The sequence below is a fragment of the Protopterus annectens genome, chromosome 7.part0 (assembly GCF_019279795.1).
Source record: "Protopterus annectens isolate FY-2018-M chromosome 7.part0, PAN1.0, whole genome shotgun sequence".
NCBI lineage: Eukaryota > Metazoa > Chordata > Ceratodontiformes > Protopteridae > Protopterus > Protopterus annectens.
In genome coordinates this window covers 471,892,790-471,964,878 of record NC_056739.1, presented here as the reverse complement: position 1 = coordinate 471,964,878, position 72,089 = coordinate 471,892,790, and positions in this window count along the sequence as shown.

Genomic DNA, 72,089 nt, shown 5'->3' with positions numbered 1-72,089 from the left:
GTTACATTGTCTAACGTAATACTAATAATGTGACTTAATTCAAAGTGAGAAAATCTTAGCAGTAATGTCTAGATAAAGTAAAACCATGGTAGCTAACATGGACCTTGTAGGTCAATTGTCAGTATTCTGCTTTAGTATTTGTTTGTTTCTTTCTTTCTTTTGGCTTTTCCCGGTTAGGGGTCGCCACAGTGGAACTCCGGTCCGCTAATGATTGGCAGTAGATTTTTACGTACTGGCTTGCCAGGCCTAATGCACAACCTTCAACGAAGGAACGCCCATTCACGCATGTTGCCACACAGAAGACACTCTAACTGAGAATCGAACGGGCAACGTCTAACTGTGAGGCGACAACACTACTGCAGCACCACCGTTTTAGTATTTGTTAAGTTTTATAAAAGATGATTCTCATTTCAGGTTAGTGTATAATATAGCACTGAATGTATACTCTAACTTAAATCTGGTAGACTCGCTACATTGGTAGTAGATTTGATGAGGACAGTTGATGTCTCTTTACTTTGCTATATAACTACCTTTCCCACTTTTAATTTTAGATTTGAAAATATAACTAACATTTGACCTTTGCATAAATATTGTACCATATTAAATTTCTTTTTCTCTCCCATGTCCATATTTCTTATTCAGATGTCTCCTGCTCCTCCTGTTTCTTCTAACTTGAAGGATTCATTGTTCCATCATGCTGTGATATCACCTGTTTTAGACTTTCTACACTAAATCCTTCATTTTAAAGGTATTCCATAACTTCATTTTCTATTTGTAACTTCTACTTTACTAATCTTCTGTTCTATGCTCCCTCTTTGTGATCTTATTTTTGTATTGTGAAATTTTCCATATGTGGATGCCTGTACTTCTCTTCAAATATCTTTTTTTTTTGTATTGATTAATTTGCTTTCTCCTTTGCATAATCATTGCACCATATCTGAGCTCTGTTTCTTTCCCATGCCCATTATTTTATACCTTTCAAAAATCTCTAGATTTTCTTCTTTATATTTTTACACTTCCTGAGTCACTTCTTTTTCCAAACATCTCAAGGTTTCTTGAGCTACATAATGTTTTTCATAAAGCTGTTGTCTTAATGAACACAAATTTGTATTTGAAGCTTTTGACAGTTTTTCTTCTCCAAGTATTTTTCTTTCCTCTAATTTTCCTCTTAATCTTTCTGTATATCTTCTATCTGGAAATTCTGTGCTTCTTGTATAACAGTGACAATACATAATTTATTTCTTATCCTCAATAGTCTACTCTGTCATTATTATGGCTCAGTTTTTTTATTTTGGTGAACTACTACTTCCTTCTACAATATTGGGGCTATCCCCCCCTGAGCCTGGCATAGGTCCATTGTAGGAATATTTCCATTTATTCAGGATTCTACACTGTCATTTTTTCCCATCCTTGCACCAGTACACCTAACAGGATTGGGCACTTTTTTATACTGGGTGTTGTGCACCCAGCTATCTTTTTTTTATTTTTACCCTACTTTTGTCTTTGATATATGCTATGTAAAATACAGTCAACATATCAATGCCATCTAGGTGAGATTTTGTGAAAAAAGGTGCACTTCATAAAGGTACTCACCAAGACTTGAGGATGAATTCAATTCCAGAAATACTAAACTTACTGATTTATCATGTCTCCATTCAGACCCCTATCATCTCTTCATTGGGACCCCTATCATTTCTCCATTCAGGCCCCATATCATCTCTCTATTCAGACCCCAATCATCTCTCCATTCAGACCCGTATCATCTCTTTCAATCTCTGTGAAGAATGGTTATGGAGACGTCTTCTGTTAGTAGCCAGGGGATATTGTAGAAATGTCATTATAAAAAGACCATGGTGGAAAAATGGAAACCGCTGTATATCACGTGTTAGCATGAGTAGGGTGATTTAATGATGTAGTAGATAGTAATCAAAATAGCTGATAGTGTCAAGTTGCCAGTGTCTCAATCATCCACCTTTTACTCTCAATGAAGATGGACGCTGTAAGGGTTACTAAGTTTCTATAGTTTAGTGAGGACAGAGACCAAAAACTTGCTGTTTATTTGCTTACCCATTGTGTTCATTGATGCTTAACTTATAATCCTTTTAAGCACTTAGTCACCTTGAATTCCAGTCAGTTACATTGTCTAAAGCAATACTAATAATGTGACTAATTCAAAGTGAGAAAATCTTAGCAGTAATGTCTAGATAAAGTAAAACCATGGTAGCTAACATGGACCTTGTAGGTCAATTGTCAATATTCTGCTTTAGTATTTGTTAAGTTTTATAAAAGATGATTCTCATTTCAGCTTAGTGTTTAATATAGCACTGAATTTATACTCTAACAAATCTGGTAGACTCGTTACATTGGTAGTAGATTTGATGAGGACAGTTGATGTCTCTTTACTTGCTATATAACTACCTTTCACACTTTTAATTTTAGATTTGAAAATATAACTAACATTTGACCTTTGCATAAATATTGTACCATATTAAATTTCTTTTTCTCTCCCATGTCCATATTTCTTATTCAGATGTCTCCTGCTCCTCCTGTTTCTCCTAACTTGAAGGATTCATTGTTCCATCATGCTGTGATATCACCTGTTTTAGACTTTCTACACTAAATCCTTCATTTTAAAGGTATTCCATAACTTCATTTTCTATTTTTACCTTCTACTTTACTAATCTTCTGTTCTATGCTCCCTCTTTGTGATCTTATTTTTGTATTGTGAAATTTTCCATATGTGGATGCCTGTGTTTCTCTTCAAATATCTTTTTTTTGTATTGATTAATTTGCTTTCTCCTTTGCATAAACATTGCACCATATCTGAGCTCTGTTTCTTTCCCATGCCCATTTTTTATACCTTTCAAAAATCTCTAGATTTTCTTCTTTATATTTTTACACTTCCCGAGTCACTTCTTTTTCCAAACAATTCAAGGTTTCTTGAGCTGCATAATGTTTTTCATAAAGTTGTTGTATTAATGAACACACATTTGTATTTGAAGCTTTTGACAGTTTTTCTTCTCCAAGTATTTTTCTTTCCTCTAATTTTCCTCTTAATCGTTCTGTATATCTTCTATCTGGAAATTCTGTGCTTCTTGTATAACAGTGACAATATATAATTTCTTTCTTATCCTCAATAGTCTACTCTGTCATCATTATGGCTCAGTTTTTTTGATTTTGGTAAACTACTACTTCCTTCTACAACATGGGGGCTATCCCCCCTGAGTCTGGCATAGGTCCATTGTATGAATGTTTCCATTTATTCAGGATTCTACACTGTCATTTTTTTCCATTCCTTGCACCAGTACACCTAACAGGATTGGGCACTTTTTTATACTGCGTGTTGTGCACCCAGCTATCTTTTTTTATTTTTAGCCTACTTTTATCTTTGATATATGCTATATAAAATACAGTCTACATATCAATGTCATCTAGGTGAGATTTTGGGAAAAAAGGGTGCACTTCATGAAGGTACTCACCAAGACTTAAGGATGACTTTAATTCCAGAAATACCATTCTTGCTGATTTATCATGTCTCCATTCAGATCCCAATCATGTCTTCTTTGGGACCCCTATCATTTCTCCATTCAGACCCCATATCATCTCTCTCTATTCAGACCCCTATCATCTCTCTATTTGGACCCCTGTCATCTCTCTCTCAATCTCTATGAAGAATGGTTATGGAGATGTCTTCTGTTAGTAGCCAGGAGACATTGTAATAATGTCATTATAAAAAGACCATGATGGAAAAATGAAAACCACTGTATATCATGTTTTAGCATGAGGAGGGTGATTTAATGATGTAGTAGATAGCAATCAAAATAGCAGATAGTGTCAAGTCGCCAGTACCTCAACCATCCAGCTTTTACTCTCAATGAAGGAGGACACTGTAAGGGTTACTAAGTTTCTATAGTTTAGTGAGGACAGAAACCAAAAAACTTGCTGTTTATTTGCTTACCCATTGTGTTCATTGATGCCTAATTTATAATCCTTTTAGGTACTTAGTCACATTGAATTCCAGTCAATTACATTGTCTAAAACAAGTCTAATAATGTGACTAATTCAAAGTGAGAAAATCTTAGCAGTAATGTCCAGATAAATAAAGTAAAACCATGGTAGCTAACATGGTCCTTGTAGGTGAAAAGTCAATATTCTGCTTTATTTCTAGTTTAGTTTATTGGAAGATGATTCTTATTTCAGGTTAGTGTTTAATATGGCACTGACTTTACAGTCTAACTTAAATCTGTTAGACTTGCAACATTGGTAGCATATTTGATGAGGACAGTTGATGTCTGTTTACTTGCTATATAACTACCTTTCACACTTTTAATTTTAGACTTGAAAATATAGCTAACATTTGACATAATTATTGTAGAGTGTGATTATTAGTGAACCATGCTATATTATAACTTAGATATGATATATGACAACTGAAACTGGTAAGAGCTCTGATTATACTAAAGTTTATTTATAGCATTCAACATATTAGATGAGAAAATGGGAGCTTGGGGAGTTGTGGCTCCCATCTAAATTGTTACAGGTGATAACAAGCTGATTGCTATAAGTCTTTGTGGGCTTATCCTTCAGTTGTGACTATAGCTTTTTTAATGAGGTTTAGGTGCTGTTATGATTAAGTTAAAAGGATTGATAACTGAGCTTATCTTTTTGAACTTGTTAAATGCTTTAATATAATAATGTAAAATCTAATCAAACATAGATCAAAGGTCAAGAATGCACAATACCTCTCCTCTCCATATGCATGATCCTTTGAACCTTTATTAAATTTATGACATACACAGGTTTCATCCAGTTAAATTATTCTAAGTTTAAATTTTTATTTTAGATCTATGTTAAAGGAAATGTGTTTTATAGTAGATTCTTTAAAATTTTTTTCTAGCTAGTCATTGCATAAAGCTGGCTGTAATCTGGTTACTTTTTAAGATACTGTTTGTGTACATAACCAATACTTAATCTTGATATTTAAATATGTTAATATAGAATTATTATGAAGTGCAATCATAAGAAGTTAATCTTCTATTTTATTGTAAACAAACTCATTATACATCAATTAATAATCAGTTTTTGTAACACTTTTAGTATACCGCCATTTATTTATAATACTAAGCATTCTAGTTAATGATCCAAGTAATCAGAAGGTTAAAATATTTATTTATAAATTCAGGATGGATATATCTACTATGAACCAAAAAACAAAACAAAACAAAAAAAAAAAAACACTGCAAGCGATCCTCAAAAACAGACTTGAACCGTTCTAGTAAGCGCTTTCATTCTTATACACCTTGGTCTAAGCATTCAGATTGACTGACTCCAATCTGTTTCTTAATAAGCAAGTACAGTCTAAGCAAATACTATTAACATTGACATGCCAATTATCTAGCTGTGAATGTATGTAAGCTACAAATGTTAGTATGACATGTTTATGTATGTAAACTCTAAATGTCCACTATGTTACGTTTTAGTATTATATAAGTAACAGTAAGTGCTTGTTTCACTAATTTCCATATTGTGCTGTTTCATATATACAAATTTGTACCCAAGTCATAAATGAGGAGCTTTTCGACCTGGGCCTCTGCTGAGAGCAGGTTATGTAACCCAGATGGTACATCCCGGTAAATAAATGTGTCAAATAACTAACTAACTAAATAAATAAATATACAGTATCTATAGTTAATTTTCTATATTGAGTTAATCTAGTTACACATTTAATTTGATTATATCTTTTATATAACTTTTAATATTATTTCAGAAAACATGAGTTAACCAAAAGATACACTAAATAAAGGTAAGTAAAGTCAACATAAAGAAAAGGCTAGAATGGATAATAAGACAATGGTGTTATTAGAGTTAAATATGAAAATGTAAATATATAATTCAATAAAGGGAGAAAGGGAGGAGACAGTTATGGTTAAAAGATGGAAGAGTTGTGAGAAAATGACTTTTGAAATATAAGGTTGAGAGAATTAAAATATGTCTGATAAAGCACATTAAAATGGAATCTAGGTTATGATATGATCAAATAAACAGTGAAACAAGAAATAAGACTCATTTAAAGTATTTATAATTCTTTCTATAAGTTCTTGGGTTTTAATAAGGAGTAGCAGACAAGATTACATCAATCTGTTAAAACTGAACTGGGGGGAGAGTTTGAATGTTTTTTCCATCAAGCTAGGAGTATTATATTCCAGGTTAGGTTTCAATGTTTTAATTTCATTAATTAGTTTAAGATTTAATTGTTTATGTCCATAAGTATACTATGTTATATAGTTTCTAATATTACAGGTGGTGTACATATAAAAGAAGCCAATATTCAATATTCTAACTCACAATCCATACTTACAAACACTAATTTAAATATAGATGTCATTTATACAATGTCTATCACTTCATATAAATGGTTTGAACAGTAATCTAAAAAGGGGTGGCCTTATTAATTTTTTAAAATTACATAACACTCAGGTAGTTTTTTACAGGAAACTCATTGTGTTGAAGAAGAAGATATTGAAAGAATAAATACAAAATAGTGTACAATTTCTAGTTGCTTAAATTTCAATAAAAATAAGAGGTGCTGCTATTTTGTGGAAAAATGCTATTGGACTATGTAAGATAATTGACTCTTTTACAGATGCTAATGGTATGCCATGTATTATTATAGTTGAACTGAATAATGGATTTTATACTTTAATGAACTCTTACTGGAGTCCAGGAATTGGTGTTAAAATGGCAAATAAACATTTAGAAACTATAGTGATATACATGAAAGGACACCTCATTCTAGCTGGCAACTTTAATTGCATATTCTCCCACCAAAACAGATACTACTTCCAATAGCAAGATTAGAATAACATCCTATGCTAAATCTCCAACTAAATTTATTGACTGTATGCACATTAAATAAGTAAATGATTTAAGACTACCCCTTAAACTTCACTCATTATTCATACAGATTTTGTACCCAGTCTAGTATAGATGAAATCTAATAGTCTTCTATCTAGTATTGACAAAATCATCATCACATCTTGCCCTTCAGATCATAATGCAATTACTTTTACACATTCAGTTAGACCTAGAATCTCAATTCAGTGTAACAGATATCCAGCATACTTAACAAAAAATGAAAGGCTTTAAAGAATGTTTTTAAATGAGTTTAAAAAAATTGTATTGAAACAAATAATAATGGAAACATCACCACTACTATAATATGGGACTCTCTAAAATCTTATTTAAATTGCAGAATTAAAAGCTGGTATATTAACAAAAGGAAATAATGGGATAGAGACCTATTATATCTGTAAACCAAAATTAATAGCTTAAAAAGGAAGAGCAGAAAAGTAAAAAGAATATGAAAGATGAAATAAAATTTCTCAATTCAAAATATAGTGAAATACTATTAGTTTGGAGAACCTGAAACTTCAGTCTTACACTCTAAATCCTACTAATCTACACAAATTAGCAAAAAGGACAAAGAGAATGAGTAAAGCTTACCATATATGAGAAATTATTGTACAAGAAGGTAATAGCCATAGGAAGGTTTCTGACATACATAATATAATGATTACTGTATATATCTCATCTACTATGTATAATATGTTTCCTAATCTGCTACTATAATCTCTCACTTTGAACCATCTCAACTAATCTACTTGTAACTAAATGTGCATGTTTATATTCTATTATACTTTTGTAACTAATTGTTGCCATTTCTTTATTTTCTGTAATGTCTGGAGCTTTTCTCCCCAGGCTCCACTGAAAACAGACACCAGTTGTCCAGTCAGATTATTCTGGTAAACAAATGTTAAATACATAAATAAATAATTAACAGCTTCAAAAACAATTATAATAGTAATTCTACAACAAATGATGGAATAAATGTTAATATTGTATCTACATTCTTAAAAAGAGAACATAAATAACAAAATAACTAGAGATTAAACTTCTAGATGTGATAGATCAATATATACTGCTGAAATAAAAGACCAAGTTAAAAAATTAAAATCTAATAAAACTTCAGGCAATGATGGAATTATTCTTGAATTTGATAAATTAATGCCCAATTATATTATTAATAATAATGTCAGATTCATTTAAACTTTATAAGGGAACTAAACAAGGAAATCCTTTATTGCCATTACTATTTGCCCCTGTTATGGGACATTTGTAAATTACATTACATCAAATAGAAAAATAATTGGTTTTGATGTATCAAACAAGCTTACTTTTAAGATTCAACTATTTTTTGCTGATGACATTTTATTGACTATAGAAAATATTGATAAATCACTACCTTGTGTAATTGATTGTTTAAAAAGATTTGAAGAAATGTCTGGATTGAGTATGAATCAGAGTAAGTCTAATGTGCTTTTAGCAAATAAATATATAAATAAAAAAAAATAACATATAATAATGAATTCAGTTGGAATAATGCACAAATTAAATATGTAGGTATCCTTTTAACATCAGAATTTAAGAAAACAATTCAGATTAATTATAATATAATGCTAAAAATATTTCTAATTTAATAAATAAATGGAAAAGATACTTCTTCATAATGGAAGAGAAACTTACACTGATTAAAATAATAATTCTTCAAAAAATGCTATACATCAACCAATCTCTTGCTACAATGCCTTCTAGAAATATATAAAAATAAATAAATAAATTCCTTGCTTCAGAGTTTTTTTTGGCACATAAACAAACCTAGAATTTCCCTGGATAATCATAAAAGAAGCTGGAATGAAAGAAGTATAGGATTCACAGATATTCAATCTTATTCATCTTATTCATCATATTCAGCTAAATGGAAATTGATACATGAAAGTAAATTTTAGCTCATTCTAAACATATTTCTTCATGTAATTATAATTTAAATAAGAATTTAATTTGGTTTCTAAAAATGTTCTTGAACTTTTTTAACAAGACTATTAATTTTAAATTTATTAATAGCATTTTACACACTTAAAAAAACATATTTATGCTAATACTAATCTCAAGGATAGGTAATTTATTATCTTTCCAATAGCCATTACCAATAATTGTACTGAAGCTTATAATGTTGGTGAAAAGATGGTTTTAAAGGAAAATAATTTAATTTATTGGAACTAATATCTCAGTAGAAGTAAAAAAAACCCTCTACATAATCCCTTGGATTCAGCAAGCTCTGCATGGAGTGTAGGAATAGTGCAAGAGCTGCTGCACGCAATATGGCCAATGAGTGATCCAGGAACGAGCTCCCAGGATGTGCACAAGTGGTCCTACACTATTCCTGCATGGACACCATTGCTATATGCTAATTACCTCTTTTGCTGGTAAAAAACATGCAAATGAGGTGAATTAACAATCCAGGAAGCAGGCAGGAATAGTGTAACCTGCAGAAATGTATTTGGTTACTAACCGAATACATTTCTGCAAATTACAAAATGGAGGTATGATAGCTCTAAAGAAAACATGTATTCAATGCAGTAGGCATGCCAATGGCCAAATATATAGCTATTGGCATGAGAAATAGTTGCAAAATTATAAAAAATAACTTTTATTTTATTTTGGCCGATTTCGGTCATTTAAGCGTAGGGCAGTGGTGCGCACACAGGGTCAGCCCGAAAATAAGAAAAAAGTTGAAAATAAGCTTTTAAACCCAAATCAGCATTTTGCCATAATAGTCCCTGGCATGCATAAGACAACAATACCAGAGAATAGTGGTTGCTAAGGGGAAAGGCTGAGTGTGAGTGTGGTAACTATTAATTAGCATTCTGTTTTATGCAAATGAGGGGACTGATACTGAATCACAGATTTCCTCTCAGTGCTAGCTTGCACCCAACCATGTAGGTGCAGCAACACCATTGTATAAGTATAAGAGGTGGATGACCTCATAAGGGGGAGTGTCATGCATGCTGTAAGCTTATTGGAGCTCTGTGGCCCTTGTTTGCCCTTAGCCAAGCACAGATAAGGAAGGGTGTGTGTCTGAGGCTGCCTAGCAGTGTTTACATTGTTTAAACAGGTGTGCATGCTGCGCACCAGGTTTAAAAAAAAAAAAAAAAACACAGGAAATGTCAGCTCTGTTCACATCTGAGCACTGGGTATGCATGCCACACCTCGGGGCTTAAATGGGAAGGCAATGGGAAGGGAAAACAGCAGTAGGAAGACAATCAAGGTGAACTAGCATATCTGGTAGGTGAAATGCATCAGAATCAGCCCATTACACATGGAACAGCCTAGCACACTACTCTAAGCTATGCAAACACCTTCCAGTCTGTTTTTTCCCACAAATTCTACACCACCAGTATACACAGATGGAGGAAATTTTACCTGGCAAAACTAAAAATGTTAGGGGCTGCTTTTGCTCTCATACATCAATATGTGCAAGAGGCTGAGGGTGGTGAGGATGTGAATGCTGATGTTCAACCCACAGTGAGGAGAAGGAGGAGAGTGTACAGACCCAGGATAACCTACCAGGGGCTACATGAGCTGAAGATAGTAGAGCACTATAGGGTGAACAGGGACATTCTACAGCAAATTGTTGAGCTGTGACGGCCACGTCTCACACACAGAACCAGCAGAGGGGAACCCATCCCAGTGGATACCAAGGTATGTGTAGGCTTAAGAATACTAACCACAGGTACCTTCCAAAGGGCAACTGGGGATATCATGGGGATCTCACAGGCATCATCATCCAGGGTACTCCACCAGTTCCTGAATGCCATGTCAGCACATGCCAGTGAGCACAAATATTTCCTCAACACCCATGAGGTGTTGACCAGCAATATGCATCTCTTCCACCAAATAACAGAATATCCTGAGGTAGTGAATGCTATAGACTGCACGCACATACACATCAAAGCACCACCTGGTGTGTGGGGTAGGGTCTACATAAACTGCAAGGGCTTCCCCTCCATCAACTGCCAGGTTGTGTGTGATGCCCAGGGCATTATCCTGAATCGGTGTGCTGGTAGTCCTGGAAGCTATCACAACTACCACATCTGGCATATGACACAGCTGCACCAGGCATTTGCCAGTGGGGACATCTCATATGGCCACCTAGTGGGGGATGCTGGCTTTACACTGTTCCACTGCCTGGACATATCTGGTGGAGTCTTGCAGTACTCTCCAGCTACATGTACACAAATGTTCAATGTATGTGCCATGTTACATAATATGATCCTGCGGAAACAGATGCAGCAGGAACAGCATGGGGCAAGGCCACACAGCCACCCACCATTGCCAAGGCCATCACAGGCACAGAGGGACTTAGAGGAGGAACTACCTGAGCCTGCCCAAGTAGGCAGAAGGAAGTGTGCCCTGTATGCCTAGGCCTTGGCAAAGAGACAATGCATAGCACATACACTGACATGGTAGGGACCCAAGGAATGACACCTCTCTCTGACTTCCACATACAGTAAAAGGGATGACAAACATGCCACTACCTGTGCTTTACCATGTAGAGGGAGTGTATGATGTGCATCTGACATAATCAGCCTCCAGCACCGTCCTCAATACTGGCACAGCCACAAGGTAAGTCATTATTCCTATCAATTGCTGAATGGAGTATTATGTTCTGATAGTTGTATCTATGGCATGGACGTGAGCATGCAAGGGAACTGGGTGTCTGAATGGGATGGCAGCAGATAGTGGACACCTATATGGGCAGCATGAAATCCATAACAAATACTGCTGTAAAAATACTAGGCAGTACTAGACAATGTGACAAATCTCACTGCAGTACATGTGGTGGCCCAAATGTGTGTTCATAGGACACACACATGCATGTCAGTGAGGCTCACATATGCACTAATAGCCTCATCCAGCAGGACAGGTGTAGATGACCATAAAGAAAGGCTGGGCTAAGGCCTCCAATTGATAGCAATGGTTAACAGCCCCCCCCCCTCCAGACCTACACAGACATACTACAACAACTCTGACAGCTGTATGTCAGTTTTGAAGGGTAAGAAGCCTGAAACTGAAATGTAGGTCAATGAAACCTGAGATCTGTACTCTACTGATATGCATCTAGTCTGCATGATAGGTCAGACAACAAAAAGAAATGGAAGCCAACAGAGTACCTGAAATACCCGTACAGTCATAGCAAATGTTTAAAGTCGTCAGGTGTTCCCCCCACAATCCTATGTAGAAATGCAGTAACATGTAAGTGTGAGGTGTAATAACAGTGGAGCACAGATTACCCAAGCTGGCCCTATCTACAGGATAGATTGTTGCATGTGTACAATATGCAGGGGTCAATGGGTTAGGTTATCATGTGTTAAATATTGTGTGGAAGTGGTCAGCAGGTAGTTATAAAGGGTTGTGTCTTGGTGGCCTATGGGAAGTACTGTGGATGACAGGGCCATGTCCACAACTGCAGTGCCAACCACAATGCTTCTCAGCAATACCCATGTCAGCAGTCATCCATGCTCACTGTCCAGATGTCAATATCTGTCACCGTCTGAAAGATGGACATGCCATGAATGTGGGTCCATACATACACACAGCACACAGGTGGAAGTACCCTAGACAGAGTGCATAAAATGTAACTGTCAGCTGCATGCAACTTTGGAATTGTGCATACAGGTTAGCAACACATTAGTTGTCTGTGTAGTATGGAATACTGATGTAGTCTGGACAATCACTGGCAGACCACAAATGGCACAATTATGAAGTAATGAGAGACTGCCAATGTCCCTGCACAAGGCAGCATAAGGGGACTGTCCCAGGTATATCTGTGAGTCAGCTGCAAGTAGCTTCCCTATCACACATGCACTCAGCTCACCCCACCATCAGCCACAGATTTATCACAGGTCATATCCTTGCTGTTGGGAATGAGTACAGTATAACCCCACTTCTGTATGGGAATGCCCACAGAATGCAGCATGCTGAAGAGCTGTCCTATGCAGGTGTGTCCCTAGCTGTGAGCAGCACCCTGCCTGCATCCAGACCAATGGGTCAATATGTACAGAAACTATTGAATTAGCACCTTGCACACTTACCCTGTCACCCCAGGGGAATCCACTGGCTCACAGCCTGGGAATGTAGGAGTGACAGAATGCACTGACCTGCTACAGATGGCCTGCATCACTACCAAATGGCCTACAGTCCTCTGTCAAAGACCTGTGCCTCACCCTTAGTGCCAATGTATGGTATCTCATGGGGTACCAAATAAAAACTAACACAGTCAACAGAACACAAATGCAAGGCCATGTTGACAAATCCCAGTAGCATGCCCCCATGTCGTACTGCATGAATTGTGGACCAATCCATAAATACTGCTGGGATGAAGGGTCATCTATAGGAATACTTCCAAAATATTGCTCACAAAATGTTAGGATAAGGATAGAATAACAGAGTGGGGGATGTAGATGCATGGATGCCATGGAGTGTGTGAAGTCTGAAACTATGATGTGTGCCCATACTACCCCTGCCTGAAAACCCAGTAATGTGAGGATGCATACCTGCTCATAAACCACAATCTGAAGGGAAACTGACCAGATATATAAGCCCTGCCTCTGGGTAACCTGGGCGAATCTGTACAGTTGAGAGGTATGGTAACAGCAGGATATGGCCATTCTGTTAAGTCAATGTATGTACAAGAAGGGGATCCTCAACCATCATACTACCAAGGTGCCGGACCATTTACACAGACCCATCAGGAAGTGTCTGTAGCTACCCCTCCAGAATGGCAGGAGTGTGCAAGAATGTGTAGGCTGCGGACCACAATACTCCACTCAGCTTCATTCATCTTGTATTTCCCAGTAAATAACTTTGAGCAAATAATTATATCTGTCAGTAGTTGATAACATAATACATCACAGTGTAAAACAGTACATATGTCTGAATACCTCTGCTAACACCAACCATGTAACACAAGCAGCACAGACAGCAATAGTTACAGTATCCCCCTATATGTCGCCCATTGTGACTCCATATTGTCAACCTATCTACAGATATCCTGCAGAAACAGGTTGTTATCTGTAGGTTGAGAACACCAAACCCTGGACTGGAGCACAGCCCTAACTTGAATGGATTCACACACTCAATACAGAAGGTCATACTGGGCATAGTCCCACACTTAGAGAAATGAAGCCTATGTCTGACAACACAGTGGATTATACATATCTATCATTTGCAGATGTCTGTGCACACACACTAAATTGTACACCATTTATGATTCACACACACATTGGATAGGAATACTCACACATATCCAAGGCCACCACACTATAATATATCAAACAGATACACACAGAGATGTGAGGAAGAAAGAAACACTGACAGATACAATTCCATTATGAGGCCTGTCCCACCCACTACACATCCAATTGGCCGATATCACATGATGTGCTGATGTCAATCACTGTAGACATTCCTTTTGGTAGCCCTCAGCCCTATAGTGTTTGTGGTGCTTGTGATAACTGTGTAACACAATAGTAAAAATCAATATTCATGTAGCATTTGTATACTCAGTCCTGTCAAATGTAAAGTTGTGCATGACTGAGTGTGTGTGTGTGTGTGTGTGTGTGTGTGTGTGTGTGTGTGTGTGTGTGTGTGTTTCCAGAGGAATGATTTATGGCCCATATACACACACTGCCCTTCCCATTGCCCATGTTAGTACTCCTGCTGATGTCAGTCACCTTGAAATAACCCTTTGGCCAAGTCTCAACCCTATAAGCTCAGTGGCACTTACAATAACTGCATAATACTTTAGTGTAGCAAACAAGTTAGGTAGGAGTACTAATACCAGATATGGCAACTGTGATATTTTGTGTGTGTGTGTGTGTGTGTGTGTGTGTGTGTGTGTGTGTGTGTGTGTGTGTGTGTGTGTGTGTGCGTGTGTGCGTGTGTGTGTGTGAGTGTGTGTGTGTGGAGGTGAATGATTTTGAGGTCACTCACTACACCTGCCATTCCCCTACTTTAGCACATCTGCTGATGTCAGTCACCTTAAAATAACCTTTTGGCCAAGTCTCAGCCCTATAAGCTCCAGGGTGCTCATGATAACTGCGTAATACTGTAGTCTAGCAAACTAGTTAGGTAGGAGTTCTAATCCTGGTCCTGGCAACTGTGATAATGTGTGTGAGAGTGTGTGTGTCTTTGTTGGCACTTGATCTTGTGGTCATTCACACTTACTACACTTCCCTTACCCCTCATTTAGCTCTACAGCTGATGTCACTCACCTTCAAAGATACCTTTGGACAGCTCTCCAGCATGTAAGCTCTGTGGCGCTTGTGATAACTGTGTAATACCATAGTGTAGCAAACTAATTAGATAGGAGTTCTAGTCCTGGTCCTTGCAACTATGATAATGTGTGAGAGTATGCCTGTCTGTGTTGACACTTAATTTTGTGGTCATTCATACTTACTACACTTCCCTTACCTATCCTTTAGCTCTGCAGCTGATGTCACTCACCTTTAAAGATACCTTTGGACAGTTTTCCGAAATATAAGCTCCGAGGTGCTTTTGATGACTTCATAATACAATAGTGTAGCAAACTAGTTAGGTAGGAGTTCTAATCCTGGTCCTGGCAACTGTGATAATGTGTGTATGAGTCTTTGTTGACACCTGATTTTGTGGTCATTCACACTTACTTCATTTCCCTTACCCCTCCTTTAGCTCTGCAGCTGATGTCACTCACCTTCAAAGATACCTTTGGACAGTTCTCCAGCATATAAGCTCCATGGTGCTCATGATAACTGTGTGACTCTACCGTACCAATACATAGCTAGGTAGGGGTTTAAAACTCAGTACTGGCAAGTGTGTGTGTGTGTGTGTGTGTGTGTGTGTGTAGTGTGCATGTGTGTAACATGTGTGTGTGTAATGTGTGTGTGTGTGTGTGTGTGTGTGTGTGTGTGTGTGTGTGTGTGTGTGTGTGTGTGTGTGTGTGTGTGTGTCATCAGTATCCTGGGGAATGTTGGTGGGATTGTGTAAATAAAAGGATCCATTGTAGGGTGGGTTTTTCTACTTTTTCATATTGAGGACCCATATATCCCAATGTCACATTACAAGGCTAACTGTTGTCAAACATCATAGAAGTTGTTGTAGACAATCCACAGCCATATATTTAAATATAGGCAACCATTATAATACCCAGAGACCTCTCTCCACCCATGGATCATACAGAAACATGCTTGACTCTTTCTCTCTTCCTTTCTCTCTCTCTCTCTCTATCTCTCTCTCTATCTCTCACCCTCTCTATCTCTCTCTCTCTCTCTATCTCTCTCTCTCTCTCTCCCCCTCTGTCTCTGATAGATGTGGAAAAATGCATCTGTTTTGCATAGGCAGCAGCTTGACTTTGGTAGGTAATGCTCATGATCAACCGATGGCCTGTGCACGAATTGGAGTCCTCCACTTGCAAGTTGCATGTGGAACACCTGTGGTATCATTCCTATAGGCAATTGCATGTAAACACACTCCTATAAGTAAGTACTGCAAATGGGTGTTAGCCCTTCTCCTTCACTGTGAGCAGGACTTCATGTGGGTGTGTGACAAACAGCATCACAGAGGGTAGTTGGAAATACCTGTTACAACAAACACTGTGGAGACAGGCCAACAAACTGGAAGGGGATGTTCCAGACATGGGTACAGAATGTCAGTATTGCTGTTCTACATTTGAAGTAATGTTGGTTTAACAGGTTTTGTGTGGATATGGCTGTTCTGCATGATTTAAAGCCTGGCATGACAGTGGTATGTGGTTGAGAAAACTTTCACCTGTAGGGCTATCTGCAGACTGGCCAGAGTTTGGAGTCTTAGATTTGGTGTGTTACTCACACGTTTTCTGTCTTTATAAATGCAGTAGCATATTCTGATTACTGTACTCAGTAAATGGTAACATTCATGTGTGTTACTGACTTCATATCCCTCAAAAGAGATATGTCACAACAAACCCTGTTACACCAGCAATGTTCTCAGTTTATAACTGCAATATGTCAATATTGGCCCTGTGTTTGTGCCTCTGTCCCCCAAGTCTGTCACCCTTTGCTCATATGTCATGCAGTAAGAGGTAGATATGTATAGTATACCATTATTTACTGACATAATTCCTGATATCAAGCCAGTGGTATATCAGACTGCCAGACATGTAACATATAGGAGGTCTAATAGTTGAGGACAAAACTTGGACATTCTGTTGTAGTCTGTACAGTAATGAGGTCTGTGTACTTATGGTGATTGTTGACATAGTGTCTGTATTATGTAGCAGTGTATTGTGATCATGTTATTTGGAATGTGTAAAGACTGGGGTAGATGTCAGTGTTCTTGGTCCTGTTCTATCTGACGCATGCTAAGACATGTCCCATACCATAGTCAGCCATCAGACTACACTGTGAATTGGGTCAGTATATGTAGGGTTAGTGTGTGAGTGGCAAACATGATGATGACTTTTGTTCACACAGGCCATAGACTGTACTATTACTTAGGCTTACCATTATGTGACTGTGACTGTGTTGAGAGTGGTTGCGGGTATGCACTTTCACACTGGTGTCTGTTACTTCATGCTGTTACACGCCTGTAGTGCGTGCTATATTTGCAATTACATGTGTATTCCCCCATAGGTAAATTGGGTTAGTGTTGTGGCAGTCTGCCTGCAGTACAGACAGTGCTTGGTGACATGCCTAGCAGCTCAGTGTTTTTACCCTAGTGTGATGTTATGTCCAGATATTTGTCAGATGTACTGTTGCCTGGCCACCATACGTGTTGTGTATTTCTGACAAAGCAGTCGGCTGGTGTGAAGATGTATGTCACTGACTAGTGTGAAGTATGTGGCTTGGGATCTCTGCTCCTCCAGTTAATATGTGTTAGGACAGACAGGGGGGTGTGAATGCATCAACTGTGTGAGCTTATCTAGTCCAGTATTTCTGATCTATCCCGATCTTCTTGGCTTTAAACATCCCCTTTGTCAGGCTTGTTCGACATTTCTTGCACTAAGGTGCTCTGTGTATACCTCCTGACTGACCAGAGTATTTCAGACTGTCCATGTTTATTGCTCATATTTCTTCTGAATTCCACAGGATAATTACTGTGATTTGTGTGGTACTTCACTATGATGATCTTATGATGTCTGTCAGTAACTGATGGCATATATATCAGTTTCAGAAGAGCCTTCCTTCACAACATGTATGTTGACACAAACCCTGTCACTGTAGCAACATTCTACATTTATAACTGCAATACATACATTATGTTCCCTTGCACTTAGAGGTTGAGAGTTATGGTGCTTAGATATGACTCCACTACGTCATTGGCATATGTTATATATATATCAAAACAATCATGTCTTGGTTTGTGATTTGTTGTGTAGTTCACTGGTAAGAGCAGTTTTCTTTGAATTTATATTACATTAGTTATCACTATTTTTAACTGTTTGTAGATAGGAAGAGACTGCTTATTAACAAACTTTACTTTGATCCACATTTTGCTATTTTACCTTTATTTTCACTTTTGGTTGTGAGAAAGGGATAGGTTTTGGACAGGCAAGCTCTAGCCACCACAAGGGGCCTAGACAGCTATAAATTTGCACAGACTACAGAGAGGAAAATTCTGAGGATATCAAAACAATCTTGTCTTGGTTTGTGATTTGTTGCGGAGTTGACTGATAAGAGAAGTTTTATTTATTTTTACTGTTAAAAGGAGGTACGACTGCGAGTTATAGTGAGTGTGCAACGTAAAGAAATTACAACTTCTGTCTGGGTGGTAAAACTTATATGGTCAGAACAACTTTATTGTTTTGTATTATTTAGTTGGATATTGCTGGTATATTTTTTTTCATAGAAGTTGATTTAAATTCCTTTGAATTCTTTACTACTGACTTTGTGTAATTTGTTTCCTTTGCAATATTTTATTCAATTAGAGCTGAATATGGATTCCTTAAATGAGTATGCAATTAATGATTTGCTAATGCACAAGTATCTTGTACAGTGTAATAAATGCTATGCATATTTAAAGGTAACAGCTGATAACGCTGGTGATCTTTGCTCCTCATGTCAAACGTTGGATGATTTTCTTACCATTGTTAGAAGCAAATCTCGACTTAATGATGATGATTGCACATGTGCAATTGGCATGGCTTGGAGAACTGTTGTATCATATATTAATGACTGGACTGAAGAACTAAATAATGTTAGGCATAGAACAAATAGAACAGATTTAGGAAATGATGCATTTATTTTCTGCAAAGAACATTCAACTCCTATGAAACATGATGAGACCCCTGAGAATTATGGAATTGTGGATGCAAGTACTCAGCAATCTGAGGATCTGGTTTGTTTTGAAGAAAACAAAAAAAGAAAGAAAGGAAGAGTTCTCAACAAATAACAAGGAAGAAAAAGAAACTGAATAATGACGGTAAAGGAAAGAGAATACGTAGTAAAAAGGATTCTGCTTTGTTATGTAACACACTGGTGAAAGGGAATAAAGATATCTGTCTATCAGAAACCCCTCAGTCTACAGAAAAAGGCATCACCTTTACAATGGAAAAGGTAGAAAAAAGAGGCAAGGGGCAGGTGAAAAGGAAGAAATCAAAACTGAACGTAGAAGGACTGAAGAACATCACTGTAAGATAAAAGAAGAGAAAGACAGATGTTGACTACATGGCTCAAGCTGTGGATTTACAATGCTAACTGGATGATAATTTAATATGCAAAAAAAGCAGTGTAATTAATAAGACTAATAGTGATGAAGATTTATCCTTCGTAACAATTGATAGAGCAGAAATGACTGTATTAGAAGCTAAAGATTCATCAGCGATGGTCAGCAAAAATATTCTTGTAATTGAAGATTCAGTTATTAGAGGAATTGATACTTATATTTGCAGAGATGATAATGAACATCGAGTAGTGTTATGCTTGCCAGGAGCAAAAACAGAAGATATAAAACAAGCCCTTGGATGCCTTAATGTAAGGAAGTATGGATCTGTTTTTATTTATGTTGGTACAAATTATGTCACCAACAAAGATTCTCTGACTGTTAGTCGGGAAATGACAGCCATCCTAGATAGTATAGCTTGTACTGGTGCTAGGACATATTTTTCACAAATCATCTATAGAAAGGATAGACAGGTCACTGTGAATGAAAAGATTTTTTGTATAAACACCTACATGGAAAAAATGCCCTGTTTTAAAAATGGAAATGTGTAGAGCATCCAAGCCTTCTTTTGGGCACGTATGTGTTCAGACAGGATGGTGTGTATTTGTCTAGATCAGGGAAGAGAATTTTTGCAGCAGATATTTTGCAATATCTGACAAACACTAGCCAGGATTTTTGCCAGGTCAAAAATGTAACAGTTCACAGATAGAAACATTTGATGCATCTCTGATGGATGTTAATAATAAAGTTTTTTTTTATTAAAAATTTGCTGTATTCCCACACAATCAATGTTGTTATAGTTTGTGGAACATAGTTAAAGAATAATGAATGGGAACCAGATCGGTTAGGGTATAAATGTATTTACTGTAACAGACATTCTAAAAAAAATCAGGTGGAGGTGATATGATAGGGATTAAAAATAGCTATGAGACTTGGGATTATTACATGTTGAATGATAACACCAATACTATAGAATGTGTAACTGTGACAATAAAGACAACCCTGGAACATATAACAATTGTTGGATGTACAGACCACCAACGTCAAGTGCAGATGACCTAGAGGAATTCATACATTTCTTAATGAAACACAGGAGGGAAGAATAATATTAGCTGGGGGCTTAAATTTACCAGAAACACACTGGAATAATATTGATTCAACAATTTAGTAAATAAATTATTCACAGAGTATATTCAGGAACAGCAAATGTTTCAGATTGTAAAAAAAACTACCAGGGGTCGGAATATACTAGATATTGTTTGTGTTCCCAAAGAAATTACTGTAACTTCAAGTCAGGTTTTACCACCATTGATGTGCAGTGATCATGGGGTCATAAAGGTTAATTTGTTGCTAGATAATTCTGTCAAACTAAAATCTAAGCCAATGCACAGAAGGTTAATTACAGATTATAGAGAAACAAAACAGTTACTATATAAAACTAACTGGAGTGAGGTGTTCAGTGGAAAAACTGCAGCTGGAATGTGGAAAGTTTTGAAAGAGAAATTGTTTGAGTGCAAAAAGTCAAAAAAATGGTTAACATCAGGATCTAGGCACACAACATCAGGGGGGTATATTTCCATAAGAACAAGATACCTGATTAAGGTGAGAGACAAAAAATATAAGAAATGGAAGAGAGGTAAAACTACAACTTTGAAAACTGAAATAAATGAGCTGGACAAACAGATTATGCATAGTGTTAGACAAGATCAAGAAAAATTTGAAGAACAGTTATATAAAGATATTGAACATAATAGGAAACCTTTTTATAGATGCATAAGATATGGAAGGAGTAAAGATACACAAATTTATAAACTGCACAGATTCTAAAATTTATTCTCAGACTCAACAGATTATAGATATATTTACAAAATCTTATGAAAAACAGTTTGGCTCCACAAAAGGGGTGGTAAGTTGTCCTAGTAACATCCAAGTAACCCCAGATACTGGAATCAAATTAGATTATATTGAAAAAGAACTGTGCAAACTGGATCCAAACAAAGCACAGGGAGGAGACTGAATAAGTAACAATGACCTGAGAACACTTAAGCAAGAACTTACACTGCCATTACATTTATTATTCACTAGGTCATATAAATATGGAGAGACTCCTCAAGATTGGAGACATGCACTTATTAAACTTGTCTTTAAGGGAAAGGAGAGTAGGACAAACTCAAAATCATATAGACCCTTAAATCTACTTTCATGTTGTGGAAAAATAATGGAGAAGGTAATACTGGATACGTTATTGTCAGAACTGGATATGTTGGGACTTGAAACCATATATCAGCATGCATATGTTGAAAATAGTTCTATTAGCACCTGTAACATGATGTTCTTTAACAATATAATAACAGCTATGAATGAAAAATTGGGCTGTGATGTGATTTATATAGATTTAACTTCAGCATTTGACTGGGTCATGCACAAAACACTGACCAATAAATTAGCACAACTATGTATTGATGTACTGTTGATACGATGGATAGCTGCATGGCTTACAAATAGGACATGGCAAGTATCACTTTCCAACTGGACAGGTGAAATCCTTGGTTACAGTCAAGGTGTCCCACAGGGCTCTGTACTAGTCCCTTACTTGTTTAGATTGTATCTTTCAGGCCTTACTTTTTCATCTGAGGTGTTCTACAGTCTATATGCTGATGACCTGAAAGTGGGTAAACTGATTACAAGTGTTACAGATAAGGCATGTCTGCAAAATAATTTGACTAAATTGACCATTTGTGCACAGGAGAATAATATGTTGATAAATACATCCAAATCTAAGCATATGAGATTTGGGAGACATAAACTGAGAGGTGAATAGTGAACACAGTGATTGAAACTGTAGACTTATTTAAGGACCTGAGTATATGGGTAGATTCAGCTATGAGTTTTTCTAATCATATCAACCAATTGGCTAATGATAAGTATAGAACTATAGGCTGTATAAAAAGATTTATAAAGTCTATGAAATCAAACATAATGCAGTCATTGTTTGTTAGTTACATTAGACCCAAACTTGAGTATGGAATAACAATATGGAAACCCTACAGGAAAACAAGTATGAATAAACTGGAAAGAGTACAGCAGAAATATACTAAGGGCATCCATGGATGTGAAAATCTAAGTTATTATGAAAGACTAACATATCTGAACTTGTACAGTGTCTCTTACAGATATTTAAGAGGAGATCTTATTCAGGTATATAGGGCATTTAGGGGCAACTACCTCTGGGAATGTTTGGGGTTATCAAAAAGTACTAGAGAATCATCAGATAACCTATGTAGAAGATTCTATAGGAATGAGAAGTGTACTAATTGGTTCTCTGACAGAGTAGCTAATGCTTGGAATAGACTACGTAATTACATTAAAGCAAGTACTAGTTTAGATATTTTTAAGAACAGCCTGGACATTTATTATGGGAACAAGTGTTTTGGCATATTAGCAAGGTAGAAGGGCTTTAATGCTCATGCTTGAAACATTTGTATGTATGTATGTATGTATGTATGTATGTGTATATATATATATATATATATATATATATATATATATATATATATATATATATATATATATAGAGTGAGAGAGAGAGATGGAAATATATACCTATATATATATATATATATATATATATATATGTGTGTGTGTGTGTGTGTGTGTGTGTGTGTGTGTGTGTGTGTGTGTGTGTCTGTGTATGAATATGTATACATACATATATATATATATATATATATATATATATATATATATATATATATATACATACACACATATATGTATAAACCGCTAGCCTAGTACCTACCTAGGAACCTATGACAGGGGCACAGGAAAATAATTTTCTTGGGTGGCGAAAGCTTATATAGGCCCCAGGTCCGATAGCCTAGTACCTACCTATAAACCTATATCCTTTTATGCATAAACATGAGTGTTTTATATACCTTCTCAGATGTATCCCACCATATAAATCTGATAGGTGTATATTTACATATAAGAATATGGTTGATTCAACACTATTTTCACTTACAAGTACTAAGCAATTGTAGTAGTCAAAGCAGTTGTTCACTACTATTCAGTATGTGTACTGAATGATATATATGAAAAACAACAGACATCTTCACAGCTCAGACGGCTTAGTGGTTAACTGATTTGAGTGTACTGTACATGGTCCTGGGTTCAAGACCTATAAGGGATGTTTATTTTGTTGCTAGGCAGAACAAGGACTGTTGAATACAGAGTGGTTAAGGCAGTTTTGAGCAGCTTTAAGCATGTTTGCATGGGTTTGCATAATGGTAAGCAGTGCTAACATACAGTTAAACAAAATGGCACTTACACCATATAGGCTTCACTTACCAGTGCACAAATCTGCTTAGCATTTACATTTAAGCAATGCTTGCACCTGCTAAGGATAGCTCAGCCCTGATAATCAGTGATCACATTCCGGTCTGATAAAATAGCAGGGTAATGACATCTTTAATTAGTGTATTTAATTCCATGTACATAATATGCTTCTATGTGCTGTCATTACAGTAGCAAGGGGTGTGAGTATACTGTATGGGACACCTGAGAATACATGGGTAGTAGCACAATCTTTTCTCTTTGTATGTGTTTCATACTTGGGTAGCATTCCAGGTTATATGCAGTCACATATGCATGTATTGTATCATTATATTACTATTTTTAACAGTGCTTTTCCAACTAAGAGTAGATTACAGGTTGTAGTACTGAAACCATACACCCCTTCATGCAAAGCTGGACTCTGAGTACTGACTATCATGTTCTTGGTGTTTGACTTGTATGTTTTTATGCATCTCTTATTGAATATTGATCTGCTATGTTGATATTAACTCTAGACTGCTATGTTTTTAGGACATGTCATTGAGGACTGCTGTCATATAGTAATAGCATACCTATCAGTTTCAGATGTCTATCTGTCAAAACATTCATCCTAATGCATAACCTGTTGGCTATCTACTTTCTGTCTGTCCTCTGTACAAATGTGCAGATGTTAGTTATTCTTCTTGGCTGCTTACAGGCAATTTCTGATTGACTGACTCTTACATGTTTGCCCAGCTGTCTTATGAATGCCACAGCTAGGAACCTCCACTCTGTATGCACCACATGCCATGGATACCTCAACCAGAATACCCCAGTCAACAGAACATGTTTGGATACATGTCCCTAACCCAGACACTGGCCATATTATGCAATATATGTTGTATACATGTCAGCTGGAGCACCTTACTGACCTTCTTCAAGAGAAAACCAAATGCGTGGATGTTGAATTTAACTGTCACCCTGGGGATCACTCAAGTGGCATCAGTTGATAGATGGCCTGCTGACAAATGTCAGGTGGCATGATACCAGTGTACTCACATGCCCTACTCTTCTCATCTCTCTATGGACATTAGCCTGGTACACACCTAGGAACACCTGCACCTATAGACCTCAGTACTGACAAATGTGTGTGTGTGTGTGTGTGTGTGTGTGTGTGTGTGTGTGTGTGTGTGTGTGTGTGTGTGTGTGTGTTTGGATTATTGAGTATAACAGTGTCTGTGTGTTTCTAAACCTGTAGATGAAAATCCTCTGAGGGCATTCTCATCCACTGCACCCCCATTGCTATACTTAGAAATGGCTGCAGCTGTAATTCACAGTACCTTGTGACACTCTTCCCCCTATGGGCTACCTGGAGCTTGCATTACCAGTATAACACTGTTCTACAAATGGGTAGATAGCCTTGTGTTACCCTTTGAGTCCTTGCAAATGTGAGTGTGTGTCTGTGTGTGTGTGTGTGTGTGTGTGTGTGTGTGTGTGTTTGTGTGTGTGTGTGTGTGTGTGTGTGTGTGTGTGTGTGTGTGTGTGTGTGTGTGTGTGTGTGTGTGTGTGTGTGTGTGTGATTGTGTGTACAATTGTATGTATACATATTTGTAGGAGACAGGATTCTGAGGCCACATTCTCCAAATACACTAAACCTTGCCCTGCATTATAAGGGATGTTAATGTTGCTGACATTAGGAGACCCATGACAAACCTTCACCCTACTATCCCTGTGGCATGTGCAAATAAATGCATATCCCTGTAATAGCACTGATTAGATAGGCAACGGTTTGTATTGCAGTCCTGGTCAATGTGTGATTGTGAGTATGTCAGAGCATTATCATGGGTTTTAGTGAGTACAATATCCAATGTGGGGAGTGGGTACTGGGTATACTGTATTTATATCATGGCACCCCCAGTACATGTCCCAAGGTCCACTGTATGAGGACCACTGTCACCATCAACCATACAGGTAACTGATTGCACTATCCAGCCCAATGATACATATGCTGTGTGCAAAACTCTGTAACAGTATGGACTCACTGACAAGATAGTTAGCACTGCTAAACCCAAGTCTGTCAAATGTGTCTATGACTGTATGTGTTTGTCAATGTGTATATGACAGTATGTCATACGATTTATTGTTCATTAATACCCAGTACATCCCCCATTACCATACCGTACAAGGCCTGGTGATGTTCTTCACTTAGGAAACCAAAGACACACCTCACACTAACAACTCTGTGGTGTGTGCAATTAAGGCCAAACACATTAGCAGCAATAAGTACCTAGGTAGGGGTTCTAATCTCAGTATTGCCAAATAAGTGTGTGTGTATCAAGGGATCTACTTCATTTTGCAGAAGATATATGTCCCAGGAGATCATTTGTCTGAGAATTAACTGTCAAAAGGTAACATTTCAAAGTCATCATCTTGTGGAAATTCATTCCCTCAAAACTAGTTCCCCACTGTACACCTGTACAGTGATATTGGAGTTGGTATATATAGTTGGGTGTGGTTGTTGTGGGCACAGCCACCCATATTGGGGTTATTGTTGTGCATATCCCACTGCTTAGTGTGCTGTTATTCTGTACAGTATATGTTAACAGATTAAGTAGTTGTTAATCACACTATGTATGGTTCTACACCCCCCCACACCCTCCAAAGTTGGGGGCTATGCCACCCACAACAGCACACCTATGTTTACCAACTCCAGGATTGCACTACATTGGGAAAGAGAACATAAACACTGTCAATACCATTGTCAATGACATTAAACTGGCAGACTGATTATTTACTGATGTGATGTTTTGGCAATCTGGTCTTCGTGGAATTACATAGGCCAAAATGAGTTCACTGCAAAATGAAGTACATCCATGTGAACAGTATTCTCTGTGTATTGCATCAACACCAAAGGGTCTGTGTGTGTGTTATTCACAAACATTTGGTGTGTGTCACCCAGTACACTTACCATTGCCCACTGTAAAAGAGATGCTTACATCAGCCACCAAGCACTCACCTGTATACACCCCTCAGACCTATCAGCCATGTGCCACATGCAGTAACTGTTATACAGACCTGTCACTTGTGTTCAGCTGTACCCAGGATATGACACAGACAATTTGTCACCACAGTGCAACACCCCTTGTAGAAAAGGACAGCAGACCAACATCCTGGTGACACATAGACACCTAGAACACAAACAGAATACATTATGGAGAGCACAATCAGTCAGTGTTAATGACAGCTATAATGCATCATGGCTGCACAGCTACAAACCCTGACATGTAAGCATTAATTATTCCAGCTGAAAATACATTAAACAGCATTACATTGCGAAAGCTTAGTACATTCACCCTGTGCATCAGAACCATATTTGCATGTCCCTGCATTGATGGTATGGATGACAGGGATGTGGCACAGGTATCATCATATGCACAGGGAGTGTTGTGGGTTTGCCAGAGGCCTAGGCTGAGCCGTTTGGTTGACATCATATGTGTGGGTTAGGGTTTTTTTTATTAACCCATTCATACCGGAGCAGCTCAGAAAAAGCTGCCTGCTTAATTCCACCATAAGAACAACAGTGCAGCCTGAGCTCATTTTCAGAAAATCCATTTGTAATACCATACAGAAAACAAATGTTCATAACTCTTTAACTATAAAAGATAGACTAAAAATGTAAATACAAAAGTTGTTCAGCAGAAACTGTACTTTCCAACAGTATAAATGTTGATAGTGTGTATCAAATTCCTTATTAAATATTTGGCAAGGAATGCTGATATTGTACATATTTTTTACCTTATTGGAAAAGCAACGCACAATATCTTGGTCAATATACCATGACAACCCATACAATTTGCATTTAATTTGTTTGTATGAATGTCAGCTTTAAAATGATACCTTAACCATTATTGTGTGATGCTCCTTTATGGAGATATTCACAGAAATATGATTAATATAATATTTATTATAATTGATAAATAAAGCATAATATTTCATCACCTGTAACAGAGAGAGGCTACATATCAGTGTACACACTGTGTGGCTCAAAGTCAGCATCAAAATGATGCATCATTTGTGTCATCACCATGCTCCTTTGCAAAGATATGAGCATAATAATGAGAAGTATTGGAAATGTAAAATGTAATCCTACAAGACTAAACAGTGATATCTGTACATGTGTACAGTACACATACACAGTTTTTTACCATGTTGTAAGGAGTAACACTGTCTTCAAAATGAGGTATTACTTGGCACAGCAACATGTTCCCTTGCAAAGTTATTTACCAAAATATGAACAAATCATGATTTCAATAACTTAAGTCCTATACAACTTTGATATCTGTACATGTGTACAGCATACAGACACAGTTCTTTTACCATGTTAGAATTATGAATACTGTCTTCAAACTGATGCATTACTTAGCACATTGACATGCTCCCTTGCAAAGTTATTTCCTGAAATATGAAAACAATCATAATTTCCATAACCTAAGTCCAAAACATATTATGATATCTGTACATGTGTATGACATACAGACACAGTTATTTTACCATGTTGGAACTATTAATACTGTCTTCAAAATGAGGCATTACTTAGCACATTGACATGCTTCCTTGCAAAGTTATTTACCAAAATATGAAAAAAATCATAATTTCCATAACCTAAGTTCAAAACAAACTTTGATATCTGTACATGTGTATAACCTACAGACACAGTACTTTTACCACATTGGAACTATTAATACTCTCTTCAAAATGAGGTATTGCTTAGCACAGTGACATGCTTCCTTGAACATAGTTTTACCAAAAATATGAAAAAAACATAATTTCCATAACACAAGCCCTTAAACTGTGATGTATGTACATGTGTACAGCACAAGACCACATTTCTTTTACCATGTTATAAGGACTAATACTGTCTTGAAAATGAGGTATTACTTAGTATGTTGACATCTTTCCTTAGCTAAGTCATTCACTAAAATATGAACAGATATAATAATTTTCATAACCTATCTCCTAAAAACTGATATTTGTACATGTGTACAGCATACATACAGTTCTTTTATCATTTGTAGTGACTAACATTGCCTTCCAAATGAGGTATGACTTGGCACAATTGCATGCTACCTAGCAAAGTCATTTACCAAAATATGAAAAAAAATCATAATTTCCATAACCTGAGTCCTAAACAAACTGATATATGTAAGTGTGTACAGCATTCAGATTCAGTTGTTTTACCATGTAGACACATATCATTCTAAATATGCACATTCTTGGTATAGCCAACATACTGTTGAATGGGTACATTTAAGGAGAAAAAGCAAGGTAAGGACAACAACTCCACTAATGAACCCAGGACAGGCATGGGACTTTAGTGGTATGCGAGGCCATCTGATCTGTTTGATACCTGTGCTGGCTACCCACTCAGACAGCTGGTACCACTACAGTATCATGACCTCCTTCAGTGTCAGCAGTCTGCCTTACCTATGCCTTTTCCCTTTACATGTGTTCATTCAGCAATGGACCTATGGGATCAAGTTCTGTATTACTAAGCCCTTCCTGTAATCTAAACTCTACACATGCCTGATAAAAGCAGAAGAAAAAAAGTAATGCAGGATGGTTACTAACATATAAGTAGAACAATAGAGTGTTACTTACCATACTGGTCCTACTAAGTCATGAATGTTATCCATTCTTCTCACAAGCTGCATGTTACCAATTTATTGTGCAGAGCTCTCCTCAAGCCATTGTGGAGGTCAGTCAAGAACAATGCAATGTCTTCCTCGGTTAAGTGAATGCCATCCCTTCTGAAAAGGCGAACATCTTCTGCAGTGATGCTGTCATGGCCGATTATAGATCCACCAACCCTGTGCATCAAGCGATGCATGAACCCATTCTGTAAATGTCTGGCCTTGTGTGCTGCCCGTTGACTGTTTGCCTTTTTCCATATCTGGCGAGAAATTATGTCAGACCACTCAAAATGACAATGTGGCCACCATGACTGCAGGTGTTCAAAAATTGCTCTGATTTGAAACAGTAGCCTTCCAAGTGGGTGACTGATGACATCATTCCCTCCAATGTGCAGCACAAGAATGTCGGGCTCAGGGTAGATGGAATACTTCTCTTCCAACAACTGTAGTACTCCGCTCCAATGCATACCTCTTCTTGCAATCCAGTATACCTTCACACTAGATGTTGGGAAGCTCAGGTTGTAGTTGTTTTCACTTACAGAGGCATGGTTGGTAGCCTAGTGAATGTGGTAATAGCCACATACCCACACTCTGACTTGTTCTCCTGCTTGTGAAGCCATGTCAGTATCAGAATGTGGATGAACCTGCACAGGAAAGAAAATGCAAACAGATTACTACTGATACTGATGTTTGAGAGATGTATTGGAAGACTACATATATATGTATATCATATGCATTACCTGGTTAGCCCATCCAAATCTTCACTTCTATCCACAGGGGCAGTATTCTTTTCATAAGGTACATAAGTGGTGATGACCCTGCAGAAGTACATACCTACCACCCTTGAAAACACCTAATTACACAGAATGACTGACAAGGGGGCACACAAAGGGCACATGTAAAGAGAAAAAGCAGGGTAAGGACTGCCACTCCACTAATATGCCAAGGACAGGCATGGGGCTTCAGATCGTGGGCATCTGAAGTGCCCCATACCAATGCTGGCTACCCACTCAGACTGCTGGTAGCAGCAATGACTCCCAATCACATGCAATGCCAGCAGTCTGCCTTACATCTGCCTTTTCCCCTTTACATGTGTCCTTTCAGCAATGGCCATAAGGACTCTAAGGGGGGGGGGGCTAATATAAAGCCTCTTGCACTGACCTACATACATTTACTACACTTGAAGAAAGGGAGACTGAGTGGAGAGCTACACCAAGACAACACATGAAAAGACCAAGACTGAACTAGGCTTTGTCTTTTTGCATGTGACCTTTCCCGGAAGGAAACATTGCGTCACAGTGGCACCCCCGAGGCCATGCTTACCTAGGAAAGCAGCACTATGGGACTGAGCTGAAGAGTCTCCAAGTTCCCAACTGCAATCCAGGTGGATCATAAGATCCATGGTGACTGGATATGTCCCCCGTGATGCACCCACCAACACAAGAGCAGTTGGCACAAATCTCTGAAGGGAAACCTTCCTGGCCTTGGTGCATAAGGGCTTGGCCGCTAACTGACAAGGGAGCACAGAGAGAGCAGAGTTCCTCCCTAACCCAATTCAAGTGCAACTTGGACAATTGAATACGAAACCAGAAGTACATCCCTGGTTTGGTACCTATGTCTGTAATGGACACCGATAACTTGTAAATGTTTCTTCTCCCAGGCCCATGATTACACTTATCAAGCATATCAGATCTTGTCACATAGCTTCCCAGGACAAGGAGAACACAGATGGAACATTATGGCAAGTACATAACTTATTTTTCCTTATGTTGTCAATTGTCATTCTATCCTCAACCTGTGGGGCAGACTCCACAGCTACCTTACACCCTGGGTAGTTCACCAGATAGATATGCAAGTACTCTAACAGCTCAAATATGCCTCACAGATATCACCCACAAAAGTAGGTGTAAATATATAATAAATAGTAAAAGAACAAGACAATAATCAGTAACTCAACAAAATGGCTTCACGGTTCAAAAGCAGAGGCAATAATTTACCACAACAGTGCAGGATAGTCTAAAATAAAGAAAACATATGAGTTTTAGATATTGTCATTGCCTTATAAGTAAAAAAGTATGTGTGAGAAGGTCAGAAATCTCAACTGCCCAGATTTAGCTTCATAGTTGTGCTCTGTTTATCAGAAAAATGTGTGGTTTTCTGGCAAATCAGAGGACACAAGGCACTAAATAACAACATATATATATTCATATCCTTCATACAGTCTATGACAAATCCTGTTATTCTAGTAATGTTTTAAGTTAAAAAGAACAAAATTAAAATCTACCCCTGTAATAACTCTCAAGTGTCCTGATTTTTGCAGGATGTCCAGATTTTGCCTCATAGATTACATTTCTTGAAACTGTACAACTGACAGAAAGAAACTGGTGTGTGAGTGATGGATTGTAATGACTCCAAGTGGAGATAAAAATAAATCTGGCTTGTGCATTCATTAATATGATAACGACTTCTACTTACGTGAATAACAGTGACAGCTGCTGAGAGTTTTGCCTGAAAAGTGATAATGACTCATTGCTATATTGTAACTGTACTGTGATAATGATGTACAAAGTTATGCATGCTCAGACACAGGTGATAATTGCTGCACATTTTCATTATATTACCTTGTGCAGCTGTTATGTAACAGAGACTCATTATCATCAGTAAGAACACCTGAGTAATTCAATAAAATAGTATAACACTTATATATTGAGCCCTTCCTCCCACCTAAATTCCACAAATGACTGACAAAGCCAAGAAAAAAAGCACATTGTCATATGGCTTCTCCAAGTCCAGGAATGCCTAGTTGGAGTCTTTCCTCATCTCTAACATTTTCTCAACTACCTGTCTCACTGCATACATCGGGTTGGTTGTGCCATATCCTGATCTGAATCCAGACTCCTACCTTACTTTCTCCTATCCTACTTTCTACTATTTGTATTTGTTTGTCACCCTCTCCAGAACTTTCATGCAGTATGACAGAAGTTTCCCCTGCACTGTCACAGTTGTGAATGCTCCATTTGTTCAAGAACACTGCCACTAGTATGCTTATTTTCCAGCTATCTGAGATACATCTTTCTCTGCATACTGCTTTGACTACCCATTTCTTCCCATTTTACCCAATATCTTTATCATATCTACTGTGACCTCATCTGAGCCTGCTGCTTTCCCTGACTTAATTTTCCTTAGTGCTGTTCTTACGTCTATGGTGGGCTCCTCCTCTTCTTTTGTTGTAGGCTGTGTCTGGGACAATGCAGCTTCTGTGGGGTTTTCTTCATTCAGAACCTGCTGTAAATATCCCTTCTATCTACCTTTGATGTCCTGTGGACTGGTGACCAGGTGGTTTCTGGCATCCCTCATGAAGGGAGTCTGGGTATCTTCTTTCTCTTTTTGTCTTTCACTTACAGCCTAATATAGTTATGATATATTTGTTATAATATTGTTAAACAATGTGAAAAACATTTTGAAAAATGTCTTTACTTTTGAAATTTAATTTAGACAAAACTGAATGGCTGGATTTGAATGATACAGTGATGAAATTAGCTGATAAAGGGGGTAATCAGGGCAGGTGTTAGCATTTTGGGGGCCCCGAGAAAATGTCAAGTCAGGGGCCCCCCCTAAGCACTTTCAGTCTACGTATCACCCTGTCACTGCCATGTTACAAAATATCAGGATAAGATAACTTGCTGTGGTTGGGGGCCTCCCAGTAACAGGGGGCCCCCAGTGACAGCAGGGTTCACTGGTGTCTAAAGCCGGCTATGGGTAATGTTGTAGTTGTCAGTTATAATTTATGAAGAATATTTGAGAGTAAATGGTAACCTCCTGGGCTAAGTTAAAAACAAATTGCATCAGTTATTATGTGAAACAGTGGGTGATGGAATCTTGTCTAAAAAAAACAACAAAACGAAACGGACAAGCCGCAAACTCAAAATAATGAACTTAACACAGCAAGATGAACACAGGATACAATAGAGGCAGATGTAGCTTTAGCGCTTTCTTTCACTTTAATTTAAAAAAACGTGAACTTCTTCAGAAACAAAACATGTGCCCTCCCCAACACATGTCTTATAAACCCTTCAACAGGATATGATGTCATGAAGTTTCCATAATAATTACATATATACTTAATACAAACATATAAAAGATGTATAAAAACTCATATATGAAAAAAAGTATACACATATACACACACATATGTGTGTGTATATACATAAATGCATGTGTATATATATTGCAATATACTATCTTAAAGTTTACAAAATAACTTATTAACATTAAAATATTCTTATTGTTTAGAAAATCTAAACTAATTTTATATTTGTATAGATGAAAATTCAAACTATTGGAACCTCTTAGTCAATTCATGTAATCATGAACTATATCTAATCAACATTATACATGCTTGTTGAAATTGTAAAGCCCTATAATACTATAATGCTAACACTTATCGTAATGTTTTTGAACTTTAAAACATTAATCCATGCCAAAGTGCTTCTTTTTGCAACAAACTAGAGCAAAAAGAAGCACTTTGGCAATTACTATTAGGGGCAGATCAATATCCAGGGCTAAATGAAGTAATTAATATAAAATGTTTTTTGACTTACAGGTAAAACAACATGAATGATTAGAAACATAAGTGACAATGATGTGTATAGATGTATGTGTATTACTTGTATTTAATTTTTTTTATCTTTACAAGTAAGCTTATATTAGTTTATTTAGTCATGGATTAATGTTTTAAAGTTCAAAAACATTACGATAAGTGTTAGCATATATATTTTAATGTTAATAAGTTATTTTGTAAACTTTAAGATAGTATATTGCAATATATATACACATGCATTTATGTATATACACACACATATGTGTGTGTATATGTGTATACTTTTTTTTCATATATGAGTTTTTATACATCTTTTATATGTTTGTATTAAGTATATATGTAATTATTATGGAAACTTCATGACATCATATCCTGTTGAAGGGTTTATAAGACATGTGTTGGGGAGGGCACATGTTTTGTTTCTGAAGAAGTTCACGTTTTTTTAAATTAAAGTGAAAGAAAGCGCTAAAGCTACATCTGCCTCTATTGTATCCTGTGTTCATCTTGCTGTGTTAAGTTCATTATCTTGTCTAAAAAAGTAACAAACTCTCTGCTGTTAGTTAACCCCAGGATTCTAGTGTTTGACACAATATCTAAAGTACATAAGAGTATTCAATGCCATGTGGGTAGACCAACTGTTTCACAGATAAATGGATCATTGGAGAGAGTTGAAAGTTTACTGAATGCATTACTACAACCATATCTTAAAAGCCTGCCTTCATGTATTACAGATACCCCACACTTTTTAAATAAGGTTAAAAAAGTTAGTTGGCAAGAGGGATTTTTTTTATTACTATACATGTGAAAGAGAACACTGTGGTATTTATTATGAAGTTCTTCTATATTTGGCACACAATTTTTTCTTCAATAAGGACTTTTTTCTTCATTAAAAAGGAGCAGTGATGGGACAAAATCTGTCACAGTTTATGCAAAATATATTTATGGGTTATGTGAAGGAGAGTTTTTTTTTTTCAATTGTCCGATTATTTTCAGCAGAAGGTGTCATTTTACATGTGACATATAGACTTGTATTTTATTGTTAAGGGTTCACAACAGGAATTAGAAACTTTTATTCAGGATATTAACCATAATAAGTTTGAAATCAAGTTACAAAGAATATTAAGAGCATTAAAAATAATAATAAAGATAGTCCAGTGGCAGTACATTTTCAGGGCAACATGGAGGGGATTTTGAACTGTTACGTTATTTTATTATATATGGATGCAATCATTCAGATTTGTATTTAAATGTATCTGATAAATTATTAAAAGAAGCTTAGTATAAATTTATGAAACACAGGCTCCACGGGAATTAAATATTGAATTATGTATGAAGTATCTAATTAAGTGATAATAATAAAGCTTTTCTGATTGGCTGAAGTGAATCTTTGCAAGATCTGTAGGAAGATATCAGTATGCATGTTTTTTATTTTTAAAAATTTATTATAAAGTTGTGGTTTTAACAGGGTACCAATAATGTTATTTAATTACTAGTGTTACCTTTTTCTCAGCTTTTAGAATTACTAACATGTAACGCCAGTCTCCATTTTCTCTTCTGTCTGTAACTTTACTGCTCTACTCAAGAGTATTGCTACCCCTCTCCTATTTAACTGTGAGTGTGACACTGAAATGATGGTTGGGTACTCTCAAATATGTTAATTGTAACTCTAGTGGATCTTTTAGAGTGATACCATATGAGTGCTCAATTTTCAAATATAGCTCATTACTTTTCCCCTTTTGACATGGCTGCACAACCCATTTACCTTCTGTGATAATATCCTTATCTACACCCCCCTTCAAACACTGGGTGGAACCCACTAAATTCTGAACCCATTTGGGTACCCACCTCTTATCTAACATTACTACCAAACATATTCTCCTCTGAGCTTCTGTTACCTTAAGCAACTCATACCATACTGGCCTTATAATACTGTCAGTTACAGTCACATTCCATACCATAGTCTCACTAAACAGCATCTGTGCAAGTGAGAAATTCCAGTATAATTCTTCAGCTATGAATACTTGCAAGAAAACAAGAGTTCAGGTTTTATCAACAACCCAACTATACACAAAAAATATTTCTGTTATTTGCATACTCTATGATTTTCTCCTATTGTCCCTGCCAAGGTTACCTGGGAACCTTAAATCAAGACCCAGGGCAGAATCTTTCCTGCAAGATATAGCCTGCATACTGACAGACAAAATTATTATGGCTCAGTATGAATAATGCTCAGGTACCACGGGGAGTACACTGGACCCCTTCAATTAATAAAACAGCCAGGATGAACAGAGAACTGGTGAAAGAGAAAGGGCATTGTACATCAGCAAAAAGTAAGAGAAAAAAAAAAACACTTATTCCGCTTTACCACATCTTCTTATGTGCTATCCAGATTGGCCTGACATATCTGCTTTTTACTGCTTTTGCACATATTTTCACTGCAAATTAACCGATATGTGTGTGTGTGTGTGTGACAGCTCAATACGTACTGTGTAAAAAGGGCAACGATGAATTTAAAGAAATAAATGCATAAATAAGCAGTTTGTGCAGTGTAACTGTACATGTCAGAATGGGGTTAAAGCTTCTCTGCAAAGAGTGAACTACCATTTCAACACCCACTAGCTACACAAATCCTAACATCAGCTGCAGTAACAGGTATATGAGTCAATTAATTGCAGAGAGGGACTAGAGATTTCCTTTCTGGTCAAAAATCAAACTCGACACTAGTTTAGCAAAAACTGTTTGGATTGGAATCATGTGACCCTTTTTAACGTCACCACCTCTTTGGTGGAGAGATAAAACATGGTAATGATGCAGTTTGATAACCCACAAGTTTTTCATAACCAGATTACAGTTTCGGCGGCAAATTCAACATATTACAAGACTCCTACATTGTTAAAGCAGTCGTGTAGAGCCAAGATGCCAACACCCACAAATGACATGCCACTGCCAAGTTACCTTTGTACCAACTTGTAAAAGCGACCAGTTTTGGCACCTACATTTAGGTGCAAAACACAAATAACAGAAAACTGAAGGATCCACCCTTGGGACACAGGTTTATTTGATTTTCTACACCACACATCGTCAGGCATCTTCTAATAAACAGAGTATCACATGTTTTGTCAAGAAAATTAAGCAAGGTTCTTAACATTCACTCCACATTAATGTGACAGTACTGATAACAGTTATTTCTGCCATCCAATACCTGGTTAGCAGATGAAAAATAACATTAACAACAATGAATACCATACAGTAACTAAACTGCATCAACGGAGGTAACGTGAAAATATATAAACTTCTCGAGTGTGATCCTAACCAAACTGTAACATACTAGCTTACCTTAACAACTTCGAATAGACACCACAGCTAAGTTTAACACCTCACTCCCAGTAAGTCCCACAACAACATATTGTCATTCCATGCCTCCTTCTGTCATGACATTGCAGCTTTCTAGTCAAACACCGGGGGTTAATGTCAGTTTAAAAAAAGCTGCATTCACCTAGCTATTAGCTATCTATCACCTAGCCACATTGCAAGTGAAAAAGCACATATTTATCGGGTCTATATTAGAACATCGAAGTTTCAAAACTTTGAATGATCTAATATCAAGCCCTATTCAGTGAAAGCTGAAAATATCAAAGCAACAGAAAACCAATTTTTTTCCTAGGGAAAGAATTTGGTTGTCTGTTTCTGTTGTTTCTGTATTTTCAGTGCTGTGGTGGAAAGTTACGGGTCGGGTTCATGTAAGTGTGTGATTGAGTGCAGGTTAGGTTAGTTAGGGTTAGGGTGCGGGTTAGGTATGTGTGTGATTGTGTGGCCATGAGGGTTAGGGCGGGTTAGGTGAGTTAGGGTTAGGGTGTGGGTCAGGTAAGTGTGCCATTGTGTGGATGTGACGGTTAGGGCAGGGTAGGTGAGTTAGGGTTAGGGCGTGGGTGAGGTGAGTGTGCGATAGTGATGGACCTTAGGGTTAGGGTTTGGGTTAAGGTAAGTGGTAGTTAGTGGTGTGTGTATAGTTTAGTGTAGGGTTAGGTGTAAGATGTTAGGTGTATGTGTATGTATTGCTGTTTGTTTGGTGTGCTTGTGTTGTATGTATGTTTTGGAACAGCAAATTTTTTCCCTAGGACAAAATTCGCTGTTCTGTATGTTCGATGCTTTCAGCTTTCACTGACTAGGGGTTGATATTAGAACATTCGAAGTTTTGAAACTTCAATGTCCTAATATAGTCCGTATTTACCTTGGTTGTTAGGGAACTGGGAACTCCTTTGGCAAAGCTGAACCAGGAAACTCCTTGTAGCTCTGGTGATCTGTGCAACTGGGTGAGTCTCCAAATAAAACAGAGTAATCCAGTAGCAGGTAAAATCTCCAAATATTTGCAGAAAGAAAGGAAATACCTGCTGCAGGACCTTCTAATTATTTGGGGAAAACAGAAGAAAATAATGTTGGGGGTGGAGATGTGACACAAGTGGTGGCTTGGATTGCAAGAATCTGACTGGCTGCCACCACTTGCTTTATCAACTACTTTGGAAGCTGATTTTCTAGAAAAAGTTTAATGTTACATTAATATAAAAACACAATGAATCGCAACTGCACAACATAAAATACAAGTTCAGTTATGATTTCAGTATGTTTTACATTAAGCTCAGCTACAAATCTGCAATAGAGGTTATCACGCTTGTGGAAGTCACACGGGGGTAACAGCTTGCAATTAGTATCTTCTCATGGCATGCTTGGTGTTAAGCACAGAGGTGCCATGAGAAGGTACTCGGGGTTAATGGGCTGTGCAGACGTGGAGTGTGTAGGTATGGCGGTGCCCTAGCTGTGTTGGTGATATTTGTGTGTGCATGTATGTACACATTTCTGCCATGTGGCTGCCCTATACAGGAGTTTGTTGGTCAGCTGCAGACAGTACATGGCAGGGTGTACAGTTCACCATGTCCCGCCACAGACATGGGAACTGTGCCTGTCAGGGGTTGCACGGGCACTAACAGGTTGAAGCCCAGATATGTTACTCTCCCCTGATGATGACAATTGTCTGCTGGATCCGCATCCCTGTTGGGACTGGCCAGGACCACATGCACATGGCCTGCTGTGTTGTGGTGTGGACAGCACCCCTCCTGCAATGCTGGTGCTGTTACTGCCATTACGGGAGTGGCTGTGAGTTGTTACATGTCCACGTAGAGCTCCACCTGTTGGTGTTGCTGATTTGCATCCGCATGGCTGATGCCCTACTCCCACCACATGCTCTACCACAGACACCACACAGTCGAGGATTCCCACCATCTCACCCAACCATCTATCCATGACCTCTGCGAAATAACGGTGGGCACCTGCAAGATCACAAATGTCATGTACACCAGGGAGAGTACCCCTCTGGAGCCTCAGACTATCTCTGGTGTAACTTTCCATATTTGACTGTGCCTTCATGATGGCCTGAAACATGTGCCTGGTGACACCAGGGGCATGATGGCCAGCAGCCCTCCTATGAGCACCCCTGTACATCTGCCTGTGTGGTACCTCGCTGGTCATCTGGCTATGGCTGCTGTGTACAGACACACTTGCCTTAGTCCCCACACTTTCCTGTCCCATGTCACCACCTGCCAACTGTCCCTTATCTATGGCCACTGGTGATGGGATATGTATGGGCATTGTGACTATTTGCGGGGATGGGGGTGGATAAAAGTGGGATGTCAACCAATGGCACAGATTCAGCCCCTGACAACCCTGCCTGTGCCTCACTATGCCTATCATCATTGCCAGAGTCTGTATGGGCACTAACATCAGTTTGCCTGCAGGAGGAACCCTGAGCCACCTCACCACCTGTGAGGGACAGACAAGAAATGTAAATTAAGACCTGTGCATTATGGTTTACTTCTACACACATACACATGCAGGTGAGGTGGCACAAACATATTACACAGACTTCAGTACCCAACAATTGACATGCATGATATATGGCACTCAATATCTGACAGTGCAGCCATTCTAAATCCTGGTTACAAACAATATACATATGTGGGATGCACGAGTCATGCTAGTAGGTGATGCCCCTTCCCCTGGGACACACTGCACTCATGTACAAATTAATGCTGTGTACCTGTACAGCACACTAGCATGCACTGTACACCATACCTCACAACTATACAAATCACTGCTTAATGTGTTAGATGTGTAGCAGTTATGTTTGCTCTGTTCTTCCCAACCCCTATGCGTTTGTCTGACACATGACTGGGATGATATGAGGATGAATGTCACTAATGAATGACTGACATTTGATTCCCAGATCTCATCATCATCAGTTAATGCATGTGCAATAACATCTGTGTACACTGACGACCTTCCAAGCCTCATGTGGATTTCAAGAGTGTACACACCCCTGTTGACATGGCAGCCTCTTCTATGATATGCAATGCAGCCACATTACTGCAGTCAAAAACATTACACACACCTGATATGAGACACATGACCTATGCAGTCCAATCCTGAGTCAGATGACTGTCAGTCATGGAGATGCTGACTGAGGTGCTTACCATATCGGGGGTGCATAGCTGTGCACACCATTAAATCAGTGGTTTCTTCAAGCACTTGCTAACTGAAATACAGCAGTCACTATTCCTGGAAGGGGTACAGTAGCATGGCACATCCTTGCCTTTGCATAATTAGGTCCTTCTTCCCTACAAAGGTATCACAACTCTGCCGGATTGCAAGGCCAGCTCATGTGCACAGCCCGTGGAAGTCACAGAGGGACTTCAGTATTGCTGTGGAGTGTGTGTTATGTGTGGGCCAATTCATAACCTTCTAAGGTACGGCCATTCTTAGCTAGCTTTGGATGTATGCTTCAGTTCACTGTTGTATTTGAAATTGACACCCCTCCTCATCCTCAGCCTTATTGCAGGTGCCTGACAACTGTGGCCCACACATGAGTGTTAGTTTGCAGTGTTCCACATTCACTCCACCATGTCTACAGGCCTACTTTCAGGTAATGAACAGCAACTGTAAAGGTGTGCACTGGCACCAACAACCTTAAAGTTGGGTAGGGTGGCCCTGATGTGATATGAGCTGCTGCTTGTGCACCACACGTAACCTTAGGACTACTGTCTGTAGATTTAAGCCTTGGTCACATGACACCATTACACATTGCAACACATGCCTTTGGAAGATCTGGGGTCATGCTTTTACTACCTGTATGGAGGCCTGGATGATGTTTCTTGTGGGATAAATCTCCCATCTACTTACCCTAACCCATTGGGCACACTTATGCAGACTCCATGTGATTGTTGACACAGGTAATACACAGGCAGGACTTACTAGACATTTGTGCACCTGCCTCAGTGTTGCTGCATGTATCTGGGTAGCCTTCCTGACTAGTTTGCACTATGTATTGTCATCTGTATTGGATGGCCACCTGTGTCTTGTTAACATCACTTTCATCCCATATTTAATACACCTCTAGATGACTGTCTGCACTGTTTGCCATGGAATATACAATGGTGAGGTAATGTTATTTTACCTTACTCCTGACTACTTCCTTTCAGATATGGGATCCATGTCATGCCTTGGAAGATGTCTGCAAGCCATGGCTGCCTGTGTTGCAGGCAGCTGGCCAATTGTAATGGACATACTTCTCGGAGAGCAGACCATTACATGATGTGACATAGAGACCTGTACTTGATGGCAGGTGTGTACTGCACAAGAGTGAATGTTGTCAGCACATCACAAGCTGCCTCCACAATATGTTAATTGGAGTGTGTGCACACGTATGCTTCCAGTGTATTGTAAGGTTTGTAAACCCCATATTTGTTGTCCTAACATAGGATTCTATTTTATACATTAATTGCACATGTTAGGTGCACATTATGGGTTGTAAAAGGTGTGAAATGGGTTATTGTGCTCTGTCATTGTATATATCAGGAGCAGTTTACACCATCATAGGGGCGTGTACACTGTTGTATCGACTGTATGAGGGTTATGTTTCATACATGTTCCTACTGTAGGCCATTTGTCCCACAGTTTGGCTTGTCTCTGTCCATACATCTTGCACTGACGGGTTGTGAGGTATACTGCAGGACTCCTACCACTGTGATGCTGTGCAGTAAACACCAACAAAACTGAACATGTACATCATGCATTATATGTAGGTGTGTTAAATGTGTATAGGGCATATAGCATGGCCTTAACATGACTGATGTATTGGCAAACATGAACAAAATAACCCCATACTCACCGGCCACAGGCTGCTGCCCCAATTGTATACCTGAGCATCACATGTGGACAAAGCCTAACATGATGGTGGGGGGGATAAATAGGGACAATATTGTACATATTCCTGTTATAGAGTTATGAATTTTTTAGCATAATACATTTTGCATTACTGTGACTGTTCTGAAGGATGTATAGTCTTACACTCAAGTGTTTGTAATTACTTCATTCCTTCAGTCCTCAGCTATTTGTCAGATAGGTAGAGATGTCAAGAGGAACAGATATAACAGTCTAATTTTAAAATCTGGACATTCTGCAAAGATTTGTGCAGTTGACAGGTATGACTGTGATGTCTCCCACTGCAGACAGAGCCAGATGCTATGGCCATAACAGTTGCACAGCAGGACATCAGAATAGCAGGTTTTGCTGGCACATATACATTTTTCAAACTCAGCTATCCCATTAGTACAGACCAAGTAATACATTAAATTACATGCTTAAATGTTTCACATACCTTTTTTTGGGTTTGTTGTATATTCAAACCTAAGTGTTTTGGTCTGGTTGTTGTTTCACTCTGTGTTGTTCATTCTCTCTCTCTCTCTCTCTCTCTCTGTAGTACAGGGATTGAGTGGGTTTGATTAAGTGAGAGCATGGCTTTTGTAGGTGATGGTCATGACCAGGTGATGGCCTATGCACCAATCGGTCTTCCCCACTTGCTATATGCATGCAGAGCAGCTGTGTAGTTCTTCCAATAGCCAATGTCATGGCAACCCACTCCTATAAATGTGTATGTCTTGTGGTCATTGTCCCTTTACCTCACCTATAAGGAACACATCCTTTCTGTGTGTGGTCAGCAGTGTTACAGACAGCAGGTGAGAATATCTCTTACAACACGACATGTGGACATAGGCCAACTACAGGTTTATGCAAGTTCCAGATGTAGGGACAGAGTGTGAGTATCACTGTTATATGCTTTGAATACTGCTAGTTTAAAAAGGTTTGTGTGTATATGCTAGTTCTGCATAGCTTGCAGTCTGACAATGTTATGTGTCTGCATAGCTCTCAACTGTAGGGCTATCCACATAATGGCCAGGGTTTGGGCCACTATGTTTAGTGTGTTCCCCAAACAGGTGTTGTCCTTGACAAATCATTGCCATACTCTGTTGACTGCTATTAGTAAATGGAAACACACATTAGTGTTTGCGACTTCATATCCGTCAGGAAGGAAATGTTGCAAACAATCCTGTAACACCAGCAACTTTCACAGTGTATGAGTGGAAAATATCGAATATGGCCCTGTGATTGGCCCTATGTCCTCCACTTATATACCAGACTTTGTCCAGATGTCATGCAGTAAGAGGTTGATAGGTATGGGCTATCATTATTTAGTGCTGACATTCCTGCCCAGTCCAGCTGTAAATCCAATATTATTTTCAGAAATTCACTGGTATCCTGATTTCTGGATTGGACAAGTTATAATAATGGCTGTAAATATTTGGTCAGGAAAGTAAACAAAAGGTTCAGTAAGGGAGCCTATGACAGAGACAATAGGTCTCCTCAGTGGTATGTCCAAATTGTTATGGATTTTTGGTAGCAGATATAAGTATTGTTTCTGAGGATCCTCCACTGTTAGGTGTTGCTTAACAGAGACACTATTATACCTTCCTCGACGGCCTGTTCAAGAAATACATCAGTTTCTTTTTTAAATCCTTTGGTGGGGTCAAGTGGCATATGCATGTATGTCTAGCATCCTGTAGTTGTCTACGAGCTTCAAACAGATAATCATTAGTATTCATTACAACCACTGCCTCGCCCTTGTCAGCTGGCACAATAACTATATTAGTACTATTTTCAGGTTGGTAAGTGCCTGTTGTTCTGCAGCTGTTAAATTATGACTGAGTATTGATTGACTAGTCTTGAAATGTAAATGTTTGAGCACTGAGTCCTGAAATATCAAAACATGTTTGTTCATGGAGGGCACAAAATTGGACTGATGAAATCTGAACTCAATAGATCTTTGGGAATTATCCTGGGAACCAAAAAAACTATTTTAAGTTAAGAATTCTACAAAATGTTAAGACATCATTGACCACACTATCTTCTTCAACAAAAAAATCCGGAACATAGTTCAATCCTTTATTAAAAAGTTGTTGCTCAACTTCTGTCAATGTAACAGAAGAAATATTATGTACATTGTAAAAATCATTTATCGAGGAGCTAATACTTGTAACAAAGCTTCTACATTGTCTATGTTTTCTAAGTTTTCTACCCCTGCTGTGTTTGTTAAGCCTAAAGGGTACTCAACACCTTGTTGTTTCTTGGGATCAAGAAACTCTTGAGTATTGACATATTCTATATCAGTAGCTGATGATTCCTTCCCTGAAGTACTACTATAACCATTTTTGGATTTTTTTTAAATAGACCGAGGTCTTTTCCTCTTAAATTTAGTTGAGGGAGTGTTCAAGTCAAAAAATGTCACACTTTTTCTTGAGCAAAAGGATTTACCCCATTCATAATCACCTATATCTCGATTGAACTTTTGAATTTTTTTTGGCTTTCAAATGCTTCAAGTGTTAACAGGTCTTTAGTTAACTTATTAAAACAGGTCCTGTAATGGGATTACCCATAATAAGGTTTAACCCTTTCACAAATTGTTTGAACTTCTGAAATTTTAGTGTCAATCATACACTCATAATAAGATGCTAAGATGTTCACAAAACCCATCAAAGCATCTTGTTGTGCTTTCGCCCACTCCTCAGCTAATCTATCATCAGTGGAGGCTACTAATGGCTGTGTTCAAATTCTCAACCCCCTAGGGGTGAAATTTTTAGACTGGTAGGCTTTGAATAATTTCAGATGCCATACATTAGTACAGAGGGTGGTCATACTTTTGGTCATTCTGCCAAATAACTCAGAACAGCAGTTGATTGGGCCCTGAGCAACAAAGTCACCTATATTGCCCCCCTAGATTCAACCAGAACAAAAAAAAAATGTAAATCATGTTTGCCTGCTTACAGTCCCTGCAATATAGTTGCTAGATCCATATTGTAGGTAAAACTAAAACAGTGTTAGAAATCCACTTAATAAAATACAGCTTCCCCATAAAATAAATCTGTCATAATATATCTTAGGCAGCAGAAAACAATCTCCAGTGTTCTTCAAAACCTCAAAGTTTTCAACTCTATGTATTGCAAACCATTCGTATGGCAGACAACATTGTCATTACCAAGTTTGCATACTAGTTTGCGCAATTTCTGTGCATTAAACATATCTGTTCTACAGAAGATAGTTATGAATTTTATCAGAAGGATCTCATCCATAGATTTCAAGTCAGGGGTTATCAATATAATAACATCATGTCTGCCAGTACTTGGGCAGCGGGCCGTGATAGGTCGGAACTTTTGGACTACCATGACAAATCTCAAAGTCATGGGAATGTTATTAGGTTTGTGGCTACCTATGGGAGAAATATTAACATAATTAGGGACATCATGAATCACAACTGGAATATACTATTAGCAAATGAGGATCTATATAAGATTCTCACTCCAAGATGTCAATTTTCTTATCGTAGGGGGCATACACTTGGGTCATATTTTAACCATTATAAACATGGCTGTTCTATTAGATATTCAGAACAAAAACTCACTTTAACTGGGGATAAACTGATTGGATCCTTTCCCTGTGGTCATTGTTCGTTTTGTCAATTTATGAGTAAATACAAACAATTTTCAAGTAGGAACACCAGCAAAATTTATGACATTCAATCTTTTGCTAATTGTGAGACTGATTGGCTGAGTTATTCAGCCACATGTTCATGCTCCTCTTTCTATATAGGACAGACTTCTAAGCCATTACGTATACACATGTCCAAACATTTAAGTGACATTCGAAACAAATGGACATCTAGTGCCTTATATAAGCATGTAGTTACCTATAGTACAGCTAGGTTTAACTTTATGATTATTGATAAAATGCATGGGGACAGGACAAATAAGTTAGAGTGGCATGCCTTACTTACTAAAAAAGAAAAAAGTTGAATCATTAGGTTGGGTGGACTTTTCTCTCTGGGTCTTAATGATCATCTATAGCAAACTGTTGGGTTTTATAGCCTTAGGGTGATGTTGTTTTAAATGTTTAATTGGTTAGAGTATATATTATACCACTAGAACATTATGTGTTTATCACTGAGGCAGGCAGGTTTGCCGAAACCTGTCTGATCGTGTGTATTTGTTGGTGTTGCCACATTTAATTAGTGTTTCTTACTCATTTGGTGCTGGCCTCCTTTTTTTGAATTGAATTCTGGTGCTTTTTGGCCTTGTGCACCTGCTGTACATGTGAGGGCTGCTTTTGGGTAGTTAAAAACCTACCATTTATTTTTTTGGTTATATTATTGTTGCAGATAGGGTGGGGATGAGACAGAGAAATGAACAATTATTTGTTATTACATTGCTCACAACTGTTCTGTACATTATAGTCTACTCAGTACTCTTCAGAAATTACCTGATATTACAGCTATCTATGGGCTTGAGGTTGGCCAGTGGGTGTTGTACACAGTTATCTGTTCAAACTTCGTACACCTAATATACAGCTGTACTTACCTGCCGGACCTGTGGAAAAAATTGGGTTAACACTACCTGACTGTTTCTACACATTAATAGGATTTGGCTTTGATATGTGCAATCATACTGCCTGTGTGTTTGCTAATGACATACTCTACCTTCATTTTTGTACAACACCATGGTTGCTGGTGGCAGTGACCAATAGCTGTGATGGCGTGACACTTGAGGGACATTTTTTGGGGAAAACTGTGTGGTCTATGTACTTCTCTTGCTGCCATCTGCAGCCGTGGGGCTGGCCAGTGTGCATTCTACACAGTGTATAAGAGACACATCCTATGGTTAATATCCAGCCTGCCTTACCTGCTGAAGCTGTGGGAAAATGTGTGTTTGCACAACCTGACTGTTTGTAACAATACTCACATATTCTTGAGTGAAAATATACAGACAGCTTAGCACCACTCCAAGGATTCAAACCCTGCCAATTTGTTCATAAAATAGTCAAATGTTGATGTTTATCAGAACAAGATATCAGAGAACTGCTATTTCTTGTGTGAGTGTTTTCTACCTATTAGTCTGTGATTTGGCCAATCTGACCTTGTACGTCTGACATTCCTGCATGGTAGACCGTTGTTTTACTGTATACTCACACATTAAGATATTACATTACAGGAAACAAGGGTTAGCAAGCATTTTTAATATTCAGCTATCAGATCATAGTGCAGGGAAACTTTGTTATGCTTAATCTGTTGTTCAAGATCTGACTGCCACATGAAGCTCAGATATTTAATGCTATCAGAGCCATATTTTCTGTGCAAAAGTTATACACATTTCCAATTCCTACTAGCACATTGCAAAATAAACACAACATTCCAGAGTTGTATAGTTTTATTGACAGGTTATCACTGTTTTATGTATATCAGTAGCATTATTTGTGGTAATTTCAGTTTTATTCGATTCAAGCAATACACAAATGACAGCACCGACAGGTGATATTCTACTACTTCCGATTATACTGCCAGCTATATCAGTACTCACCAGCCTTGCAACGCAGCCTTTACAACCTGCTTCCATGTGCCTCTACATTCAAAGCCCTCTTAGCTGCAGCTGTACAGGAGACAGAGAAACATTTATGACTACCTATCCATCAGATACACAGCCTGGACTATCTTAAACAGCAATTGATACTGATACTTACACACTACTGGGGCATTCCCTGCCCAAGCATCTTGTTCCCACTGATCCAGAAGGTTCCTCTTTCTCCACTTGAGATCAGCATAGTGATGCCAAACCTGCTCACCAGTCCAAGGTATCCCAGTAGCACTGGTGAGTTTATGGACGAGACAGTCCCAGGCCTCCGCTTTATATTCTGAGCCCTAGTACTGGCCCTGCAGCAGTCTCAAATCATGGTTTTCAACAAGGACTTCCAACCATGACCCTGGACTCCAGAATACCCCAGCATTGCACACAAAAGTGAACACCTTCTCCTACTCCAGCCATGGTGCCTGCAGTGATGAGCTCCAACTGGTTATGGGCTGTATTCCCACCTACAGGGTTTAAATAGGGCCGATTTCCCAGACTTTGCCATGATTGGTTACTTTTGAAACTGCAGAGCTCAGCTAAGTTACGGGCAAACCTGCTTAGCTAAAGTTGGCAGTGCTTAAAGGGGCGGGTTCAGCACTGCTTATCACTGGGAAAATCCACTTAGCTGGGCTATTCATTGCTTAGTATTCATATGTACACAATGCTTACACCCAGTCAACATAGCTGTGCAATGCTTAGCATTGCCTATGTTTTATTATATTGGTCTACCACCTGTATGGGATTGATTCATCATTCATTACATAATATAGATTTATTTACCTTCCCTGACATCCCCCATTGTGCTGTGATTAACTTATTCTTGTGTGACTATACTGTATGGGGCATTTGTGTTTATATGGAGGTTCCACTGCTTTATTACACTGACACCTCACATCTGGGCCTTATAAACTACTTTGGTTGAGAAACATCAGTTACTTCTTACATAAATACACACAAAAAATAAAATTTTAATGTTTATACATACAAAACGGAAATGGCTTTGGTGAGGCTCAAACAGTGAATGACTACATGCAAAGTGTACACTCTAACTGCAACACTATTACACTTCTGTTTATGCTGGATGTCTATTGCTTTTTAACTTATCATGCCATTTCAGCTGAGCTAAGCGTAGCTAAGCAACAGGCACACCTGCGCAGCTGCTCTTAAACTTTATTGCATATATAAAAAAATCATTTATTTGTTGTTTTTTTTTATTTGTACCCTTCAAAATACCCATGCTAACGCTGAACCTGTTATTCTATCAACTTTCTGCTTTGTAGTAATGATTGTCCCTTATGGCTTTGTCCACATTCCTTACTCTGACGGGTTGGGAGGTGTGCGCTATGTGCTTATGCTAAATCTGTTATTCTATCAACTTTTGGCTTGGTTGGGATGATTGACCCTTATGGCTTTGTCCAGATTTCTTATCCTGAAGGGTTGGGGGTGTTATGAGCATTCTCGCTCATTTTAAATTGCCAAATGGCAATTCTAGAGTGCAGGGGATGTGTGTTTTCTGAAAGCTCTGCTCTCAGACACACCTCCTGCACTCATACACATTTCCATGTACATATTGTAGCACAGCAGTGCGCCTTCTGACGTGCTGCCATGCTGGACAGGAATGGTCCCTGCCATGCAGGAATGACTTATTCCCGCATGGCTGCTTGCTGAATCCAGGGGAATGTTTAATGGGTAAATATAACATTGGTGTAGACAATTGGCTTTATATGCAAATTTTTAGAAATTTATTATTTCTAAAATTGAGACTTACAAAGACCTTCATGGCAAAAAATTACCCAGTCGTATTGAAAAATTCATTAATATTAATTCCAATATTAATATTACAAAAGCAATTTTATCTAAAATATATAAAAATATTAGCTTTATTGGCAATGATCCGTGGAGGTGGTGCTGCGGTAGCGTTTTCGCCTCACGGTAAGACGCTGTCCGGTTCGATTCTCAGCTAGACCGTCTTCTGCATGGAGACATGCGTGAATGGGCATACCTTCGTTGAAGGTTGTGCGTCAGAGCTGGCAACTCAGCACGTAAAAATCAACTGCCAATTATTAGCGGACCGGAGTTCCGCTATGGTGACCCCTAACCGGGAAAAGCCGAAAGACACAACAACAACAGCTTTATTAGCAATAATATTAACTCACATCGCTAGGATTATTCAACACAAATAATATGGTGTTCTTGGAAGATAATAAAAGATTAGTTTTGATGTCAATTGCAAAACAACTTCTTCCTTATATTGTAGAAATTTTAGATGGAAAATATTACACAAATATTTTATAACCCCTTATAAAATTTGTCTTGTGTATAACAAACCAGGTATTAGATGTTGGAGATATGTATCAAAAACACAAACTTTTTTCATGTGCTTGTAGATTGCCCTATAATTGTTCCTATTTGGAAAGAAGTCAACAATTGCATGAAAGCATTATGGTCAGATACAGTTTCTTTGTCAAATTCATTAATTTTCTTCAATGCTCTAGTTCCTCACTCTGTGCTGAGGTCACAAGTACCTTTGATGTGGTTTGTTTTAGCTACTGAAAAGTTATAATGAAAAACTGGAAGAAAAAAAACTTACCTTTGTTTTCAGAATTTACTAATATGGCGAAAATGGTTTCTAAAAGAGAAATATCTACAATCAAGATAAAATTAAGGGACTTATTAAATAAATATTAATTTACTATTATAAATTATATTAAAATGTGCATGACTCATTGTGGACTTTGTGAAAATGTCAATATTAATTGTTCATTGTGTTTTGTTGCATTATTTTTATTTAAAAAGCAATAACAGTTGGAAAAAAGGCAAGCATTTTATAGCTTGACATCTTGCCTCAGGAATCAGTGAACAAATCCAAAAATAAATATGGACAAACAGGGATACTTTTTTTAAATATTAGTACTCTTGAGTTGAGAAGTTGACAGAATAAGAGCATGTGAATTAACATCAACCTTCCGCAGTAAAAGATATTGATAATTCTCTTTATTTTTATTATTTATTAGGTGTAACTCAGCATCTTTTCTTCCAAACTGCCAGTTTTAGGAGGATTTTGGTAGGACAGAACAAAATATGGGGCCAAAATAAAGGATATTTAAGAGGTAGATTTTACAATGAAAATTAATTTGCATTACAGTTTAATGTGTATTGTATTAACTGACATTTTCTTGGATAGGGGCTTAGTTTGTATTCTTTCATTGATCCTCAGAATTTTTTTTAAGTATATTGTTATACTTCTCAAGCACTTGTGTTTCAGAGTCGATTATAGATCTGGGTATATTTCTAATATTAAAGCGGTAAGTGGTTTGAAAAAAAAAGTAAGTATTATGTCACATTTTTCATGTTTTACTTTCACTATTCACTTTGTTTTTCCTTATGACGACAACCACAAAATTATATCAAGTTAAATATTAGTAATATTTACATACCCACGCAAAACATTCTGGGTAATTAAAATGCCATTCTTATTTAGAGGAACAACTACTTACTGTCATTATGGTTTCAGTAATAAATCATGCAATGTGTTAATTTGAAATTTATTTTTCCCCCATGACACATAGCTGTCAACTTGTCTTAGTAAGATACAAGTCTCCCCTGTAACCACACTTAGGATGGAAAAATAGTAGCCTGTGTACTATAGAGATATAAAGCCACCAAGGGTTTAATATTTCATGATATCATGTCTGATGTTTTCAGCTTCAAGAAAATGTTCAAGGTACTGTCCTTATCAATAAAATTAAATGCGAGTACAAAAAAAAAAACTCACTTTTTGCAATAAACACTGTGAATTTGATACTGCAAATCATAAGGAGATTACTCAAATTATCTATGGAAAATATGACAATGCACTTTAAATAAAAACATTTTCAAAAAATGCTAATTGCATAGGCATAGTCTTATAATATTTATATATTTCATTTCAGCTTCATTGTGTAGATAGCATGTCAAGTATCAACAAATAAGATTATAGGATAGCATGCAATGGGTAGGCAAATAAAAATGTAATATTGCATTTATGGCTACTCTGTTCTGTATATACCTAATAGTATATAATACTTTGGAAAGTAACACACCAAAGTGCAGAGGTCAAGAATATGTCAGACTTCAGTGATCATACTGACAGTATCACATGTAGTAAAGTGATTTTGTTATGTACACTTTGATTAAGATGTCTATTCCATATGCTGCTTGTCTTATTGTACTGGGTTATACTTACCTACAAACATAGGGCTCATTATGTCAGAGTGTAGTAATGCTGAGAAAATACCTTGTACTACCAGACAAAGGAGGTATTGTATCTGTTATGAGAAAATGTTGGGCCTAATATAGATAGCAAAATAAGCCTGCTAGAGGAGAACAGAGAAAATACAATAATAGTAATATCTCTGGCAAAAAATTAGCTGTCTCCCTAATGAAAAGTTGATACTCGGAAGTATGACTGCTAAAATCAGACATCACTCACCGCACGTACAAAGGACCACACATATAGACCCACATAAGCAGAGGAACTCACATGTAACTTGCTCAAACCTCAAAGGACTCTCAGGTGCAGTCCTCAGAAGCTCTGCATGCACATAAAGACAATTCCCAGCACAACACATAAAGCCACTTCGCATTGTGTCTTAAACTAACAAGCCCATAAGGGAAAACACTCTACTATCCAATATTCTGGTCAGAGAGGACTCCATTGTGAGACACACTGATATCCCTCTTACCAGTCTGGACGAGGATAAGGTTACAGTTAGTTGCCACCAAATCACACAAGCACTCAGGTCACTTACTCCTAAGTACCATTATGACTCAATCATAGTCCATGTGGGTGTGAATGACCTGAGGCATATGTCCTTGGACTAAATGAAGAGCAATACGACTGAGCTCTCAGAATATTTGTCACAAGAAGGTATGAGCCTAGCATTAAGCAGCATGCTACCATCTCCAAGGATAATACCACAATAACAGCAGAAAATGATTGGATATAACAGTTGGCTTAGCTACTGATATCATTCCAAAGGGGTCCAATACTTGTCAGCCTGGGAGGACATGGATGACAGGCCATGCTGCTTTGCCAGGGATGGTCTTCACCTGTGACTGCTAGATTTTCAGATATTGACGAAAATGTTATCCGCTCCTATAGTGCCTTTTTTAGGCATTGCCAAACAGAGAAACCTTCCAGCATAACAGATGCTACTGAGGAAAAGCTAAAGGTGTTACTGATCAACGCTCGGAGTCTCAACAAGAAACTGCACTCACTAGAAGCTGTCAACACCCTGGAGAATGCTGATGTCTTTGAAGTTACTGAAACATAGTTCAAAACTACATAAATCACTCTGGCAGTGCATCTCTATAACATCTTTCATATATGTTTCAACCGCCCACTGAACATAAAAAAGCAAAAAGGCGGAGATGTATCTATCTACATAAATGATAAGCACACCTCAAGACTGGTCAAACAATATGACATGTTTGAACTACTCCACATCTAACTAACCATGGGACAAGTCCATTGCCATATTCTTGCTACCTACAGGTCATCCACCATGAACCAGGAAACCCATACATCATACCTGAAGTTACTAGAATCATTCACCATCCATCCCAATACCATACTAATGGATGATTTTAACTACCACACCATTAATTGGGAGGGATACATGACCACTAAAATGCAGGCTCGCAAACTTTTTGACTTTGTAAATTCAAATGCCATGGAGCAACTAGTCTGTAATCCTGCTAGGGCATCAAATATCCTAGATGTGGTATTCACAAATATAGGACAATGCTGTACCTGTCAAGTGTGATGTCCTCACTGTTAAGATCAGATCACAAAGTGATGTCCCTTAAAATAAAAGTAAAACTAGTGCCCCCAAATAACCCCCAAAACCTTTAAGAACTTCTCTAATGTAAATGACCCCCTGTTAAGGGACAGCGTAGCTAATTTCCAAGCTCCCCCAAATCCAGAAACACAGAAATCTATGCAGAGGTATACACAAAAGCCCCATATGATCATATAAAGAACTGGTGAGAAATGGCAGTACCAGACTTGATACAATTAATATGAGATAAAGAAAAAAGCTAACAACATAATGTACACTTAAAGAAATGAAATTACAGTTTGGTAACATGGACATTGTTCTAGCTAACATGATATTGATCTAATTAACAGCGGGAGAAATCCAAAACAAAAATATATTTTCAAAAGAAAAGAAAAAATATATATATGTGTACAAGGTTTGGACAGCTTAACACACAGAGCAATGTTTTTTTTTTTTTTGTTTGTTTTTTTGCAGATGTAGGTTGAGGTAGGTAAGAATGTGTATTTTCATGCAGAAAAAGTATGAGAGATGGATTCACTTAAGTTTAGATAAAGAGAAATTGCTTTCAGTTAAGGGCAGGTGGCTGTACCGAGGCATCTGAACAGATAAAGAGAAATAAGCAAGTAGGAGTTGCAGAGAGGAATAATAGGATGGCGTACCCTGAAGTTGAGCAAGAACATTGTCAAGTGTCTTGTAAATAATGTTAAATTAAAATTTGAACTGAGTTATTTTATGTTGTTGTTTTAAGTGTACCAGAATTGAATTCCAGATTTATAAAACATAGCAGGACTAGAGGGATTGACCAGCTTATCATAACATTTTGTGACTGTTAAATGAGTTTTTTTTTTTTTTTTTTTTTTTACAAATAAGGTTGTAGATACATAGGGCAGCTTTTCACAAAAGATGATAGATTTTGGTTACAAACCAGTGGTTGCCTAATGAAATGTGATCTGTTTGGCTAACTTGTGAGTGCTGACAGTTTCAAACCAGTCCTGTTTAGAAGTGCCAAGTTCACACATGCTTTGGCAAAAGATGCATGACCTTTTTTCACATGGATGTGTAGCAATGGAGTTAGTATACAGGGAGGGTTACCATTCAGCAAATGGCAATACAGGAAGGAAGACTTTATATCCCCAACTCACTGAATTTAAATCTCTGTGAATTGTTTCACATTTACTGACTCTGTTATGAAATCACAGTTATGCAAGAGGTTTTTAAAACTTTTACTAAGATTCTGTTCCTATGTAGTAAGTGATGGTTTAATAAAGATGTGTCTCATTTAAAAAAGACTGGAAATGAATAATTTATGTAATATTGCTTAGGTTATATGTTATATAGCAATATATGTGAAGTATAATGTTTGTTATGTTAATATAGTTTGATTACTTTTATATGAAAGTAAATTTGCCTATGTCACAAGTGATAATTCAATAAAGATGTTTGAAAAAAAAAGATTTTATTCCAGAATTTCTAAGAATATTTCTACTTAGAGCAGGACTGGAGGAAGCAGAACACTGGCTCCTACAGCTAAAAGATTTTCTACAAGGGCTTGATTTGAAAATGCTTAAGGCTGATGAAGCTGTAGCTTAATTAAGCCCTTGACTGATGATGAGGTAACATATCAAATGGAGAAATAATCAAAGGGAATATCACCAGGGTGGGATGGCCTACCCATAGAAGTTTGGAAAGAAGGCAGGACTACAATACATGGTCCACTCTTTTTAATAGGATTTTAGAAACCAAACAGGTGCCTAAGTATTTGCAAGAAGCAGTTATTTAAGTAATCCCTAAAGAAGGCAAGGACCCCCTAACCTTGCCTCATATAGGCCAATAGCCATTTTAAGCTATGATTATAAAATATTTGTTGCAATATTGTCTGATAGAGTAGCACAAGTCATGAGCTTCATAAAAGTGGATCAGTGCAGATTTATAGAAGGGAGACAAACATCTGATAAACATTGCTGGTTAATCTAATACATAAGGAGGTCAAATATGCAGGGAAACCATTAGTAATGATGGGGTTTGATGAAGAAAAAGTGTTCAACATAATACTCTGGAAATATTTGCGGATAATCTTAAAGAGAATAGGATTTCCAGGTAAGCTAATATGATTTCTAGTACACCTGTACAGGGAAACTAGAGCAAGAATTAAATTAAATGGTAGGGGCACAGTGACATTTAAAATATACAGAGGTACAGGGCAGGGATGTCCATTTTCCTAGATGCTATTTGTCTTAAATTTGGAACCCGTGCTGAACACAATTAGACAATCTGATATAAATGGTTGTCCCCTTGGAAACAAACACTGTAAACTGGCCATGGTTGCAGATGATGTGATAATCTTTTTCACAGAACCTGATGACTTGCACAGATTATTTGATTTAACCCAGTTAGGGGTCGCTACAGCAGAACTCCAGTCTGCTAATGATTGGCAGTGGATTTTTATGGTGCCAAGGTGCAGGCCCACCTTCAAGAAAGTCACACCCTTTCACACACACACCTACCTGCATGTCTTTAAATGTCACTCGACTGCAGGGAGGACATGCAGACTCCACACAGAAGGCACTCCAGCCAAGAATCAAACCGGAGAGCCTCTTGCTGTGAGGCGACAATGCTAACCACTGCACCACTGCAGTCCTTACACAGATTACTTGACATATTAACATAATTTAAAGTAGTGGTGGGGCATAAAATAAATGAAGACAAATCTAAAGCCATCACTATAAATTATATCCCTTCTTTTCAACTAGTGCAGAGATATCCAAATTTATGGGGTCACTTTAGAATTAAATACTTGGGTATCTGGATAGTGAACATTCTTAGACTCCAACAGAGACTAAAAAGGCTGGCAAACTAAGATGAAAAACATAACAAGAAGACTGGAAATGACAAAGTTAGAATTAGATAAAAAATACAGGCATTAAAATGTTCATAGTCACTTTAGTATTATTTTTTGAACAAGCTTTTACATTCATGCCCCCATGAGACAATTGCAAAAGGTTAGAGAGGGATATATCCTAGACCCAGAGTGAGTTGAGAAGTTATGTTGATTCTTTTCCAGGAAGGTGGTATACGTGTACCTAACATAGAAGAATATCACTTGGCTATTCAATTGGGAATAATATTTAAGACACAGACTAGCATGTATAATTCTAATTGGAAGGAAATGTTTTTAGATGTAACAGAAGGAACACAAATAAGCCCGAATATTAGTTTCTGGAGCATGGGGGTTCAAAATACTATGGTACAGAAACAGATGTTTCATCTGCAAAGCCTTTTTGAATGCAAGATGAAGGTAGAATAGAAGCTTGTTGGTTCTTTGAATTAAAGTTGATTGGTCTTGACAAATCAGTCTTCCATATAGACATAAACATTTTAAAGAAATCGCCTGATAGAAATAAGACCATTCTAGATGGGGAATAATTAGAAGAGGAAACAAGAGACCAAGTCCAAAATGACGTCTTTGAAACCTACAAGGTCAAAACAAATGAATAAATGACATACAGTGGGTTGTTAAGTATCTTAGAAAAATATTATATACAGGTGAGGAAACAAAACAATGAAAAGCCCACCTCATTGAGCCTAAAACAACAGAGGCAAAAAGAAAGAGATTGGTGAGTAGGCTCTATAGTGTCTTAAGTAATTGTAATAAGGGTAAATGTAGTAAAAAGCTAGTGATTAAATGGGAGAGTTGCCTGAAAACTACAGGATGAGGGGACAGATGGCAAGATGTATCCAACATTCCTTAAAGGTTAACCAAGGCAAGAAAATTCTAGATATTTGGACAGAAATGCCAACACTAACACTTGTACACATGAAACACATAGCAGATGTTAATCTTGTGAAATAACAGTCCCAAAAGTAAATTCCAACAGGTTAGGTGAGTAGATAAATGCAAAAATATCCCTCCAAACCAAGTAGAAGGCAGCTGTAGCAAGTAATAGTAGCCAGAGAACTCCAATCAGAATGTAAAAAAACTTTTAATAACTTAGTGTCAGTGCTTTCATAACATCAGTTACTTCCTCAGATGCATAAAACAGTGCATAAAGATTTTTTATATATATATATATATATATATATATATATATATATATATATATATATATATATATATATATATATATATATATATATATATATATATATATACACACACACACACACACACACCAAGGACATATAGAGAAACCAATCATGTTCCACATATTTGCTGCCTTCTACTTGGTTTGGAGGGATATTTTTGCATTTATCTACTCACCAAACCTGTTGGGATTTACTTTTGGGACTGTTATTTCACATTTGTTGTACAGGTATTGTGTGAGTATGGCTGAAGGCAGAAAAAATATGCTTGATGAAAATGGGAACTTAATGGAGCAAGTTTTTAACAACAAAAGACTGACGGAATGCTTAACTGACATGTATAATCCATTGCTTGTTGGTGAGATACCTGAGCTACCCGATGATGCATTGCAGGATGTGACAACTAATGTGATGGTACATGAATTGAAACGGAATTTAGAAAATGAGATCTACAAATACAAAAGACTGCAATACCAACATTACCATTTTGAAGCATGTCTCAAAAAAGATCTTGTTCCTAGGGGGGCTTAGAGTTTTGAACATGCCCACATACAGCAATGTGTATCCATCACTGTTAGAGCAGTGGTAGAAAATCTAGCCACTAGTAACCAGTACATACAATTATTGATTGACTTTTTTCAACCAATAGAGAAAGATCTTGTGACAATGTGGTGAGACAGGAGACGGAAATTGAATGTCTGTTAGGTGATGAGTGAGCGGATGTCTATCTCTGTGAGTTAACAGAGAAAGATAATGCTTATGGCAGTAAGTTGCTCGCACAGAAGATGAAGAAGCTGTAGAGAGATGTCAATGATTTCTCCCAACAGCATGTATTCACTTGACCACAGCATCATCCAGGAGCTCTGAGCTCTATGGCCAATCAGACACCTAGGAGTACTAATTTATCCATTGAGAGGACTGACAATTCTGCACCGTCTAATGGGGAGGCAGTACCTTCCACTGAATCGAGTGAACCGTCTGGTCCTGTGCACTCCACCCTTGTAGCTGAGATGTCCAGTAGCAGTGGTGGGAATATGAATTCCATAACCAATGAGGAAGGGCCCGTGGTAAGGCATAAAGCTTTACCTGGGCAAGCTGAGCAGCCTGATTTGGCTTTTTCCGGGTTTCCTTTGCCAATCTGGCCAATGCGGAAGAGGTCATTCAATGGTGGGGCTCTGCTGAGCAGTCTGAAATGGAAGGAGCCGCTAATTCCATCACAAAACAGGACTATAAAGAAAATGTGGGGCTACGGAGATCGGGACTCATATGGAACATTTCACAATATGAACTAGATGCAGCGGAAACTCAACTGTTATGTAAGGGTTTCAGTTTCATACCCAATGCTAATATTGCTCTTTGTGACATTTTAACACAAGTTAGATTGTCTGTGCGTAATGTGGCTTGCAAAAAACTGTATGGAATGAAGGATGCAAATGTTTTTAATATGTACAAGAAGCAAAGTTTGTTTATTCCTACAATGCAAGCTAATATTAATGTTTTTATTAAGGCATGTGAAAGGGATTTATATGATGCTCATAGATTAGTGCAAAATAGACATATGGATAATTTAACCAAACAACAACGTTCAGCGATCAGTTCTTTACAGAATAACAATAAAATAGTTATTCGTCCTGTGGACAAAGGTGGGCCAGTGGTTGTGTTGGATGCTAACTACTATTACACAGAAATGACAGAGATGTTATCTGATTTTAGAACTTATCAAGTTATAAATAAAGTGTTTTGAATATGCAGTATAGGATCTATTCACTTTTGCAAGATAGTTTAAGCCTAGGACATATAAGTAAAGACATTTATGAGTATTTTCTTGTGGAAAACATGGTGGTACCCCAAATACTTGGTTTGTCTAAGATCCACAAGGATCCCTTAAGACCCAAATTTAGACCCATAGTAGCTGGGGCTGGGTGGATGACTGAGCCTGTTTCAGTGTATTTGGATAAAGAGCTTAAAAAAGTTCTTGAAGAATATGAGGTGGTACTTAAAAATATTGGAAATTTTCTGCTGGACTTACACAACTACCTGGCAGGTAGTAATGGTAATGAGTTTGATTTAATGGTGACCTTGGACGTAGTATCCTTGTTCATTTGTATCCCCAGTAGTGAAGGATTAGAGATGGTTAAGGCCCGCTTAATGAAAAACGAGATATATAATGAGATGAGAGCTGATTTTATATGTATGTTGATGGAAATGGTGTTGGAATACAATGTTTTTTTGTTTGACAATGCATACTACTGGCAAAGGTCAGGTGTTGCGATGGGGACCAGCTGTGCTAATGTATATGTTAACATTGTTATGAAAGAATGGGAGGAGATGTACATCATAGATAGCAATGTGAAGATTTTTCGTAGGTTCATGGATGGCCTTTTTCATCTGTTGGAAGGGTGAGCGTGAATCTTTACATGAATTTGTGCACAACCTTAACAGCAGCAGTAGTTTCCTGAAGTTTACATATCAGTGTTCTCCTAATGAGATTGATTTTTTAGATGTAACTATTACAAGAACTAATGGTGAGATACAAACTAGTGTACACAGAAAGGATTGCTACCAACCCTCTTTTTTGCAGAGGAGTAGTATGCATCCACCACATATGTCCCCCAACATTGTTGAGGGACAAGATCTTAGGGTCTCTAGATTGTCATCATCACAGCAGGATTTTGAATGTGGACCTGAGTATTTAGAAATGGCATTTACCACTCGAGGCTATTCTAGTAATGAAGTTAAGCGTGCTTGTGCATGCGTGAAAGCGATAGAGGAGAGAGAGGGAGACCCTATATATTAGGAGAAGGGGATAGGTGTGGCAGGACAGTGGCTGGTGGTAACACTGTTCCAGTTGTACTACCTTATGCACAGGGTTTACAGGCTGTGAAGCAAGTGATTAATAGGAATTTGCATATTCTGTTAACTGATGAGGAAACTGTCAAGATAGTTGGCACGAAACCTAGGTACACGTTTAAGAATGATTTAAACTTGAAGCAGCAGTTATGCTATCCGAGGGTGTCTTTACCAGAGGGAACTGTTTTTTTTTTTGGAACTCTGGCATGTGGGAAATGCAGTTATTGTTCATTTATCAATGGCTCTAGATATTTTAGGCACCCTGACAATAGATATTTGTGGCACCTAAGGTGTAAAGTTGATTGCAACACAAACAAAAATGGTTTATATTGCCCACTGCATCATCTGCTTTAAGTTTTACATATGCAAAACAAATCGCAGGTTGAGGGAAAGAATTAGGGACCATGATTACTGTACAAGGATGAAACGTGAGTACAGTGCCACAGCTAAACATGTACTAACTGAAGAAGGCAGTCATCATGTACAAGGATGAAACGTGAGTACAGTGCCATAGCTAAACATGGACTAACTGAAGAAGGGAGTCATCAATTTAAGTTTAAGGTTTTGCAAGTTATACAAGAGAGGTCTAGAATAGGGGATATCATTAATAAAATGGAAACACAAGAGTTAAAATGGATTCCAAGCATGGGAGCCCATAGGGGCTCTGGTTTGAATGAAGCCCCTTTGAAACCTGTGTTAAAAGGAAGGAGAATTAAAAGATGAACTATTATGTTTGATTAAGATGAATTGTATGTATTTTATATATATATATATATATATATATATATATATATATATATATATATATATATATATATATATATATATATATATATATATATATATATATATATATATATATATATATATATATATATATATATATATATATAAATCAATATAAGTTTTTTTTCCATACTATGACAGAATATTCTACCAATGTGTTTTAATGCATGGGGTTTTTTACATGCACATTTGTTGTTTTAGCTGCTGTTCCTTTAAATCTTAATTGGTTTATAGGTTTTTAAAAAATGGAGGGAAATATGTGGAACATGATTGGTTTCTCTATATGTCCTTGGTGTGTGTTTGTGTGTGTGGGTATATATATATATATATATATATATATATATATATATATATATATATATATATATATATATATATATATATATATATGATCTTTATGCCTTGTATGTATGCGTCTGAGGAAGTAACTGATGTTATGAAAGCGCTTATGCTAAGTTATTAAAAGTTTTTTACATTCTGATTGAAGTTCTCTGGCTACTATTACTTGCTACAGCTGCCTTCTACTTGGTTTGGAGGGATAATTTTGCAGATGTTAATCCTGGTTTACTCAGGGGTAGACAACAGATGCTGGAGCTGCCAGCAAAATGTAATAGGAACATGGAAGCATATCTTTTCGGGATTTGATAAACCACCTGATTCCCATTTAGATTTACACACAACAGCATATAGAAGGGAAGAAGATTACATACTCAGCTACATTAAAGAGTTCAGACAGTCAAAATAAAAAAAGGAGTTAGTTTTGCTACTATGGATACTCTCTAATTAGGCCATTATGAAAAGAAGGAAATCTTCCCAGACGTGAAAGATAAAGGAAGTACTGATTCTAATGGAAATGTTAAAGGAACAGGAGATATCAATTATAGAAACGCAACAGATGTAAATATAATAAAAGGAAATGGCAACTTTGGAATAAGGCTTACAATTAGATATGGTGAATCTGTCACCTGTCTTCCTTTTTTTTCTTTATGGATGGTTAAGAACTGAACATTTCAAAGAGACCAGGAAATAAACAGACACTTGCACACTGCATGATTTATACTAAAGCCATTTATCTAATTTAATTTGTATAGATCAACATAGATAAAAATTGTATGTACAGGATTATTGAGCTGGCTTCTTGTAATTTATGGTACTGAGTTGGGCCCTCGCTATCAGATAGGTAAATACATTTTATTTTTTATTTTTATTTATTTTACATTTGTTGACCAGGATAGTCCGACTGGATGCATGCCCATTTTCAGCAGAGGCCTGGGGAGAAAAGCTCCAAGGGTAAGCAGATACAGCATTACATAATACCAGCGTTACATATTACAAACAGACTATTTGCAGGGATTACATAAGTAAGCAAGTTTAACAAGTTCCACAGGTTACAGTTAATCCTGAGCGCAAGTCAGGATTAAATTAAATTACACAGTAAACTGGTTAACAGCTAGGGAAATAATATGCTAACCACCAGAAGACAAACATCTGCATGCATGTAGTGCATGTCGTACATGTATGTACAAGTATTGCTACATGAAAAATTGTTTAAAAAAAAAAACCTTTTAATGATATTTTGCCATGGTTTTCCAACTGGATTGCCAGTATGTATATTTAGAGAATATGGGAGCAAGTTTTCTTGTCTTGGGGATCCAGGGCAGAAATATCTTACCCCTGTTCCCATGAAGGCATTGTTTGATGAATTTGACTTACCCAGTTTACTTTCAGTGACTTAAGGTTTGAAAATTCATTAACAGATCATATTTTATTTGCAAGGAAGGGAGCAACCGAGGCAAAAAATGCTGTTTTAATGTCCTATCCTTTTTTTCCAGTGGATTATGAATGGTCAGCTTTCTGAAGTTGACTTCATGCATGGTTGATATTTTCATTGTCATCTTTGCAAACAAAATGCGAAAAATGTGCTGTATATTCTACACCCAACAAGCATCTAGCTTGGAAATGGTGTGATACAGAAGCAACTTAGATTTTAAGGACAGTTAACCCTTAGTGTTGGTGAAAAAGCAGACTTTAGATGGCCAAGAAGTCCTTATACTCTGTTTTGTGTTTCTCTATAGAAAAAGGAACTTCATATCCATAGTGAGTAAGAAGATGAAGAGGGGGTTTTGCTGCTGCATTTTGTTGTTAATGTTAACTATAAATGCAAGAAGTAAATGTTTCTACCTGAGAATGAGCACAGACAGGAGTAACTTTTGCAGTAGTTAATATGCCTCTCCTCTCAAACATCACTATTACTTGTTGGATCTCTTAAACTTAGAACAGGAATATGAGCAAGACCAGCAGTAATTTCATCATCATCTGAGACTGGTCTCAGTCTTATCAAAGAGATAAAATAACAATTATTTCAGTCCTTAGTATCCGTCTGGTTGCATCTCAGGGCTTCAGGTATTTATTTTTTTTTTATTTGTTTATAAGGAAAAGCCCTCTAAGCTAAAAGCCATTTTGTGTAGTTTTGACTGAAGCTGATTTACAAAAAACTTCAAAAATGATAAGGACATTTAAATAAATAAAAGTGACACAGGGCAGTGCAGTTATAGTTAGTAAAGAATAAGATCACACATTTACATTACATGCACCTGCAGACTCCCTCATGTTTCTAGTAAAAACAAAACTGTTCTCCCTATCGAAATGTCAAGATTCATAATGAAACAATTAAAAAAACTAAAAGAGAGGAGAATGAGGAATGGACAACAGTGTTTTTTCTCCTTTTTTTTAGGTGAAAGACTCCCATACCCCCCCCCAAACTTATATATGCAAACTCCGAAATTGCATTATTTACAGAAAAGAACAAGAATATCCCAAGGACCAATATTCTTGGATGTATTATACCCAAGTCTACATTTTAGTTACATTCAGTCATGTTATTCTGGGACTCCACTAATAGGCCTCAAAATTTCAAATAGTTAGCACCAGGCTTATGGATTTAATAGACTGGGATTCAGATTATACAAGAGATAGAGTTAAACAACATGCCCAGACCTCAACATTTAGTTTTGGCAACATATGCCTTTTCAGATGAATTTTAAAAGGAAAAATAAAACTAATATGTCTGATTTCAACATGTAATACAATCATACCTCTCAACCTCGTAGCACAAAAAATATGGACAAAGACAAAATAATGGAGGATAAAGCATCAAAAATCAGGACAAATTTTAAATATTGCTCTTATAAAGTTAGACATTTACTAGAATAAAAGGTCTTGTGTTACCATATATTTTCTGAAGGGATATGAAGACTGAAACTCAAATGCCTGTCATTATTTAGTGAATTCAATCCGCACTGATTTGTCACAAAAATCCTGAAAAACACAAATTTTATGAGGAGCAGACCAAAAATATGAGGCAAAATTCTGAACTTTCTGTGAAAATCTAGACAGTTGAGTGGTATGAATGCAATCACATCTTCTAAGAAAATAAATACATAAGTAAGTTACCCATAACCTTTTCTATCAGAAACATTCTGCAAGTACATTTCAGTTCTTGACCACTGAAAAGTGCCAGACTGATTTTACAATTAGACTACTGAATTCATCCTTGTCGACTACAGCATTTCACAAGTTATACTAATAATCTATACATAGATGCCTCTGGTATGAACCCTTAATTTTCTGCTTACAAAGCAAGTTCTACACTAGTTTTACCCCAGAAAGATTATTTTCTTATTCTTTTTCCCAGCATAAGTGCCTCCTGTAGTCATCCTTAACCGTTTCATGGTAAGAAGACCTTAGCTTATGGGTATGACTGTTAAATAATATTCATGTATAGCACATGTCATTTCTCCTCCCAGCATTTGTTTAACTGACCCTTTTGACCTTCTGTCAGTGGTGTGCCTTCATCCCAAAATATTTACACTATTCACATAGGTTCATAGGTTGGTACTAGGCTATCTGCCAGAAGACATTTATAAGCCTAGCCAGAATGTGTTGGCTTTCGCCACCCCCTTAGATTAGTTCCCTGTGCCTCTGTCCAGCAGAGCCACTGAAGTGATCCCCGAGGTAAACTTTCTGTTTCCCATCCACTCATCAAGGTTTCTCTTGAAGAGTGTTAGCGAGGAGCTCTGCCTAATGTAGATTTGGACCTTGTTCCAAAGCATGGGAAGTCTCTGGGACAGGAATCTATCCCTCCAGTGTGCCCTATTTATTGTTGTGGTGAGGTTTAGATCCCTATAGCATGTGGCTTGAGGGTATAAGGCTTTCGTCCTCTTCATTTCCCTAAAATCCCATTAAATCCCAAAATGTAGTCACCGTACTGTTACTCTTAGCTAAGCTAAAGTCCATTATTTCCTACTCTGAGTGCTTCTTAATGACAGTATTAAGTAGCTTGTTTTGTGAAAACAAAAATAAGGCAGAGTTCTGGGCTTCAAAAGTAGGGTGAAGTTTTTATTACCTCTTGTGTTTTCTACTGCCTCACCTGCCATGGACATGCTGTGGTTAAAGTATCACAGGAGAACACAGTCCATTGCTGCTGCCTCAGTTATCGTTCTAAAACTTTTGCAATATCCTGTAATTAAGATGCACTAAAAGGCCGTCCTCATTTATCATTTGGATTCCAGATGAACATCTAATTTAGCAACTCACTGCTGAGGGAATGTACTGTTTTTCATTTTGCTCTGCATCTCCATTTGTTTAACCTAAGTGTCCCAAATTAAAAGTGATACTCCTTGTTTACTACGTCGCTAGGTGGTTACCCTGTGTGCTTAACTTGTTGCATTGCATTCCAAGACTAACATTGCCTCAGGAACCCTAACTATGTGACCATAAAATCACAGATTATTCATACAGGACTGGGCTTCTCTGATTAGGATTTTATGCTTTAACTCCATCTTCTATATAAACTGTCATTTTTTCAGCTTTGAGGACATCTGCTGCACAGATAACAAGAAAGATGAATATAAACAGTGTAGGTAATTAACCAAGGAAAAAAAGATGGCACATACCTGTCACAGATAAGTGGCTTAGGTTGCTCCAGGAAGGTGTTTTGTGGATAATTATAACTGAGATGAACAGGAAAGACAGCCCCAATAATAATATCACCTCCTTTAAAGTAGGACTCTAGAATGGGAGTTTGTAATATACAACTGCTGATACTCCTGTTGTTGGATCCACTAAATGAGATTATCAGTAGCAAAAATATACTATACCACATTTTATAAATTGTTAGTTGTAGTAAAATAAAGATAACAAATGTTACAATAAGCAAGGCAGGTAACACAGCTTATCCGTTTGCTAGATGATGTAATATTTTTATACTGAACCAACTGCAATTCTCAAAATAAATAAATGTTAATAGAAATATTCAATAAGTTGAGAAATGCTGAAACACGAAGCACAAAACATATATTGAATGTGCACAAGTAAATAAAACTGAATTTAAGATAATCTACTATGTCTGATCACATTTCAGACATAGAAAGATCCCTAATTCTGAAACACATGCTCCTGATATTTGTTACAGGTATGAATCAAATACTTTAATAAAATAAACTATTATCCAACAGTGGAAAGTTGTTTATCCATTATAAACAAAGACATTCTGTTTTGGAGAACTTTGTTTCATCATAATTAGGAATACTTTTACCAAATAGAAAACACAGCACAAAAGAACATCACAACAACAAAATCAATATAAATAATTGTAAATTAACAGAAGTACAGATCATTCTACATTTAAAAAACACATCTATAACCACCAGAACATGTCTGCAAAGTAATGTCAGGGAGGACATTATATACATGGTTTGCTCATGGCAGTTTCTATACACAACCCTCTCAGGAGTGTCACATATGCATATCTTTATAGAAGAGGGAATTAAATGTTCCCTCAGGAACCTTATCTGACATGCTATCATTAGTGCTTTTAATGATGTTTTATTTTAAACCACCATAATTAATAGTTTTACTAATGAACTCTCCTGAAACGTTTACCGAGGAGACTACACAGATATATAATAAACTCAGCATCTGGGACAAGTTGCAAAATAGATGACATCTTTATCAGCAGCAAACTGAAATGATAAAAAATATATAATATATTTTGCGTATTGCATGTTTTCTTCTGTCAGTTGGACCATATGATGAATATTAAGAATACTTGTAAATAAAGGAAATGTAATGTTTTTCTTTCCCATTGACAGAAGAAGAGTGCTCATCAGTAACCTGGGGCTCACTAGTTGCCTGGGTACAGAAATGTCTCATGGGAGAGGTGACAATGGATCAAGCCACCATAAGCCTACTCTTTGCTGCTAAGAGGAATGTGTGGCCATAAGGTGCCATGGTGGTGGCTAAAAAAAAAAAAAAAAAAATGACTCATTAGCTTGTCCACAGAATCATCAAAAACATATCCACTAACATCACTTCCTGTGTGTATCTCCAGAGGTATAAAATCCTAGAAAATAAATTAAAATCAAGGTAAGGGAATTTATGCTGGTGATACAAGTTACCTTCACTTTGGCTGAATTTTTTAATTTACCTCTGGACGTTTCATACTAAACTCCCTGACATCTCCTGTTTAAGGTGAAGATATCCATGGTGTAACCCTACACAAATCACATCTAACTTTCATTCTTCAGAACACAAGAAGCTGATGTTGGTAGGAATGAGTGGTTTCATGGGGTAAGGATGGTAAGCCTAGCTGTGACTGATGGGATTTATTTCTTAAGCATCTAACTTCCTGCAGCCTCTGAGTATCACAACCTAGTTAATTTACAAGGAAAACGTCTTCAAGATCCAAAGAAGTCATCTTGCCACTGTACTCTTCTTTTATCAGACCAATCACTGAATATACATCGAGACACAATGCTCAATTTGGAAGGTCCCAAAGATACTGTGTCAAGAAAATTAAAGGCATTAAATCATTCAACTACCACAAGAAATTAATACAACTCTTATTAAACTCAGTAGCCTACAGGCTGTTCTATGGTGACTTGTGTCCTGCTTTTTGAGCCATAAAAGATAAAATCCTATATGACTTTCTCTTTCTGTGCAAAACCAATGGCTCTACAAAGACCCACATTACAGACCTAAATCTACACCAATGGATGAATAATATAAGCTGGAGAGATAGGTTCCTAGCTCATTGTTTTCACAGGCTACAGGTCAAAGTACTACTTTGACTACATTTCCGGTACAGCCCTGCATAATTTGGAAGATAATCACTATTAAGTGCTTTAAAAGGGATGGATGTACTTTTAAGTGTGTCTTTCTAAAGAAGTATATAGCTAAGCATCTTATGATCCTTGTGGCCACTTGTCTAGTATTGTACATATCCTATGACCACTTGCCTAGTATTGTACATGTGTGCCTATTTTTCTGTGAGATTGCTTAGTGACACCACAGTTGCATATGTGGTGGTGTGGAATGCTGCTCAGACTCTTTTAAGTTATACTTGGCCTGCTCTGTATATTTCCCATCTCTACTTGTGATAATAACTGTACTGAGTGCCTCTTATCCTCCCATCAAAGCTCAGAAAGCCTGACTGCAGTTGCTCAGTCCTATGCCTCCTCATGACTTGCATTATCCAAACCACTAACATAACCTGGTTACTGGTGCTGCTGATGGAAGCCTGACCTATGTGCTGACAGCTCAGTGGTTACAACTAAGTTGCTCTTTCTGAAGATTAATTGTTCCAGTGGAAACGTATTCATTAATGGGGCATAGATTCATAGATTCATAGATTCATAGATTAGTACTAGGCTAACTGTCCTCGGGGGACCATTTTAAGCCTAGCCAATTACCCCATGTGAGAATCAAACCCTGCACCTTGTGTTTTTAAGGTAAGCACCTTAACCATTACGCCAACCTGGCCAATGGGCATAGTGTGAAACTGGTAATGAGACTGAGTATGTAATGAGTATATGAATGGGAGAGGGCTACCTGCCAAATGCAGGAGCTGGGCTGATTAACTAAATAAATAAATAAATAAATAAATATATAAATAATGTAATGTTTTATATTGTTCCTTGAATTTTAAGCTGCCAATAATACTCTGCTGTTATACCATACTCCAGGTATCTGCACTTGAATATTGGCTAAGCTTTACAAGTTAGTGATTGAAAATATGCATTTTATTGTCTAATACTCATTTTAAAATGTGTGTTAATCCTGCTGTATTTACAGTGGAAACTATATTCTATAAGTTTTCTAATAATTACAAAATGAAAGACATTTTTACATATTAAAATCCTACTTCTAAATGAGTTGTATTTCTTTACTTTACCACTTGATATTCCTCCTACTTATCCATATCAATCAATCAATATAAAGAGCAGTTGATCTTAAAATGTATCATGGGATCCTCAGCAGGACTACCTAGTAATCAAACATTCAGACATATAGTCACTTCTAACTAATGCCATTAAGGAGCATGAGAAAACTTGTGACAAAGTGCTTATTTAAGTCTAATCACTCACTTCTAAACACAAAATTCATACACAGTGCAGACTTTACAATCTTGCATCATTGAACTAACAATTGGCAGTTTTGATACACATATATACACAAACCATGAGCACCAGACCACTCACATCAAACATTTGTACACAGTGGTGCTACATTGTGACCACACACACAGACATACCCACCAAGTATTGGGCCACAACCTATGAGCTTTGCTGCCAGAAATCAGACCATGGGAGCTTTAAAAAACAAACATTGACTGTTGAAACGTTGACCACAAAAGGCTAGCAAAGTGAACCTCAACACATGTCTACATATGGCCCGAGTGCCAACCTCAGCATATGCAAACAGTATGCTCAAAAAATAAATTAAAGAAGATCAATTTTTTGCAGAGAGGCAAGTTCCTCTGTGTCACCCACACTCCCTGCTATTTTTATACTCTAACTACAAGATCACACAATGTTGGGAAAAGGGTATATTTCTCAACCCTGAGAACTGTGCAGTCTTGCACAAGTGGTGACCATCTGTTTAGTTGGCCAACTTTTGTCAACTAAATAGACGTTTACTAAAGGTTTAGTCGACATAATTCTTTATGCCTATATTGTGTATGTATGTATATATATATATATATATATATATATATATATATATATATATATATATATGGGTCCCTATCTATTCACCGACAATTCATTTCACTGAAACTCATTTCGTCGACAGTTCATTTCGTCGACAGAAAGATGTGCCCCCTTCAAAGATTGTTAGGTGGGGGGCTTCGCCACACCCCATTGAGGGCTGTGCCACCCCCCCTAACTATATATATCAACTCCAGGGTTGCACAACATTGGGGAAGGGGGCACATCTTTCTGTCGACGAAGTGAACTGTCGACGAAATGAGTGTCAGTGAAATGAATTGTCGGTGAATAAATAGGGACCCATATATATATATATATATATGGACGCGCCGACAGGAGGGCAGCAGTACGTGAGCTGAAAGCTCGGAAAAGACCTAGTCTAAGAAGCTAAATTTACGGACAAGGTTCTACCCAATAATATCCCCTAGCCACCCTCACCAGGACGCGCCGACAGGAGGGCAGCAGTACGTGAGCTGAAAGCTCGGAAAAGACCTAGTCTAAGAAGCTAAATTTACGGACAAGGTCTATTTGTTTTCTCAATTACTGAAACCTGATAATATCTTTAGTAACCCCCTCCTAAACATGCGTACTAGCTTCCTAATACAGCAGTACACCACCTAAACTGACGATTTATTTGTTAAGCTGGCTCACAATTAGAACAAATCTTGAGTTACCACCAAAAGGAAAAAAAAATAAACGGAGCCAAAATACCTATTATTTTTCCTACCTTAGGTCAGTGTAGGGTGGAATACACCCTCCTCTGCTCACCCTCGCTCGGGCTCGCTTCGCGCCCCGCCCTGCCCCCATATCCCACCCGCCCCAGTACTCCTACTTTTATACCCAACTAACCACACCCACTTCTATCTATAGCCATACAATTCACCCTGTCTTTCTCCCCATCCTCCTCCAACCATATTTACATATCGTATAGCCACCCACAAATACCTTAAACATTATGAAGTCTCCCATACCTTTGACCATGAAGCCAGCCACAAAAATTGTTCCCCTTACTCTACTAGTCTTTATTTCACTATACCTGCTAACTATATATGAGGGCCAGTTGTACACAGGATTTCACTATCCTAAGTACCAAACGTGTACTCCCTTAACCCCATTCAGCACCACCCTCTCTACTTACTATCTAACCAGTAAAATACAGTATAACACTCATCACCACTACAACAAACTGAAAATGAACCTTCACAAATACAAACATGCTGATAAAATTATACTTAAGCTCTTGAAACTACTAGAATACCTAAGAAAGAATATTACTAAAGATGGGGACATCCACCCCAACCCGGGACCCCCAACAATTGCAAACCCCAAAGCCCATCTCTACTTCCCAGATCTCCTAACTCCTTCCTAATCTGCCACCTCAATATAAGAAGCCTAAATAATAAGATTCATAACCTACATGCTCTTTTAGCTACCCACCTCCCCGACATTCTGTGCCTGACAGAAACCTGGCTTAAACCAGTGACCAAGGACAA